At 37.0% G+C, this 72,089-nt stretch overlaps 1 long non-coding RNA gene across 1 annotated transcript; it reads right to left on the bottom strand.

Annotated features, from left to right (window-relative positions):
- Positions 1 to 47,506: 47,506 nt before the first annotated feature.
- LOC125406417 (uncharacterized) lies at positions 47,507 to 61,092 on the bottom strand. The gene is made up of 3 exons (XR_007233899.3): positions 61,029 to 61,092; positions 58,917 to 59,102; positions 47,507 to 47,789 (listed from the first exon to the last, which is right to left on the bottom strand). It is a non-coding gene; the product is annotated as an uncharacterized LOC125406417 (long non-coding RNA).
- Between the last annotated feature and the right edge of the window lie 10,997 nt (positions 61,093 to 72,089).

The following is a 72,089-nucleotide window of genomic DNA, read 5'->3' as shown; positions in this document are numbered from 1 at the left end:
TACATATTATTAATGTAATAAATCAAATGGACAAAATAACATCTTGGCTAAAAAGTAGTGGTAATGTAGCATTACATTTAGATACAATAAGGAAAACAGGTAATAATTATGATCGTGATATTAAAGAACTCTGAGGAACAAGAAACCAATCTTAAGAATTTTTGGATGACAGATGACAGAAAGACTCATGCTAAAGCAGTAAGGAAAGTATTTAGTGATACAACTGTTAAAGTTTTACAAATCTATGGAAAGATATGAACTTTTCCCAACAGATATAACCAGAAAATAAATTGTACATATCAAAGAAAAGAAAAATAGAGAAATCATTTACTGAAAATTCCATCAGAGCAATAAAAGATTTCTCAGTAAAAACTCCAGAGGGCATAAAAACATGCCATGTATTTCAGGACTTGGTAGAATAACTTTTATTTTGTTCCTGCTTTATTCAGTGTAACAGGACTTAGAATCAATCTAGTTGTCCATCAACAGATGATGGAAGTTTGTTGTATATTTAAAATGGATTTTTTTCAGTGCTAAAGAATAATGCAAGCACAGCATATTTTGTACACTTGGATAGACTTAGGATATATGATGATAGGTGAGGTTACACAATCTCAGAAAATAACAATATGATCTCTTCATATGTAGAACTTAGTCAACAATATATATTAGCAAATGTATGCAAGCTACAATAAAATACAAAACAGAGAATTGTCTAGTGTTAGGTAGTAACGACTGAATGCAGTTAATGCACACAAGGTATGAAGGAAGATCTACATCTGATTGTTTTCCTATCTCTAAATTTGTCATAAATTTTTTTTTGTGGAGTTGGTGGAGAATAAGTAAACAAAAAATAGATATTATAATTAAGGTACAAAATCCAATATGAAGCTCCAGAACTTCAGAATAGTTTTTCATATAGAAATTCATTGTGTTATGCAGAAGAATTTGGGGAATGGTTAATTTTTATGTGTGATATCTTTTTTATTTGAAAGATTGTAATATGAAATTCATAGAATATCAAATAACTTTTATTAAGTTTCCTATATTCATCAACTTTATTTTTTGATATGAGATAAAATGAAGACATTGAAATATGCAAATAAAGAAAAGCAAATTTCCAACAAAGACAGAGTACAACATACAACCTCCGGTATCCTCCATTAAAATTTAGAAGAGAGCCATATAAAATCATAAGTGCTTAGAATAAAACTACATGCCATTGATTAAAAAAATCTTTTAACTCACTATCAACAGTCTTTCATAATAAATAACTGAGGCATAAAAGAGTACTCAAACCATGAAAAAATTAAGAGTAAATTAACAAGAATAAAGGTATACCTTTAAATAATAACATTAGATAAGATATTTTTAATTAATTAGTGAATTAAAACATTCAGGATGACTGATTTAATTCAAAAGAAAGATACAACCATTGGCAATGTATAGGAAACTCAACTGGCAAAGATAAGTACTACAACTTGTATGATGCGAAACCACATTCTTAATGTGAGGCCTGTAAAAGAAAAGAGGAGTAAATATACTACCTAGGAAACAGACATTAAGACAAGGTAAGAAAGGATAATACAAACATCCTTGTATGTAAAGAATCATAAAATATATAATAATCATAATATATATGTTTTGAATAGAGATCCACCAGATCTTTCAAATTTATAGATTTTATTACAATTTCATTAACTCTATTCTCCATTGTATTTGCAGTTATTTCCTTGATGACAATTTTATTTATATTCCAAGTATTAGGGAACTCATTTTAATTGGTTGTTTACTCCAATGTGATTTATAGCTATAATCTTATGTGGAATGACTTCCACTTAAACGTAGGAAAATAAATGTTTGAATATTTATAAAGAAAACAATAATACTGAAAGTAAAAAAAAAACAGATGAGTACATAAGTATAGTGGATGACTTCAACATTTCACGCTTTGTGAAAACACATTAAACATATATCTATAACTTATAATCTAACCGAACATCACAGAATACACAACTTTTCTACAGCTTATTGATCTGATTCCAAATTAAATTATTCTAAGTTATACATTAAAGCATAATGAATATGGAAAATGAAATAATTTGTTCAACTTACTAGATATTAAAAGTTGAATAAAAGTAGAAATCAATCACAAGAAAATCTAGAGAAAGAATGCAAACACATGAAAACTTAATAATATTTTTTTGGATGAGAAAAAAGCAATAAAAATTATGTTCCCATTTTAGCATTTTAATAGATGTAGGAAAATCTTAAAAATAGCATTAGTCCTTGATGAACTTCCAAAGAAAATAGTAGCAAGAGTGTTATTCAGTAATATAATAAATGTTGCATATGACAAAGCTAAAACCAACATTGCTAAATAAGAAAAATAAGCATTTTCTCTAAACCCTAGAATTAATTGAAGATAATGACTCATCAATTGTTCCATAATTTACTTAGAATTTTAGTAACGAAAAGAAAAAATAAAACTTATATAAGACCAAAAGAAGGGAATCTTTTTCTTTAAATACACTAGAAGAAAGTTGTTAAGCTCTCTCAAATTTTTGGCAGTATAGCAGGATATGAACCCCACATATAAAATCCTTTAAGCTTTGGCAATGAGATGACTGTGTGTTATTTGTAGAGTATGATACCTTGCAATGGATCTCAAAAATCACATGGTAGTAGAAGAGCACCGACTCTCTAAAATTCCCCTTTCTCCACCTACAGACAGAAAATAGCACCCAGTACTCCATATTCTCCCACAGCAGAGATAAGTGAGTGAAGTGGTTTTATTAATAAATGATAATATTGTTAAATAGAACATAGGTGCTCCGTCAATAATGAACACAAGGAAAAACAAATCAGAAAAATACAACAATTACAATAACTTAAAAAAATAGTAGTAAACCAAACCAAGGAGGAAAAAGTCTTCTAAAATTAAAAAAAAAATGTAAGAGAGAAAATAATAACATTAACTTTTCAGAAACTTGGACACCAAACTCAACTGAATATTACAAGTAGAAAGATCAATATAACTATTTCTATTTGACTTCTGTATTCTTGTTTACAGAAAGTGGGTTCTGACAAATTGTATTAGATTTAGTCTATAAAGTTAATATAGACCTTTAAAGAGTTGATAAGTCTTATTCAGTGAATGTTATACACCCATACACACATACATACTATGTGTGAATATTTATATACATATATACACATGTATGTATATGCACATATACACAAAAGATGTACATATGTATGCACATATATATACAAAGTATGTACCCACGAGGGAGGTCTATACATATTTTAAAATGTATTTAAAATGTATATTTGGGTGACCAAATTTAGTGTTTTCCAAAAATCTTATGGTGAATTTTACTTTATTTCAAAAAGGCCCAACCAAAGCTCACAAACATTATGCATTGTGGCGCGCTGCTTGACCAGCAAGCAAGAACGACCACGAAATCGAGGATTCTTCTCTGATCACACTTTATTGGAGCCTTTTGGTTGAAGGGAGAGCAGGAGCGAAAGAGAGAAGGAGAAGAGAGAGAGAGAGAGAAAAGCAAAAGAGAAAGAAGCCCAAGCGGCAGCTGCTTTTCTAGGGTGGAGGGGCTGTCCTGATTGGTGAATACCATTCTGCTGAAGCTCGGGGCTTCGGGCTAGGGAACAAGGCTCAGTTATGCAAATGCAGGCTAAGGGTGAGCAGCAATATCAAAAGGATTTGTTTACCTCTAAGCTGCAGGACCTCCAGCGCCATAATGGCGATGTCCTGATGGCTCCTTACAATGTATATTGACTGATGATGAGACAATGTCTCAATGATGTGCATTATTAGGGTTTCAGTCCAGTTCCCTTAGCCCAGTAACTAAATCTAGCATCATTCCACAATGAATTTCTGCCTGAATTCTTGGCCTATCACTGTATTAATGATGGAGCAGAAAGGAAATCAAAACAACAATAACAAAAATTAAATAAACATCATCTAGATCTCAGCTGGACATTTATTGGTCATAATTCAAAATTTAATGCCTTGTAACTGTCTCCTGAAGTATCACATATGTAGGCATTTATAAAATCATTTTAAGAGTAAGCCATGTGCTCCATAACATCAGGACTTGCTCACACACAGAGAAACCAATACATATCTTCATCTTAATTTTTTACTTCATTTCAATTTATACTTAAAAAAATAAAATGCCAGGTCCTTCTCATGCTCTGCCTGCTTGCCTGTGGATCAGGGTGTAGCTCCCAATGATTTCTCCAGGACCATGCCACCCAGGTGTTCAGCTTAGTCTCTGACATGATGATAACAAACTAAGTCTCTGAAGCTCTAAGTAAACTCCCAATTAAATGTTTTAATTCATAAGATTTGTCTTGATCATGGCAGTGTCCCTTTACAGTAGTAAAATACTTAGACACTATTGTTGCCTGACTCTAACTCAATGCCTCCCTATGGCCTCTGCTGAATGGTGACTGGACCATATTTTTTCAGTGGTTACTATCTCATAGAGTGCCAAGTGGTAAAACCCCAACAACCTTCAGTAATTAATGGGAAAGTCTAACAAAATCATATCTCATATTTTATCCATGAAGGTGGCAATACAATGTGGAGAGTTCGAGTCAACAGTCATTTGGGTCTTTAACATGAGAAACATTCCAAACAATACATACTACTGTGGCCGTTTTCAAGTAATATAATTTAATACAATATTAAACATCATGGATATGTTGCCTAATTTGGCAGATAGGACAATAATGATAGAGCAAAATCAGTTTTCTGTATTTGAGAGACAATGAGGTACATGGTAATGACATTCACAGTAATCCATAACAATGACAAAATTGATGATATTCACAGATGATAGAAACAATTGTGTGCAAACCAATCTAATTCAAAAGCTAGAGTAAATGTTGGCCTTTAAGAAAAACATTTTTCCTCTTCCATTACAAAGTATGAAACAGGGAATGTAGTTATAATTTTAAAAATTGTCATTTATTTATCCAATATTAGTAGTTGTTTATTACATGTTGGAACATTTTATAGGTTCTTGCAAGGAAGAGTCACTTGTTTTTCCCAGCTGCCTGGCTGGCTTATACCTGAAACAATCACACAGAAACTGTATTAATTAAATCACTGCATGGCCCATTAACTCTAGCTGCTTATTGACTAACTCTTACGTCTTAATTTAACCCATTTCTATTAATTTCTATATCTCCAGGAAGTCGTGGCCTACGAGCAATGTTCCAGCATGTCTGACTCTTGTGGTGGCTCCATAGTCTCTGACTCTGCCCTTCTTCCTCCCAGCATTCAGTCCAGTTCTTTCTGTCTACCTAATTTCCGCCCTAAAAACAGGCCAAGGCAGTTTCTTTATTCATTAATGGTAATCATAGCACACAGAGGGGGCACACACATCAATAGGTTATTAGACATTAATCAAGTTTTAAGTATGTTTTACAAGTGTTTATTATTCTTTGTCCTGACAGAAACTGAGAAACACACAGAAAAATGAGTTTTGAGGACTACATTGCTGTTGACTTCAGCAGCTGAAATTTTCACCTAAGACATGAATATGGTGAATAAAAGATTGGTGATTTTCCAAAATGCATAGAATTTTTTACTTTTCAAAATTTCTCAGGCTTTTTTTTTTTTAGAATTTATCCTGTGGATACCCTGCTGAACAAAGAAGAAACATCAGTATTAGGGGATAAATAGAAGCATATTTATTTCCTTAATCCTCGAAAGTCTCACCATTCGACAATGGTAAAGTGGTTAAAAGAATAGCTGGTCAGATTTCTAGCTTAGAGGGACCTCTTAGAAAGCTATCCCAAAGGACCAAGTAATCCTGCCCATCACAGTGGTGCATACAGATTGGTGAGCATAAGATTGACCACAAATACTTCAAAGCAACATGAATGCAAGAATACATATAGATTTACTCTGAACTGAGATTGAGGGTCTGTGTCTGTTAAGTCCAACGTGTAAAAGAAATGAATCTGTAGACTGAGTTTATTCTTCTCCTAACCAGGTCTAATAGTTACTAAACATTGGGAACTCCGAAGAAACAGACTAGAAATACAAAACAAAAAGATATAGTTCCAGAAAAACTTCATTTTTAATTTTTTACCATAGAGTCAATAAATCAGATCATTACAAAATAAAAAAGACTAGTCAAAATTTTAAAAATGTTTTTAAAAAATATTTATGTTCATCAGTACAAGTTACTTGATTTAGCCAAATTAGGATCCTCTTAATTTTATATAGTTAATCACTATTTCCCAGAAATATTAATAGTGTTTATGAAAGAGGCTTTATCATAGAATAAAATGTCTATAGTTAATAAGATAACTTTGAAAGTGAATATGAGTAATAATGGAACAATTAATTATTAGTTTATGGCAGATCCATTTTGGTAGTCTTTTATTCTGCCTAAAAGTGCATAAAAGATAATTTAAAATAATTGCTAAAGATTACTTTCTAGAGTGCTGAGGAGTTCCATCCCGAGAGGTGAGTGTGTGCTATCCAGGGGGGACTGTCCCCGAAGAAAGCACAGCCTCCCCCCTCAGCGTCTGTGGCAGGTTCTTCTGTGTTTTACCCGAACTTACCTTGCTCCCACGGTCGCCCTTTTGTCTCTGTGTCATTGGAATACTGTCCCGCGCTACCGTCTCGCCTGCAAGAACCACGCGGGACACAGGATCCTTCTGCAGAAAAGCTTTATGTGTCTTGGGAGCTAGAGCATAAGCCACATGGCGGAGACCCAGATAAGATGGAACCCATCCCTTATATAGGAAACAGACCCTGCTTTGGACGTGTCACTCTTGGATTGGTCAATTGTCCATAATCCCAGGTGAATGCCTCGGGAGTAGGCGGGGACAGTAGTGGAAAAATACCAACACGTGTGAGCTTTCTAGCTCACCTGGCGGCGCAGCGCCATCTATGGTGGAGAGTGTGGTTGCGGCCTTCTACAGAATACAAGCTATCCCTATTTCAGTGCAGAGGAGTTCCATCCAGAGGAGTGAGTGTGTGCTATCCCGGGCAGACTGTCCCAGAAGAGAGCACAGCCCCTCCCCCCCAGCTTCTGCAGCAGGGTCTTCGGTGTTCCACTGGACTCTTCCCTGCTCCTATGGTCGCCCTTTTGTCTCCTGTGTCCTTGGAATACCAGCTACTTCTATTTCAGTGCTAAGAAGTTCCATCCAGAGGGCTGTCCCTATTTCAGTGCTGAGGAGTTCCACCCAGAGGGTGCTGAGGAATTCCTACCAGAGGGCTATCCCTGTGTGTGTGCTGAGGAGTACCATCCAGAGGGTGCTGAGGAATTCCTACCAGAGGGCTATCCCTGTGTGTGTGCTGAGGAGTACCATCCAGAGGGTGCTGAGGAGTACCATCTAGAGGGACAGGAACAGTTCCTGCTCCTGCATTGAAGAGATCCACCTAGAGAGTCAGTAACAGCAAATACTGAACCAAGACACCAAGACACACCTGGCTCCATTTGAAGGAAGAGATGGGCAGGCACCAATGCAAGAATTCCTTCAACAACCTGAAAGGCAACATGACGTCACCAGAACACAGGGATCACGAAACTAGAAGAATTGAACACCCTACTCCAGAAGAAATAGAAGAAATCAACTCTAAGCAGAAATATATGAAAATAATAGAAAAACTTAAACAGGAGATGAAAATCTGCCATAAATAAGTGGAAGAGAAATATAACAAAAAGATTGAAGAAATGAGTAAATCTGTAAATGAAACCCTGGGAAACCAAAAAAAAAAAAAACAATCAAACAGGTAATGGAAACAGTTCAAGAATTGAAAACTGGACCCTGCTAGCTTCCCCGCCAGCCATCCCAGCTTCTATCCAGAGGGCCTTCGGAGTGGTGAGTTGATTTGGGTCCCCGCGGGCCCAGCGAGGGGGAGCTAGGACTCTCCCCGACCCCATAGACTCCCAGGTCAGCCTGCTCTGCTGGCTCCACCCTGCTAGCTTCCCCGCCAGCCATCCCAGCTTCCATCCAGAGGGCCTTCAGAGTGGTGAGTTGAATCGGGTCCCCGTGGGCCCAGCGAGGGGGAGCTAGGACTCTCCCCGACCCCATAGACTCCCAGGTCAGCCTGCTCTGATGGCTCCACCCTGCTAGCTTCCCCGCCAGCCATCCCAGCTTCCATCCAGAGGGCCTTCGGAGTGGTGAGTTGATTCGGGCCCGCAACAGGGGCCCTGCGAGGGGAAGCTAGGACTCTCCCCGACCCCATAGACTCCCAGGTCAGCCTGCTCTGCTGGCTCCACCCTGCTAGCTTCCCCGCCAGCCATCCCAGCTTCCATCCAGAGGGCCTTCGGAGTGGTGAGTTGATTTGGGCCCACGACAGGGGCCCGGCGAGGGGGAGCTAGGACTCTCCCCGACCCCATAGACTCCCAGGTCAGCCTGCAGTGCTGTTTCCACCCTGCTAGGCTCTCCCACCTGCCATCCCAGCTTCCATCCAGGTACAAATTTCTATATTTCTCCCCTCCCACTGAGCCCATAAAATTTCCCCAGCTCAGCTGCCTTGCACACTGGGCCTGCTCTATAGGGGCATCCCGGAAAGAGGCAGTGCCTGTGGTTCAATACCCTGCTTGGGGAAAGGTAGGCATTCTATCAGTGAACTCCCTGCCCAACAAGGGAACCTGACCCGATACCAGAAGCTACAATAGAGAGCATTTTATCGAAGAGATGGGCAGACGCCAAGGCAAGACCTCCTCCAACAATCTGAAAAACAACATGAAAATATCAGATCCCAATGACCCTACAACAGAAGGATTTGAACACTCTAACCCAGATGAAGTGGAAAAAAGTGCCATTATGAAAGCAATAGAGTCCCTTAAACAGGATATGAATAACTCCCTTAAGGAACTGGTCGAGAAGTATAACAAAAAGTTTGAAGAAATGAGTATAGAAATGGATGAGAAATATAACAAAAAGTTTGAAGAAATAAGTAAATCCGTGAGTGATACCCTGAGAAACCAAGAAAAAACAATCAAACAAGTAAAGGAAACAGTCAAAGAATTGAAAACTGAAATGGAGGCAATGAAGAAAACACAAAACGAGAACCGGCTGGATATGGAAAACCTAGGTAAACGAGCGGAGACTACAGAATCAAGCATAACCAATAGAATACAAGAGATAGAAGAACGAATCTCAGATTCTGAAGATACCATAGAGAAAATAAATGCTCTGGTGAGAGAAAACGGCAAATCCAACAAATTCTCTTCACAAAACATTCAGGAAATCTGGGACACAATAAAAAAACCAAATCTAAGAATAATAGGGATTGAAGAAGGAGAAGAACTGCAGATCGAAGGCCCAGAAAATAATTTCAACAAAATTATAGAAGAAAACTTTCCCAACCTAAAGAACGATATTCCTATGAAGGTTCAAGAAGCATACAGAACACCGAATAGATTGGATCAGAAAAAAACATCCCTGCGCCATATAATAATCAAAACACAAAACATAAATATTAAATAAAAAATTTTAAGAGCTGCAAAGGAAAAAGGTCAAGTAACTTATAATGGTAAACCTATCAGGCTTACACCGGATTTCTCTATGGAAACCATGAAAGCCAGAAGATCCTGGATAGAGGTACTGCAGAAACTAACAGACCATGGATGCAAACCCAGACTACTATACCCAGCCAAGCTATTGTTCACTATCAACGGAGAAAACAAAATATTCCAGGATAAAAACAAATTTAAACAATACGTAGCTACTAATCCAGCCTTACAGAGAATATTAGAAGGAAAATCACTACCGAAGGAATCCAACATTCCCAACACGATCTACAATAACTCGAACATCTAGCGACCATTCACAAGCACAAATCAAAGAAGAAAAACACATACACTCTACTACTTAAAAAAAAAAATGACCGGAGTCAACAACCACTGGTCATTAATATCACTTAATATCAATGGACTCAATTCACCTATAAAGAGGCACAGACTTAGAGATTGGATACGAAAACGGATCCAACATTCTGCTGTTTACAAGAAACACACCTCAACCACAAAGACAGACACTTACTCAGAGTAAAGGGTTGGGAAAAGGTTTTCCAAGCAAATGGACCTAAGAAACAAGCGGGCATGGCCATTCTAATATCTAACAAAATCGACTTCAAACTAAAATCAATCAGAAGAAATGGAAATGGACATTTCATACTCATAACTGGAACAATTCATCAGGAGGAAGTCTCAATCCTGAATATCTATGCTCCTAATATAAAGGCACCCACATATGTAAAAGAAACTCTTCTAGAACTCAAGGCAGTCATCAAACCACACACTAATAGTAGGAGACTTCAACACTCCTCTCTCACCAATGGACAGGTCAATCAGACAGAAACCAAACAGAGAATTGAGAGACCTATTGGAGGTATTGAATCAAATGGACTTAACAGACATCTATAGAACACTCCACCCAAATAGGAAAGAATATACCTTTTTCTCTGCAGCTCATGGAACCTTCTCGAAAATTGACCACATACTCGGTAACAAAGCAAACTTCCACAGATACAGAAAAATATTAGTAACTACCTGTGTCTTGTCAGATCACCATGGACTAAAATTAGAATTCAACAACAATGCTCCCCCCAGGAAGCCAACAAACTCATGGAAACTGAACAGTCAACTACTAAATCACCCCTGGGTCAAGGAAGAAATAAAGAAAGAAATTAATCTCTTCCTTGAATTTAATGAAAACAAAGACACAACATACTCAAACCTATGGGACACTATTAAAGCAGTGCTAAGAGGAAAGTTCATAGCACTAAGTGCCCAATTAAAGAAAGCGGAGAAAGCACACATTGGAGACTTAACAGCACACTTGAAAGATCTAGAAAAAAAAGAAGCCGATTCACCCAGGAGGTCTAGAAGACTGGAAATAATCAAACTGAGGGCTGAAATCAACAAAATAGAAACAGAGAAAACAATCCAAAGAATCAATGAATCAAAAAGCTGGTTCTTGGAGAAAATCAACAAGATTGACAAACCCCTATCCAAGTTAATCAAACGGCAGAGAGAGAACATGCAAATTAATAAGATCAGAAATGAAAAGGGGGACATAACCACAGACACAGAGGAAATTCAGAGAATCATTAGATCTTACTATGAAAGTTTATATGCCACAAAGTTGGAAAATGTAAAAGAAATGGACATTTTTTTTAGATAAATACCATATACCAAAGTTGAACCAAGAACAGGTGAACAATCTAAATAGACCTGTTAGTCGCGAAGAGTTAGAAGCTGTTATCAAAAATCTCCCTACCAAAAAAAGCCCAGGACCAGATGGTTTCAATGCAGAATTCTACCAGAACTTCCAGGAAGAGCTAATACCTATACTGCTTAACGTATTCCACAATATAGAAAAAGAAGAGTCACTGCCTAACTCCTTTTATGAAGCTACAGTTACCCTAATACCAAAACCACACAAAGACACAACCAAGAAAGAGAATTATAGGCCAATCTCACTCATGAACATCGACGCGAAAATTCTCAATAAAATACTGGCAAACCGAATCCAAGAGCACATTAGAAAAATTATCCATTATGATCAAGTCGGCTTCATTCCAGAGATGCAGGGCTGGTTCAACATATGCAAATCTATCAATGTAATCCATCATATAAATAAACTGAAAGAAAAAAATCATATGATCATCTCACTAGATGCTGAAAAAGCATTTGACAAAATTCAACACCAATTTATGATAAAGGTGTTGGAGAGACTGGGGATACAAGGATCATACCTAAATATAATAAAAGCAATATACACCAAGCCGACAGCTAACATCAAACTGAATGGAGAGAAACTCAAAGCCTTTCCACTAAAATCAGGAACGCGACAAGGCTGTCCACTCTCTCCATACCTCTTCAATATAGTGCTTGAAGTTCTAGCAATAGCAATAAGACAACATAAGGGGATCACGGGGATTCGAATTGGAAAGGATGAAGTTAAACTTTCGTTATTTGCTGACGATATGATAGTGTACATAAGCGACCCCAAAAACTCTACCAAAGAACTCCTACAGCTGATAAACACCTTTAGTAACGTGGCAGGATACTAGATCAACTCCAAAAAATCAGTGGCCCTCCTATACACAAAGGATAAAGAAGCAGAGAGGGAAATCAGAGAAGCATCACCTTTCATGATAGCCACAAATAGCATAAAATATCTTGGGGTTACTCTAACCAAGGAAGTGAAAGACCTATTTGACAAAAACTTTAAGTCTTTGAAGAAAGAAATTGAGGAGGATACCAGAAAATGGAAAGACCTCCCCTGCTCTTGGATTGGGAGAATCAACATAGTAAAAATGGCAATTCTACCAAAAGCAATCTATAGATTCAATGCAATCCCCATCAAAATCCCATCAAACTTCTTCACAGACCTTGAGAGAACAATAATCAAGTTTATATGGAAAAACAAAAAACCCAGGATAGCCAAAACAATCTTATACAATAAAAGAACTTCTGGAGGCATTACCATCCCTGACTTCAAACTCTATTATAGAGCTACAGTATTGAAAACAGCTTGGTATTGGCATAAGAACAGAGAAGTCGACCTATGGAATCGAATAGAAGACCCAGACATTAACCCACAAACTTATGAACACCTAATTTTCGACAAGGGAGCTAAAGGTATACAATGGAAGAAGGAAAGCATCTTTAACAAATGGTGCTGGCATAACTGGATGTCAACCTGTAAAAAAATGAAAGTAGATCCATATCTATCACCATGCACAAAAATCAAGTCCAAATGGATTAAAGACATCAACATTAATCCGTCCACTTTGAACCTGATAGAAGAGAAAGTAGGAAGTAGTCTACAAGATTTGGCACAGGAGGCCTCTTCCTAAGTAGGACCCCAGCAGCACAGACAATAAGAGAAACAATGAATAAATGGGATCTACTGAAACTGGGAAGCTTCTGTAAAGCAAAGGACACTGTCAGTAGGACAAAAAGGTTGCCTTCTGACTGGGAGAAGATCTTCACCAACCCCTCATCAGACAAAGGTCTGATCTCCAAAATATACAAAGAACTCAAGAAACTAGGCACTAAAACTCTAATTAACCCAATTAAAAAATGGGGTACTGAACTGAACAGAGAATTCACAACAGATGAACTTCGAATGGCCAGAAGACACTTAAGGTCATGCTCAACCTCCTTAGCGATCAGGGAAATGCAAATCAAAACCACTTTGAGATACCATCTTACACCTGTCAGAATAGCTAAAGTCAAAAACACCAACGATAGCCTATGCTGGAGAGGATGTGGGGTGAGGGGAACACTCATCCATTGTTGGTGGGAATGCAAACTCGTGCAGCCACTGTGGAAATCAGTGTGGCAGTTTCTCAGGAAACTGGGAGTCAACCTCCCTCAGGACCCAGCAATACCACTCTTGGGAATATACCCTAAAGATTCCCTAACATACTACAAAAGCATTTGTTCAACTATGTTCATAGCTGCACTATTTGTAATAGCCAGAACATGGAAACAACCTAGGTGCCCCTCAATAGAAGAATGGTTAAAAAAGGTGTGGAACATATATACATTAGAGTTTTACTCGGCGGTTAAAAACAATGACATCTTGAATTTTGCATGCAAATGGATGGAAATAGAAAACGCTTTACTGAGTGAGGTAAGCCAGACCCAAAAAGAGGAACACGGTATGTATTCACTCATAAGTGGATTCTAACCATAATTAAAGGTCTTTGAGCCTATTATTCGTGATCCTAGAGAAGCTAAATAAGAAGATGAACCTGATGAAGATTATTTAGCTATCCACCAGGAGGTAGGAAATAGACAAGAGTCCCAGGTAACCTCGGGTGCATGGGGGGGTGGGAGGGTCGATGGAGGGGGAGAGGGCTAGAGAGAAGGGAGTAGGGGAGGAACGGGGAAAGCTTGGTGGCTGGGGATGGGGGGGGAGGGAGGTAGGATGAATATGGGATCAGGGAACAATATATTTCAACTAAGGGAGCCATTTTAGGGTTTACAGGAGACTTGATTATATATGGGATCCCAGGTCCAAGGAGAAATCCCCCAGATTGTTCTCTGGACAGAGGAGAGGGTGCCTGAATCAGCCGTGGCCCATGACCATACTGATGTATATTTTGCTTATCACCATAGATCCTTCGTCTGGCGAAGGATGGCTATGCAGTCGGAGGCCCACATTGGAGCAACGGATTGAGCCCCCCGAGGTCCGGAGGGGGAGCGGAAGGAGGAGGAACATGAAAGACGAAATCAGTACTGCGAGGGATGCTATCACCCACTGATACAAGGGAACGGATCTGATGAGAATTTACCAGGGCCAGTCGGACTGGGACTGAACGAGGACGTGATCTAGCCAGATTCTCGGAATTTGGCCGGATTCTCTGACTGTGGCTGGCCCGGGGTCTTTCTGAAAATCATTGACTATGACACTGGGACCTGTTTCCTCTGCATATGGTGGATTTTGGGGATCCAGTTTGTTTGGACGCTCGCCTTCCTGGACCTGGAGGGAGGGGGAGGGAGCTGGAGCTTCCCACAGGGCAGGAAACCCTGACTGCCCTGGGGGACGGAGGGGAAGGAGGGGGGGAGTGGGGGGAGTGGAAGGGTGTTGGGAGGGGGGGCGGAAATGGAAACTTTTATAATTTAATAAAATTTACTAAAAAAAAAAAAAAGAATTGAAAACTGAAATGGAGGCAATGAAGAAAAAAAAACCGAGGGCCGGCTGGCTATGAAAAATCTTGGTAAACAAACAGAGACTTCAGAAACAAGAATAACCAATAGAATACAAGAGATAGAAGAACGAATCTCAGATTCTGAAGAAACCATACAGAAAATACACGCTCTGACCAAAGAAAACAGCAAATCCAACAAATTCTCATTACAAAACATTCAGGAAATGTGGGACACAATAGAAAAACCAAATCTAAGAATAATAGGGGTAGAAGAAGGAGAAGAATTGCAGTTCAAAGGTCCAGAAAATATATTCAACAATATTATAGAAGAAAACTTAAAAAACGATATCCCTATGAAGGTTCAAGAAGCATACAGAACGTCAAATATACTGGATCAAAAAAAAAAATCCCCTTGTCATATAATAATCAAAACACAAAACATTCAGATTAAAGAAAGAATATTAAGAGGTGCAAAGGAAAAAGGTCAAGTAACTTATAAAGGTAAACCTATCAGACTTACACCAGACTTCTCTATGGAAACCATGAAAGCCAGAAGGTCCTGAATAGAGGTACTGCAGAAAATAAAAGACCATGGATGCAAGCCCAGACAACTATACCCGGCCAAGCTATTGTTCACTATCGACGGAGAAAACAAAATATTCCAGGATAAAAACAAATTTAAACAATATGTAGCCACAAATCCAGCCTTACAGAAAATATTAGAAGGGAAAATCACAACCCAAGGAATCTAACATTGTCAATACTGCCTACAATAAATCAGACAGCTAGCAACACTTCACAAGAACATATCAAAGAAGGGACACACACACTCTACTACCCCCCCCCAAAAAAGGAAAATATCCAGAGTCAACAACCACTGGTCATTAGTATCACTTAATATCAATGGACTCAATTCACCTATTAAAAGGCACAGACTTAGAGAATGGATACAAAAACAGGATCCAACATTCTGCTATTTACAAGAAACACACCTCAACCACAAAGACAGACACCTACTCAGAGAAAAGGATTGGGAAAAGTTTTGCCAAGCAAACAGACCTAAGAAACAAGCAGGTGTGGCCATTCTAATTTCTAACAAAATTGACTTCAAACTAAAATCAATCAGAAGAGATGGAGATGGACATTCCATACTCATAACAGGAACAATTTATGAGGAAGAAGTCTCAATCCTGAATATCTATGCCCCTAATATAAAGGCGCCCACATATATAAAAGAAACTCTTCTAGAACTCAAGGCAGTCATCAAACCACACACCACACACACTAATAGTAGGAGACTTCAACACACCTCTCTCACCAGTGGACAGATCAATCAGACAGAAACGCAACAGAGAAATAAGAGAATTTTTGGAGGTATTGAATCAAATGGACTTAACAGATATCTATAGAACATTCCATCCAAATGGGAAAGAATATACCTTCTTCTCTCCAGCCCATGGAACCTTCTCAAAAATTGACCACATACTTGGTAACAAAGCAAACTTCCACAGATACAATAAAAAAATATTAGTAACCACCTGTGTCTTGTCAGATCACCATGGATTAAAGTTAAAATTCAACAACAATGCTACCTGCAGAAAGCCACCAAACTCATGGAAGCTGAATGGTCAACTACTGAATCACCCCTGGGTCAAGGAAGAAATAAAGAAAGAAATTAAAGTCTTCCTTGAATTTAATGAAAATAAAGACAGAACATACTCAAACCTATGGGACACTATGAAAGAAGTGCTAAGAGGAAAGGTCATAGCACTAAGTGCCCAATTAAAGACAACAGAGAAAGCACACATTGGAGACTGAACAGCACACCTAAAAGTTCTAGAAAAAAAAGAAGCAGATTCACCCAGGAGGAGTAGAAGACTGGAAATAATCAAAATGAGGGCTGAAATCAACAAAATTGAAACACAGAAAACAATCCAAAGAATCAATGAAACAAAAAGCTGGCTCTTGGAGAAAATCAACAAGATTGACAAACCCCTATCCAAACTAATCAAACGGCAGAGAGATAACATACAAATTAATAAGATCAGAAATGAAAAGTAGGACATAACCAGAGACAGAGAGGAAATCCAGAGAATCATCAGATCTTACTATGAAAGTTTATATGCCACAAAGTTGGAAAATGTACAAGAAATGGATTGCTTTTTAGATAAATACCATTTACCAAAGTTAAATCAAGACCAGGTGAACAATCTAAACAGACCTGTTAGTCGCAAAGAATTAGAAGCTGTTATCAAAAACCTCCGACCAAAAAAAGACCAGGGCCAAATGGTTTCAATGCAGAATTCTACCAGAACATCCAAGAAGAACTGATACCTATACTCCTTAAGGTATTTCACAATATAGAAACAGAAGAATCATTGCCAAACTCTTTTTATGAAGCTACAGTTACTCTGATACCAAAACCACACAAAGACACAACCAAGAAAGAGAATTACAGACCAATCTCACTCATGAACATTGACGCGAAAATACTCAATAAAATACTGGCAAACTGAATCCAAGAATACAATAGAAAAATCATCCATTATGATCAAGTGGGCTTCATCCAAGAGATGCAGGGTTGGTTCAACATATGCAAATCTTTCAATGCAATCAAACATATAAATAAACTGAAAGAAAAAAACCATATGATCATTTCATTGGATGCTGAAAAAGATTTTGACAAAATTCAACACCCATTTATGATAAGGGTGTTGGAGAGATTGGTTTACGAGGATCATACCTAAATATAATAAAAGCTATTTACAACAAGCCGACAGCTAGCATCAAATTGAATGGAGAGAAACTCAAAGCCATTCCACTAAAATCAGGAACACGACAAGGCTGTCCACTCTATCCAAACCTCTTCAATATAGTGCTTAAAGTTCTAGCAATAGCAATAAGACAACATAAGGGGATCAAGGGGATTCGAATTGGAAAGGATGAAGTTAAACTTTCGTTATTTGCAGACGATATGATAGTGTATATAAGCGACCCCAAAAAGGCTACCAAAGACCTCCTATAGTTGAAAAACACCTTTAGTAATGTGACAGGATACAAGATCAACTCCAAAAAATCGGTTGCCCACCTATACACAAAGGACAAAGAAGCAGACAGGGAAATCAGAGAAACATCACCTTTTATGATAGCCACAAATAGCATAAAATATCTTGGGGTTACTCTAACCAAGGAACTGAAAGACCTATTTGACAAGAACTTTAAGTCCTTGAAGAAAGAAATTGAGGAGGATACCAGAAAATGGAAAGCCCTCCCCTGCTCTTGGATTGGGAGATTCAACATAGTAAAAATGGCAATACTACCGAAAGCAATCAATAGATTCAATGCAATCCCCATCAAAATCCCATCAAACTTCTTCACAGACCTTGAGAGAACAATAATCAAGTTTATATGGAAAAACAAAAAACCCAGGATAGCCAAAACAATCTTATACAATAAAGGAACTTCTGGAGGCATTACCATCCCTGACTTCGAACTCTATTACAGAGCAACAGTATTGAAAACAGCTTGGTATTGGCATAAGAACAGAGAAGTCGACCTATGGAATCGAATAGAAGACCCGGGTATTAACCCACAAACTTATGAACACCTGATATTTGACAAGGGAGCTAAAGGCATACAATGGAAGAAGGAAAGCATCTTTAACAAATGGTGCTGGCATAACTGGATGCCAACCTGTAGAAGAATGAAAATAGATCCATATCTATCACCATGCACAAAACTCAGGTCCAAATGGATTAAAGACATCAACATTAATCCGACCACTTTGTACCTGATAGAAGAGAAAGTGGGAAGTAGTCTACAAGATATAGGCACAGGAGACCACTTCCTAAGCAGAACCCTGGGAGTGCAGACAATAAGAGAAACAATGAATAAATGGGACCTACTGAAACTGAGAAGCTTCTGAAAAGCAAAGAACACTGTCAGTAAGACAAAAAGTCTACCTTCCGACTGGGAGAAGATCTTCACAAATCCCTCATCAGACAAAGGTCTGATCTCCAAAATATACAAAGAACTCAAGAAACTAGACACTAAAACTCTAATTAACCCAATTAAAAAATGGGTTACTCAACGGAACAGAGAATTCACAACAGATGAACTCCGAATGGCCAAAAGGCACTTAAGGTCATGCTCAACCTCCTTAGCGATCAGGGAAATGCAAATCAAAACAACTTTGAAATATCATCTTACACCTGTCAGAATAGCCAAACTCAAAAACACCAATGATAGCCTATGCTGGAGAGGATGTGGAATGAGGGGAACACTCATCCATTGATGGTGGGAATGTAAACTTGTGCAGCCACTGTGGAAATCAGTGTGGCAGTTTCTCAGGAAACTGGGAGTCAACCTCCCTCAGGACCCAACAATTCCACTCTTGGGAATATACTCTAGAGATTCCCTAACATACTACAAAAGCATTTGTTCAACTATGTTCATAGCAGCACTATTTGTAATAGCCAGAACCTGGAAACAACCTAGGTGCCCCTCAATAGAAGAATGGTTAAAAAAGGTGTGGAACATATACACATTAGAGTTTTACTCAGCGGTAAAAAACAATGACATCTTGAATTTTGCATGCAAATGGATGGAAATAGAAAACACTTTACTGAGTGAGGTAAGCCAGACCCAAAAAGAGGAACATGGTATGTATTCACTCATAAGTGGATTCTAACCATAATTAAAGGTCTTTGAGCCTATTATTTCGTGATCATAGAGAAACTAAATAAGAAGATGAACCTGATGAAGATTATTTAGCTATCCGCCAGGAGATAGGAAATAGACAAGAGTCCCAGGTAACCTGTGGTGCATGGGGGGGGAGGGTTGTTGGAAGGGGAGAGGGTTAGAGAGAAGGGAGTAGGGGATGAATGGGGAAAGCTCGGTGGACCGTTATGGGTGGGTGGGAGGAGGGGGAATATGAGATCAGGGAAGAATATATTTCAACTAAGGGAGTCATTTTAGGGTTTACAGGAGACTTGATTATATATTGGATCCCAGGTCCAAGGAGAGATCCCCAGATTGTTCTCTGGACAGAGGAGAGGGTGCCTGAACTGGCCTTGGCCCATAACCACACTGATGAATATTTTGCGTATCACCATAGATCCTTCATCTGGCGATGGATGGAGATAGAGACAGAGACCCACATTGGAACACTGGACTCACTCCCTAGGTCCAAATGAGAAGTAGAAGGAAAGAGAACGTGAGCAAAGAAGGCAATACCAGAGGGAACCTTCATCTGATGATGGATGGCGATACAGACAGAGACCCACATTGGAGCACTGGACTGAGCCCCTCAAGGTCCAAGTGAGGAGCAGAAGGAGGACGAAAATGAAAAAGTAAATCAGGACTGCGAGGGATGCGATCACCCACTGATACAAGGGTATTGATCTAATGAGCATTCACCAAGGCCAGTTGGACTGGGACTGAACGAGGACGTGATCCAACCAGATTCTCTGAATGTGGCCGGATTCTCTGAATGTGGCTGGCCCGGAGTCTTTCTGAAAAGCCATTGACAATGACACTGGGACTTGTTTCCTCTTCATATACTGGATTTTGGGGATCCAGTCTGTTTGGATACTCACCTTCCTGGACCTGGAGGGAGGGGGGGAGGAACTTGAACTTCCCACAGGGGAGGAAACCCTGACTGCTCTTAGGGTTGAAGAGAGAGGAGGAGAGGGAGTGGGGGAGTGGGAGGGTGTTGGGAGGAGGGGCGGAAATGGAAACTTTTATAATTTAATAAAATTACTTTCAAAAAAATTTCTCAAAAAAATACTGGCAAAGCAATTCCAAGAACACATTAGAAAAATTATCGATTATGATCAAGTTAGCTTTATCCCAGAGATTCAGGGCTGGTTCAACATACGCAAATCTATCAATGTAATCCATCATATAAATATACTGAAAGAAAAAAACCATATGATCATTTCATTAGATGCTGAAAAAGCATTTGACAAAATTCAACATCCCTTTATGTTAAAGGTGTTGAAGATATTGGGGATACAAGGATCATACCTAAATATAATAAAAGCTATTTACAACAAGCCGACAGCTAACATCAAATTGAATGGAGAGAAACTCAAAGCCATTCCACTAAACTCAGGAACACGACAAGGCTGTCCACTCTATCCAAACCTCTTCAATATAGTGCTTAAAGTTCTAGCAATAGCAATCAGACAACATAAGGGGATCAAGGTGGTGTGGGAGAACTGTCTGTATTCTTTCAATCAAGTTTTAAATAAACGCTGATTGGTCAGGCAGGAGGTGTAGGTGGGAAAACCTGACAGGAAGTGGAAATGATGCAAGGAGTGCAGGAGAATTCTGGGGAGGAGGAAGCTGTTTCCTCCCACTCCTGCCCTGATCACTGAAGCAGCAAGATGTGGGCTGCCCCACTGAAAAAGTTACTGAGCCACATGGCTAACATAGATCAGAAAAATGGGTTAATCAGGATGTGAGATTTAGCCAGTAAGAAGCCTGACCTAATGGGCCAATCAGCTTTATAACTTATAGAGATCTCAGTGTGATTTTTCTCTGGGACTAAATAGCTGGGGGATGGGGCGGAACAGAAAAACCCCCAAACAAACAGTCCCCCATCATGTTACAGAATGACGCCCAACGTGGATAACTGCATCACAGAAAGACTGTGAAAGCTTGGGAAAGACTAGAGTAAAGCATTTTGGTTTTCAGCCTTAGCAGGAAAAAAGCTGCCCTGTTTTAAAATGTCAGCTTTCTGGGCCATCCTGCCAGGGAAAACTCTGACTCTTTCAAGCCGACAGTCTGGACTATGGAAACACCGTTGCAGCTTGCTTCCTGGCAAGGACCTTGAAACACCTTAAAAGCTTTTGACTGTTGTTTTCTCCATATTCCTTAGAAAATTAAAGGCCCATGTGCTCAGAAAAAGAGAGATATACAGTAAAGAGAGATTGAAAGAGTAAAAAAAAACCTCTAAATGGCTTACATTGTGTTAAAAATATATACAGGCTATAGGTTAAAGTTCTCAGAGTAAAAAAAAAAAAAAGGAAGAAAGAAAGAACGAGTAGCCTGGGAGGCAGACCAGATGGATCTCTGCAAGTTCAAGGATAGCCTGGTCTACAGAGGGAATTCCAGGACAAAGATATGCAGAGAACCTGTCTCAAAAAGCCAAAAGTTAAAAGTAAAAACAAAAGAAATAGAGGTTAAAATAAAGCCACGTAAAGATGGAAAATATACAGAGAATCTTGATACTGTATGCTATTATGCTCTCTTTAAATCGTTTGAATGCTGAGGAAGGAGCAACAGCTGCTAAAAGATACTTGTTTATAAATGCTGCAGAATTAGTCCAATATAGGTATTTTGAAAATACCTTGGCTTCAAAATTGAAGTCAAAAGGTATGTTACTTTGGAGAAGAGATTTTGCTTTTGTTTCCACAGAAAATGAGATGCTGTGGATTTATTCAGAGTTAAGAAAAATCATCTTTGACCAAGGGAGGCCACCTGAAAAATCTCCGACAGGAGCAGATGGCCCAGATGTCTGAGTTCTTCATCTAGAACAGACTCAAGACTGCTGCCTGAGATGATCAAGACTCAGAGGATACTTCAGTCAGGACTTGATCATAACTCTAAATTTTCTTTAGGTTCACATAAGATTATCAGCATCCCCAACCAGCTGGAAGTAGTCTGGAATATTACGCCCACATTCCCAAAAATGGACTATGGATATTTTCCTTTGTTTTTCTTTTTAAAAAAGAGGAGGAAGTGGTGCAGGAGAATTGTCTGTATTCTGTCAATCATGTTTTAAATAAACGCTGATTGGTCAGGCAGGAGGTGTAGGTGGGAAAAACAGACAGGAAGTGGAAATGATGCAAGGAGTGCAGGAGAATTCTGGGGAGGAGGAAGCTGTTTCCTCCCACTCCTGCCCAGATCACTGAAGCAGCAAGATGTGAGCTGCCCCACTGAAAAAGGTACTGAGCCACATGGCTAACATAGATCAGAAAAATGGGTTAATCAGGATGTGAGATTTAGCCAGTAAGAAGCCTGACCTAATGGGCCAATCAGCTTTATAACTTATAGAGATCTCTGTGTGATTTTCCTCTGGGACTAAATAGCTGGGGGATGGGGCGGAACAGAAAAACCCCCAAACAAACAGGCCCCCATCATGTTACATCAAGGGGATTTGAATTGGAATGAAAGAAGTTAAACTTTCGCTATTTGCAGATGATATGATAGTGTACATAATTGACCCCAAAAACTCTCCCAAAGAACTCCTACAGCTGATAAACACCTTTAGGAATGTGGCAGGATACAAGAACAACTACAAAAAAATCAGTTGCCCTCCTATACACAAAGGATAAAGAAGCAAACAAGGAAATCAGAGAAACAACACCTGTCACAATAGCCACAAATAGCATAAAATATCTTGGGGTAACTCTAACCAAAGAAGTGAAAGACCTATTTGACAAGAACTTTAAGTCTTTGAAGAAAGAAATTGAGAATACCTGAAAATGAAAAAATCTCTCTCTCCTGCTCTTGGATTGGGAGAATCAACACAGTAAAAATGGCAATTCTACCAAAAGCAATCTATAGATTCAATGCAATCCCCATCAAAAACCCAACAAAATTCTTCACAGACTTTGAGAGAACGATAATCAAGTTTATATGGCAAAAAAAAAATTCCCAGGATAGCCAAAACAATCTTATACAATAAAGGAACTTCTGGAGGCATTACCATCCCTGATTTCAAACTCTAATTCAGAGCTACAGTATTGAAAACAGCTTGGTATTGGCATAAGAACAAAGAAGTCGACCTATAAAATCAAATAGAAGACCTGGATATTAACCCACAAAACTATGAACACCTGATTTTCGGGAGCTAAACTTATACAATGGAAGAAGGAAAACATCTTTAACAAATGGTGCTGTCATAACTGGATGTCAACCTGTGGAAGAATGAAAGTAGATCCATATCTATCACCATGCATGAAACTCAAGTCCAAATGGATTAATGACCTCAACATTAATCTGATCACAGTGAGCCTAATAGAAGAGAAAGTGGGAAGTAGCTACAAGACATGGGCATAGGAGACCACTTCTTAGGTAGAACCCCAATAGCACAGACAATAAGAGAAACAATGAATAAATGGGACCTCCTGAAACTGAGAAGCTTCTGTAAAGCAAAGGATACTGTCCCTAAGACAAAAAGGCTACCTTCTGACTGGAAGAATATCTTCACCAACCCCTCATCAGACAAAGGTCTGATCTCCAAAATATACAAAGAACTCAAGAAACTAGACACTAAAACTCTAATCAACCAAATTAAAAAATGGGGTACTGAACTGAACAGAGAATTCTCAAGAGAAGAACTTCAAATGGCCAAAAGACACTTAAGGTCATGCTCAATCTTCCTAGCGGTCAGATGCAAATCCAAACAACATTGAGATACCATCTTACAGCAGTCAGAATAGCTAAACTCTAAATCACCAATGATAGCCTATGCTGGAGAGGATGTGGAGTGAGGGGAACACTCATCCATTGTTGGTGGGAATGCAAACTTGTGCAGCCACTGTGGAAATCAGTGTGGCGGTTTCTCAGGAAACTGGGAGTCAACCTACCTCAGGGCCCAGCAATTCCACTCTTGGGAATATTTCCAAGAGATGCCCTATCATGCTACAAAAGCATTTGTTCAACTATGTTCATATCAGCACTATTTGTAATAGCCAGAACCTGGAAACAACCTAGGTGCCCGTCAATACATGAATGGTTAAAGAAGGTGTGGAACATATACACATTAGAGTTTTACTCAGCGGTAAAAACCAATGACATCTTGAATTTTGCATGCAAATGAATGGAAATAGAAAACACTTTACTGAGAGAGGTAACCCAGTCCCAAAGAGAGGAGTATGGTATGAACTCACTCATAAGTAGATTCTAGCCATTAATAAAGGACATTGAGCCTATAATTAGTGATCCTAGAGAAGCTAAATTAGAAAGTGAACCTGAAGAAAATCATGTAGCTATTCTCCTGGATATTGAAAGTAGACAAGATTGCCAGGCATACTATGGAGCATGGGGGATTGGGGTTGGGGTGTGGGGGGTTGGAGGGTGGATGTAAGGGGAGTTGTGTAGAGAGAAGGGAGAAGGGTAAGATTCGGGATAGTTTGGGGGAATGGGATGCGTGGGATGGAGGAAGGATGGATATGGGAGCAGGGAAGTAAATATCTCAACTAAGGGAGCCATTTTAGAGTTTGTAAGAGACTTGATTCTAGAGAGAATCCCAGGTCCAAGGAGAAATCCTCAGATTGTTCCCTGTGCAGCAGAAGAGAGGGTGTATGAAGTGGCCTCGTCCCATAACCATACTGATGAATATTTTGCATATCACCATAGAACCTTCATCTGGTGATGGATGGAGGTAGAGACAGAGTCCCACATTGGAGCACTGGACTTAGCTCCCTAGGTCCAAATGAGGAGCAGTAGGAGGGAGAACATGGGCAAGGAAATCAGGATCACAAGGGGTGCGTCCACCCTCTGTGATGGTGGGACTGATCTAATGGGAGCTCACCAAGGCCAACTGGACTGGGCATGATGGAGCATGTGATCAAAATGGAAACTCTGAACGTGGCGGGCAATTAAGGCTGACTGAGACGCCAAGGACAATGGCATTGGTATTCATTTTTGCTGCATGGTCAAACTTTGTGGGAGCCTGGTTGGTTTGGTAGTTCACCTTTAAAGACCTCTATGGTTGGGGGAGGACCTTGAACTTCCCACGGAGCAGGGAACCCTGACTGCTCTTAGGACTAGAGAGGGAGGTGGAGGTGGGATGGGGAGGAAAATGGGAGGCGGGGAAGAGGTGGAAATTTTTAATAAATAAATAAATTAAATTAAAAATAGAAAGAGAAAAGATTACATCCTATGTAATCTGAGTTTAAATATTAAAATTTCTGTCTTGTTTTAATAGTTAATTGTATAGTGAGTTTGAAGTTTATTTAGTGTACTCTTGTTCTTCCAAAGAACATAAGGATGTTTGTGTAAGCTGTTTATTACAGGATTTATCGTTAAAAATATTAGATTGTGTTAAGGACAGGTGTTGTTATGATGAAGGAGAAGCATAGAAGTGACTGATAAACTACAAGTCATAACTGGCTAACATTTTAAATTTTAGCTTTGTAATTCATCCTATTTTTAAATTTTTTATAAACTCAGTCAAATTGATAGAGCATGCATTGCTGACCCTAGTTTTTAATGACTTCATACACTTTAATTGAGGAGACGTTGAAAAAATAAGACAGTCTCCTTAAAATAATTATCTACTTAAGTGCTCATACAAGATTGCTAGAGTCAGTACCAATGTATGGTAATATTTTGTTTGTGATCTAAGAAATAAAGTTTGCCTGAAAATCAAAGTGCAGAACTAGCCACTAGTTAGCCATAGAGGCTAGGCAGTGGTGGCACACACCATTAATCCCAGCACTCAGGAGGCAGAGGCAGACAGATCTCTGTGAGTTCTAGCCTACCCTGGGTTACATGAGATTAATCCAAGAGGACTATAAAGATGAAAGACACAGGACCTCAAGACATTCAGTATGAACATTCAGTCTGAGGATTTGTAGAGACAGTATCTTGTCTTTCGGTCTGAGCAGGTAAGAAGTCAGGTGAGTGGCTTGGCTGCACTGCTTCTCTGATTCTGCAGTTTTCACCCCCTAATGTTTGATTTTGGGTTTTATATAATAAGACTAGTTAAGATTTTCTTACACCAATGCCTTTGTCATATAGTTAAGGAAAGGCATCAATTGGCAGTTAAATTAATGAATAAGATCACGCAAAAGTTATTACACCGGAATTAAAATTTAACCAATTAATTTCTTAAAAAGCAGTCACCATATTAGAGGACAGGGCATGTGAAATATATTAGCAAGAATCCTAAAATACTCCTAAGGAATAATCAACCATTAATAGAGTAAGTAATTATGCTCTTTGAAGATTAAAAGTAGAAACTGATTTTTAAAAAGTGTTATTTGTCTCCAAATATTATCAGCTAATGACTTAATGGGTACTAAAATCTAGTGAATTAATTTGTGACAAATTAGGCATATATGTGTGTGTGTGTGTGTGTGTGTGTGTGTGTAGTAGTAGTAGTAGTAATAGTAGTAGTAGTAGAAGAAGGAGGAGGAGGAGGAGGAGGAGAAGGAGGAGGAGAAGGAGGAGAAGAAGAAGAAGAAAAAGAAGAAGAGTCTGTATTTTTATCAGAGACAAAATAAAGATTAAAATTTTAAAATGCTATACATCTTGCATTAAATAAATTTGTTAGTGATCATTTGAATGTTAGGTTCTTTATAAATCCCAACACTTGATATCATACATAAGTTCCAAATTTCAGCTTAGGGGGATTAAACATTTGGTTGAAATACTATTTCTCATACATGAGGCCATGGATTCACTTATCACAGCTAAAAAATTCTCCAATATATTTAGAGTTTTTCTTGTCTTCTTTTTTTTAAGATTACAGACATTGGCAAAATTGGGACAATATTATTTTTTATTAACATTTGGATGTGTCTTCTGTGCTCTTCTGTGCTGTACGTGATTTGTTTTGAAAGCATGTTCCAATAGTTCAAGCAACATTTCACTTCTGTATATTAGTTTTGTCTTGTCTTCTGTTATATCTGTATTTTATTTTCATGACTTTTTTGTTCAGAGAATATCCCTACCTACTTAACTGAGTTGAATAATGGCAAAATAACTAATATTAGAAATAATTTAAAATTTTCCATAAGGCAACTTATAGCTTCTTTGCATAATGAGGAGAAAACATAAAGTATATAAAGGGAATAGGAACATATACAGTAGGATGCTGCAGAGCACATTCTGTTTAAAATATAGCACTAAGCTTTATTCCTTCGTATTGCAGCTGGAAAGTTTGTTAACATTTTCTTCACAGAGCAAGGAAGAATCTTATCATGGTAAGAGCTTCCCATTTTCCAAATTATTTGCCATGGTGAAATTAGAAACATACTTTCTGGTATGAAATACATGCATGAAAGATTAATTCTTTGATGCAGAGGCAATTCTAACTTACCATTTCCTTTTTGATGTCTCCATTATTGTTAGCGTTAAAATAAAGCTAGAGAGATGATTGTCTGACAAATAGAAAAGACAGAGAATCAGATTAGACTCTGAAAGCAAACTCCTGAAGTGCTTATTCTGGATTTTGAGCAGAGCTGTGTGCCTCTGCTTCTAGTAACTCCTTGTAGAATGACCTTCATTGCAGAATTTCAGGGGTGTTGGGAACATCACTCTGGTACTATAATCATTAAATTCTTCCTCTGGAGTGCACTTCATTTGAAGGATATTCAAGTGTAGGACAGACTTTCTATTCCTAATGACTTCGAAGTTGCAGTTTTATATTTTCAGATAAGATAAAATAGAGACAGGGAGAAGTAAACAAGAGTTTACTATGCAGAAAGGCTCTGACTTTGCTCAAGGCTATTTCCTTCTGAGAGGGGAATACCAGAAGACAGAAGTCCATCTTATTTAATATTGATAGGACTAATTTATATTTTTAACTTATGAATGTCCTACAATTATGTGACTGGATAGGTTCTGAAAAGTCCTACAGGCTCTAAGAGTAGAGTGAAGTAAAATCTAATAGACAATTTACCATATCCTTGTACATGGTAATATTTCATTTCAGAATGCACCCAGAAGCCACTGCTGTGCTCAGTATAATACAAAAACTCTTCAATATTCACCAAAAAAATCAGTAAATGTTTATTCTATGATTTCCCCTATTATTTATCATTTGTTATATGTAGTACTGAGGATTGGATCCAGGATCTCTTGTATGCTAAAGAAGTACTCCATCACTGAGCTTTACGGCAGACCACTCTTTCTTCCAGCAGGTTCTAACATGATGCCTGACTAAAATATTTTCAGTATTGACTATCGTATTACCAGCCTTCATCAGCTGTCTTCTACTTTCCTATTTAGATATCATCCCGTAAGGCACACTACTCCTCTCACTTTAAACATTTATACTGTTTAGACTTTTTATATAAGAATAACAAAGAAGTTATGTACCAAGTCCACAAAACAATCACCCGTGGTTTATAGTTGCTGTGCATGTGTTACTTTTCTTATTATCCAAAATATCTGAAAGGTTAGGTGTTATTAATTCCTGTCAACATATAAAATTGTAGAGAAAAAATCCTGAAGATATTCAATAAGAACCGAAGGATTTTTTTCCTATTTTATTCAGTAATAATTTGACAGAGTCCAGCAGGGGGTTAAAATTAGTTATTACATCTATTTTCTACATGAGAAAATCAAGAATGAAAAGCTTTCAAACTAATGACAACGTTATAGATTGTGTGTATCCTGACTCTAAAATGGGAATCTGTATTTTCCTGGCTTTGTGTCTTAGAATATAAAATATAGTTAAAACTCACTGTATTATTTGTCAAAGATTTACTATTTTCATTTATTTATCATTTATCAAAGACTTATTTTGATGGTTTATATTTACTCTCAACTTGACTGGTTTTAATATCACCTAAAAGAAATATCTCTGTGCTTAAACATAGGGCATTTCCATAGAAATTAAACATGTAAAGAAGGTGTACCAGGAATGGGTGATGATCTCTCATGGACTGATGTCTCAGAAGAATGAAAAGGAAAAAGGAACAAAAGCCCAGGGAAGCATTAATTTTTACCCACTTGAGTGGTCTGATCTGCCCAGAAATGGCCAAGCTCTCTACATCACACATGTGAGATACTCCTGATGCCATGCCCTCCCACCAGAACGAAATGTACCTTAAAACTATGAGGCAAAAAGAATCCTTCTCCTTAAGGTGCTTTCTGTCTGGTATTTTGTCACAGCAGTAAACAAAGTAATTAAGACAGCTATGATCTTATCTTCCATTGTTCACTCTGTCTAAAATGCGCTGAGTAGAAGTCCCACAATCCAAACCATGTTGGAAAGATTAGAATATATGAACTGCAAAACAGACCATCAATTGCTCCCATGATTAAATTAAATCAGCTAAAGATCTGATCCCATTTATCATAATAAAAAAGGTTATTATGGCACCAGAATAAAATTAAGTGGCAAAAAGTCAATTTGAAGGCTATTCGGAGATATAATCTTGGTCATTCTGAAACATATTTTCAGTACATTTTCCTTGCATTTGCTGTGTTTTCTGACAATTATCTTTCTTATTGCATCATTGGAAAGAACCATATTTCTTTCTCTTGCCATGACATAAATTTCCTAAGTGAGCAATTGCCTTGACTTGCTGGGTTTACTCTTTCCCTAAATGATGCCAACTGGTAAATTGCATGCAATGAGATAGCTGCAAAAATGCCTTGCTTGTTTCTTCATCTATAGCTGAAATATAACGTAATATATTGTTCAGAAAATTACTAATGCATAGTGCTAAGAGTCCGCCTAACTCTCAGAAGCTATGCATCAAAGCTTTCATCATCAACTGCCTTTATTTATTTTTGCAATTAATGTCTTTGAAAAATAACATATACTATGAACAATGTCTTGTCCATTGATATTGAATTAACTTCTGAAGAGTGTCAATGTAAAAGTTCAACAACTCAAATCATTTCATTTCAAATAAATATGCAAGGAACTGTAAATCAACTGACATTCTGTCAATCAGAAATCTCATTTCATTGGCAAAAATGTAATTTTCTTGCATTATATATTACTTCAATGCATCATATCATAGCTAAAACAAAAAACCCAAAACATTAGATGAAGTTAGAACCCATCCATCAAAATTCAATAAAAATCGAAATTGTGTTTTGTAAATTTGAACAGTTAGTTTTTCCTGTGACAATCTTTGAAAGTGAAATATTTTTTTCATAATGGAATAATAATCCTTCATCTGAAATCATAATCTATCAGTTAACGACAATACCAGAGTGGAGACTGGTCTTTTCACATCCTCTGTATATCTAGTAAAATCCAGACACAAGATTTATAGTTTATGGCAGCATGCTGTTGATATGCAAGCTTCAGCTGTACACCCTTAAAGGTTTAGTGGCACTCTCTCCATCTGTTCTTCAAAAACCACCTCTAAGATAATCTGCTTTTGTGATATGAGATAAAATAGGTGTTGTTAGATAAGAAAATATAATCAGAATTTATTGTACAGAAATAATCTATTTTCAGTAAAACATGAATAAAGCATACATCCTTTTGAAAGATATACAAGCATCTCTGTGTGCCTTGTCTATCTCTTTATCCCCCCCTCATATATATATTTGTATTACACTCAATTGTATTCCGTGTCTTTTGTTTGTTTGTTTGTTTCTTTGTTCTTTGTTTTTCAAGACAGGGTTTCTCTGTAGCTTTGGAGTCTGTCCTGGAACTAGCTATTGTAGACCAGGCTGGTCTCAAACTCACAGAGATCTGCCTGTCTCCGGAGCACTGGGATTAAAGGGGTGTGCCACCACTGCCCAACTCCAGATCTTTTTTGATTGAAACCTTGGAATGTGAAATACAGAATAAGGGGAATGACATTATGATGCAAATACACACACATACAAACACACACTCACACAAATATTAAAAAATATCTGAGTCTTATATATGAAGCTCTTATGCCCCTAATATGTTTAGTCTTTCTAGGCCCTAAGAGCAGCACTCCTCACTTTCAGCTCTATGTGCAGTGGTATTTCAATTTCATTTTAATAAATCAAACTTGCCTGAGGATCAAAAAAGTAAAATAACCACACTGACCAGCTTTATAGACCAGGGAACAATAGCACATTTAATCCCGGTAGCCACTCTAGTTTTCCATAAAAATCAGCTGGTCATGGTGCATGCCTTTAATCCCAGAGCTAGAGAGGATTATGAAATGGGAGGAGACAGCTCTCAGGCTCAGTCTCATTCTGAGGTTCTTGGAGGCAGGGTCCTCATTTCAGACTGAAAGCGAAGTAAGAGCTAGTGGCTGACTGCATTGGTTTTTAGAACTTTAGGTTGAACCCTAATTTCTCTAAGTTTTTATTAATTGTGCAACATATATGTCTTTGTCTTAGCTATAACTGATATCCATGATCAGCATTAAACAAAACTACTGAAAAAAGGAACATTCTTGTTATTGTTTTTTACTCCGTAATTGGACAATTATGATTAAATCCTCAATAATATTATTCTTTATATTTTTGAAGATAGTGTCTGGAATTATTGCTTTACTTCATTATAGTATATTTGCCTACTTTGTACTGAACCATGTAGCATTATTTTGACATTTTTCTTGTTTATGTATAAATTCTATGATCCTAAAGACTTTCTATATTAGGTTTGTTCTGCTCTTGGCATACATTTTAATTAAAGTTTTACATTGGCACTGCTGGCTCCACCCTGCTAGCGCCCCCCGCCAGCCATCCCAGCTTCCATCCAGGGGCCATCGGAGGGGTGAGTTTGCTTCGGGCCTGCAGCAGGGGCCCAGGGAGGAGGAGATCGGACTTTCCCCGAACCCATAGGCTCCCAGGTCAGCCTGCACTGCTGGCTCCACCCTGCTAGCGCCCCCGCCAGCCATCCCAGCTTCCATCCAGAGGGCCATCGGAGGGCGCCCCTGCCAGCCATACCAGCCTCTAGCCAGAGGGCCATCGGAGGGGTGAGTTTGCTTCAGGCCTGCGGCAGGGGCCCGGCGAGGAGGAGCTCAGACTTTCCCTGACCCCATAGACTCCCAGGTCTACCTGCAGTGCTGGGTCCACCCTGCTAAGCTCTCATGCCTGCCACCCCAGCTTCCATCCAGGTAAAATTTCTATATTTCTCCCTTCCCACTGGGGCCATAAAATATCCCCAGCTCAGCTGCCTTGCACACTGGGCCTACTCTGTAGGCACATCCCGGAAAGAGGGAGTGCCTGTGCTTCAATAGCCTACCTGAGGAAAGGTAGGCATTCTATCAGTGAACTCCCTGCCCAACAAGGGAACCTGACCCGCTACCAGAAGTTCCAATAGAGAGCATTTGAACGAAGAGATGGGCAGACACCAAGGCAAGACCTCCTCCAACAATCTGAAAAACAACGTGAAAACACCAGATCCCAACGACCCTACAACAGAAGGACTTGAAAACTCTAACCCAGATGAAGTGGAAAAAAGTGCCATTATGAAAGCAATAGAGTCCCTTAAACAGGATATGAATAACTCCCTTAAAGAACTGGATGAGAATTACAACGAAAGGATTGAAGAAATGAGTAAAGAAATGGATGAGAAATATAACAAAAAGTTTGAGGAAATAAGTAACTCCTTGAATGATACCCTGAGACAACAAGAAAAAACAATCAAACAAGTAAAGGAAACAGTCCAAGAATTTAAAACTGAAATGGAGGCAATGAAGAAAACACAAAACGAGAACCGGCTAGATATGGAAAACCTAGGTAAACGAACGGAGACTACAGAATCAAGCATAAACAATAGAATACAAGACATAGAAGAACGAATCTCAGATTCTGAAGATACCATAGAGAAAATAAATGCTCTGGTCAAAGAAAACGGCAAATCCAACAAATTCTCTTCACAAAACAGTCAGGAAATCTGGGATACAATAAAAAAAACCCAAATCTAAGAATAATAGGGATGGAAGAAGGAGAAGAACTGCAGATCAAAGACCCAGAAAATATATTTAACAAAATTATAGAAGGAAAATTTCCCAATCTAAAGAACGATATTCCTATGAAGGTTCAAGAAGCATACGGAACGCCGAATAGACTGGATCAAAAAAAAAATGTCCCCTCGCCATATAATAATCAAAACACAAAACATTCAGATTAAAGAAAGAATATTAAGAGCTGCAAAGGAAAAAGGTCAAGTGACTTATAAAGGTAAACCTATCAGGCTTACACCAGACTTCTCTATGGAAACCATGAAAGCCAGAAGATCCTGGATAGAGGTACTGCAGAAACTAAGAGACCATGGACGCAAACCCAGACTAATATACCCAGCCAAGCTATCGTTCACTATCAATGGAGAAAACAAAATATTCCAGGATAAAAATAAATTTAAACAATTCGTAGCCACAAATCCAGCCCTACAGAAAGTAATAGAAGGAAAGTCACAACCCAAGGAATCCAACATTGCCATCACTGCCTACAATAACCCAGACATCTAGAGACCCTTCACAACCACAACTCAAAGAAGAGAAACACACAAACTCTACTACACACACACACACACACACACACACACACACACACACACACACACAAATAATAAACGGAATCAACAACCACTGGTCATTAATATCACTTAATATTAATGGACTCAACTCACCTATAAAAAGGCACAGACTTAGAAACTGGATAAGAAAACAGGATCCAACATTCTGCTGTTTACAAGAAACACACCTCAACCACAGATCAGACATCTACTCAGAGTAAAGGGTTGGGAAAAGGTTTTCCAAGCAAACAGACCTAAGAAACAAGCTGGTGTGGCAATTCTAATATCTAACAAAATTGACTTCAAACTAAAATCAATCAGAAGAGATGGAGGTGGACATTTCATACTCATAACAGGAACAATTAATCAGGAGAAAGTCTTAATCCTGAATATCTATGCCCCTAATATAAAAGCACCCACTTATATAAAAGAAAAACGTTTAGAACTCAAGGCAGTCATCAAACCACACACACTAATAGTAGGAGACTTCAACACACATCTCTCACCAATGGACAGATCAATCAAACAGAAACTCAACAGAGCAATAAGAGAATTGCTAGAGGTAATGAATCAAATGGACTTAACAGATATCTATAGAACATTCTACCCAAAAAGGAAAGAATATACCTTCTTCTCTGCAGCTCATGGAACCTTGTCGAAAATTGACCACATACTCGGTAACAAAGCAAACTTTCACAGATACAAAAAAATACTAGTAATCACCTGTGTCTTGTTGGATCACCACGGAATAAACTTAGAATTCAATTAGAATTCGAATTCCAGAAAGCCTACAAATATGTGGAAGTTGGACAGTCAACTATTGAATCATCCTTGGGTCAAGGAAGAAATAAAGAAAGAAATTAAAGTCTTCCTTGAATTTAATGAAAATAAAGACACAACATACTCAAACCTATGGGACACAATGAAAGCAGTTCTAAGAGGAGAGTTCATAGCACTAAGTGCCCAATTAAAGAAAACGGGGAAAGCATATATTGGAGACTTAACAGCACACCTAAAAGCTCTGGAAAAAAAAGAAACAGACTCTCCCAGGAGGAGTAGAAGACTGGAAATAATCAAACTGAGGGCTGAAATCAACAAAATAGAAACACAGAAAACAATCCAAAGAATCAACGAAACAAAAAGTTGGTTCTTGGAGAAAATCAACAAGACTGACAAACCCCTAGCCAAACTAATCAAACGGCAGAGAGAGAACACTCAATTTAATAAGATCAGAAATGAAAAGGGGGACATAACAACAGACACAGTGGAAATTCAGAGAATCATTAGATCTTCCTATGAGAGTTTAGATGCCACAAAGTTGGAAAATGTACAAGAAATGGATTGCTTTTTAGATAAATATCATTTACCCAAGTTAAATCAAGACCAGGTGAACAATCTACACAGACCTGTTAGTCGCAAAGAATTAGAAGCTGTTATCAAAAACCTCCGACCAAAAAAAGACCAGGGCCAGATGGTTTCAATGCAGAATTCTACCGGAACTTCCAAGAAGAACTGATACCTATACTCCTTAAGGTATTTCACAATATAGAAACAGAAGAATCATTGCCAAACTCTTTTTATGAAGCTACAGTTACTCTGATACCAAAACTACACAAAGACACAACTAAGAAAGAGAATTACAGACCAATCTCACTCATGAACATTGACGCAAAAATACTCAATAAAATACTGGCAAACTGAATCCAAGAATACATTAGAAAAATTATCCATTATGATCATGTGGGCTTCATCCCAGAGATGCAGGGCTGGTTCAACATACGCAAATCTATCAATGTAATCCATCATATAAATAAACTGAAAGAAAAAAACCATATGATCATTTCATTGGATGCTGAAAAAGCATTTGACAAAATTCAACACCCCTTTATGATAAGGGTGTTGGAGAGATTGGGTATAGGAGGATCATACCTAAATATAATAAAAGCAATATATAATAAGCCGACAGCTAACATCAAATTGAACGGAGGGAAACTCAAAGCCATTCCACTAAAATCAGGAATACGACAAAGCTGTCCACTCTCTCCATACCTCTTCAATATAGTGCTTGAAGTTCTAGCAATAGCAATACGATAACATAAGGAGATCAAGGGGATTTGAATTGGAAAGGATGAAGTTAAACTTTCGTTATTTGCAGACGATATGATTGTGTATATAAGCGACCCCAAAAACGCTACCAAAGAACTTCTACAATTGATAAACACATTTAGTAATGTGACAGGATACAAGATCAACTCCAAAAAATTGGTTGCCCTCCTATACACAAAGGATAAAGAAGCAGAGAGGGAAATCAGAAACATCACCTTTCATGATAGCCACAAATAGCATAAAATATCTTGGGGTAACTTTAACCAAGGAAATGAATGACCTATTTGACAAGAACTTTAAGTCCTTGAAGAAAGAAATTGAGGAGCATACCAGAAAATGGAAAGACCTCCCCTGTTCTTGGATTGGGAGAATCAACATAGTAAAAATGGCAATTCTACCAAAAGCAATCTATAGAATCAACACAATTCCCATCAAAATTCCATCAAACTTCTTCACAGACCTTGAGAGAACAATAATCACGTTTATTTGGATAAACAAAAAACCCAGGATAGCCAAAACAATCTTATACAATAAAGGAACTTCTGGAGGCATTACCATCCCTGACTTCGAACTCTATTACAGAGCAACAGTATTGAAAACAGCTTGGTATTGGCATAACAACAGAGAAGTCGACCTATGGAATCGAATAGAAGACCCGGGTATTAACCCACAAACGTATGAACCCTTGATATTTGACAAGGGAGCTAAAGGCATACAATGGAAGAAGGATAGCATCTTTAACAAATGGTGCTGGCATAACTGGATGTCAACCTGTAGAAGAATGAAAATAGATCCATATCTATCACCATGCACAAAAGTCAGGTCCAAGTGGATTAAAGACATCAACATTAATCCGACCACTTTGAACCTGATAGAAGAGAAAGTGGGAAGTAGTCTACAAGATATAGGCACAGGAGACCAGTTCCTAAGCAGAACCCCAGGAGCGCAGACAATAAGAGAAGCAATGAATAAATGGGACCTACTGAAACCGAGAAGCTTCTGTAAAGCAAAGGACACTGTCAGTAAGACAAAAAGTCTACCTTCCGACTGGGAGAAGATCTTCACAAATCCCTCATCAGACAAAGGTCTGATCTCCAAAATATACAAAGAACTCAAGAAACTAGACACTAAAACTCTAATTAACCCAATTAAAAAATGGGGTACTGAACTGAACAGAGAATTCACAACAGATGAACTTCGAATGGCCAAAAGGCACTTAAGGTCATGCTCAACCTCCTTAGCGATCAGGGAAATGCAAATCCAAACAACTTTGAGATATCATCTTATACCTGTCAGAATAGCCAAACTCAAAAACACCAATGATAGCCTATGCTGGAGAGGATGTGGAATGAGGGGAACACTCATCCATTGTTGGTGGGAATGCAAACTTGTGCAGCCACTGTGGAAATCAGTGTGGCGGTTTCTCAGGAAACTGGGAGTCAGCCTCCCTCAGGACCCAGCAATTCCACTCTTGGGAATATACCCTAGAGATTCCCTAACATACTACAAAAGCATTTGTTCCACTATGTTCATAGCTGCACTATTTGTAATAGCCAGAAACTGGAAACAGCCTAGGTGCCCCTCAATAGAAGAATGGTTTAATAAGGTGTGGAACATATACACATTAGAGTTTTATTCAGCGGTAAAAAACAATGACATCTTGAATTTTGCATGCAAATGGATGGAAATAGAAAACGCTTTACTGAGTGAGGTAAGCCAGACCCAAAAAGAGGAACACGGTATGTATTCACTCATAAGTGGATTCTAACCATAATTTAAGGTCTTTGAGCCTATTATTCGTGATCCTAGAGAAGCTAAATAAGATGAACCTGATGAAGATTATTTAGCTATCCGCCAGGAGGTAGGAAATAGACAAGAGTCCCAGGTAACCTCGGGTGCATGGGGAGGGTGGTAGGGTTGTTGGAAGGGGAGAGGGTTGGAGAGAAGGGAGTAGGGGAGGAATGGGGAAAGATCGGGGGACTGGGATGGGGGGGAGGGAGGAAGGATGGATATGGGATCAGTCACATATATACCTCAACTAAGGGAATCATTTTAGGGTTTACAAGAGACTTGATTATAAAGGGGATCCCAGGTCCAAGGAGAGATCCCCAGATGGTTCTCTGGACAGAGGAGAGAGTGCCTGAACCGGCCTTGGCCCATAACCATACTGATGAATATTTTGCTTATCACCATATAACCTTCATCTGGTGATGGATGGAGATAGGGACAGAGACCCACATAGTAAAACTGGACTTAACTCCCTAGGTCCAAATGAGAAGCAGAAGGAAAGAGAACGTGAGTAAAGACGGCAAGATCAGAGAGAACCTTCATCCCACGATGGATGGCGATACAGATGGAGACCCATATTGGAGCACGGGACTGAGCCGCCTAAGGTCCAAATGAGGAGCAGAAGGCTGAAGAAAATGAAAAAGGAAATAAGGACTGCGAGGGATGTGATCACCTACTGATACAAGGGGATGGATCTAATGAGAGTTTACAAAGGCCAGTTGGACTGGGACTGAACGAGGACGCAATCCAACCAGATTCTCTGAATGTGGCCGGATTCTCTGAATGTGGCTGGCCGGAGTCTTTCTGAAAAGCCATTGACAATGGCACTGGGATTTGTTTCCTCTGCATATACTGGATTTTGGGGATCCAGTTCGTCTGGACACTCACCTTCCTGGACCTGGAGGGAGGCGGGAGGAACTTGAACTTCCCACTGGGCAGGAAACCCTGACTGCTCTTAGGGATGGAGAGGGAGGAGGAGAGGGAGTGGGGGAGTGGGAGGGTACTGGGAGGAGGGGCGGAAATGGAAACTTTTATAATTTAATAAAATTAAAAAAATAAAGTTTTACATTCTATACTTTAAATTATATTTCTTTTAAAGCAATGTACAATATTTTGATTAAAATTTGTAAATAACTTTAAATGCTCATCTATTTGAACAAACATCCACTAAAGACTTATACAGAAGTATAATAATTGTCATGAAAATATTTGCATGACTGGACCATATGAAAGATAGAAAGATGATTCATTTCATGGAGTTATTTTGTGCTGGACTGATTATATATTGTAAGATATTAAGTACCATAAGGAGAAGATATATGATTGGTTACAAAGCTTACAAAGATTACACAGGATATCAGAAGGTAGTTTATCAGGGAGACATAGGAATAATTAAGGTATTTAAGAAATTTCTGAAAAATTAGAGTCAAATAACTGAAAATCATAACAAAATAGAATTGAAGAATGAAATACAGATATTAACTCCTATTAGCAAGAGATAATTACAACGGGAGGGTAAGACTTGGGCTGATAGTGCAAGCCAAGGTCATGGTGGAAGTCGAATGTGGAATCTGATCAGACAGCTAGAGGTGGGAAACAGCTCTACAAGAGTCAGCTGCAACTAAACATCTGGAACTCGTGGATATTCATGGAAACATTGGTATTGGGAGGCACTACAATTTACTTGTGGCATGTAAATAAATAGACTACTTCTACCTTGGTAAATTTTCATAAGAAATGAATAAAAATATTCATAATTTAAAGTTTGTTATGTATAACACTAGTAACTGTCAAACAACTAATGTAAAATTTGACTGTGACCTTTTTAGAGAAGAAATTTTATTCAAATTGAAATTGTGTAGATGAAAGAGAGAGTAACCCAAAAACTTAAGTTTTGAAATTCTGCTGAAGAGCAGATCTGGAAAGTGTATTTAGATTACCTGACTTTGAATCTAGTCTTCTTTCAACATCATTAGTTGGCTTCTGTGCTCACTCTTTCTTTATTTGTGGTATCATAGATATGCAGTGATGAGTTTCATAGCCATTGTGTTGGAGAGTTTAGAATGGTACTATGTTTTTTAATTAGGAGAACATGCAATAGATCAATCACAAATTTGTAATTTTTCATCAGTATGTCTGTAAGTTTTATTCAAATCCTATAACACAATTTGCTAAGAATTGCAGGATTTTAAGATGGAGAATAATTTTCTGCTTTATGGAAATCATCTATGCATTTACAATAAAGCTAGAAAAGAAAACAGTGGAACCAAATATTATATAGCACATAAACTAAAGTTGTAGTTTTTTATCAATATCCAATCTAGAAAAAATATTGAACAGGCATTTTTTGGGTCTTTGTGATTTCCTCCTTGGTAGGAATAACTTTAGATTTGAAGATGTGGTGAGGATATAGTGATGCCTAGATAAATCAATTAAGCCTCGTCCAATGTAATGTATCAATAGACATCCAAAATTCCAAGTGTCTGGAAAGTGTACTGAAAATACATACCAATACATTCATAAATTCCTTTTTATATCCTTGACATTGTGACTATTGTGACTGTTCATGTATTATAAAATTCTATCGTTTCAAGTATTTCTATAAAAATATGGCATATTGAAGTCAAGTGTTGAGCTTTTCGGTAAAGCAAATTCTCAAAAGGTAAGTCAGGATTATCACAATTTAGAAGATAATGCTTGGTTCACCTTCTTATTTAGCTTCTCTAGGATCACTAATTATAGGCTCAAAGTCCTTTAATTATGACTAGAATGCACTTATGAGTGAGTACATACCATATTCCTCTTTTTGGGTCTGGCTTACCTCACTCAGTAAAGTGTTTTCTATTTCCATCCATTTGCATGCAAAATTCAAGATGTCATAGTTTTTAACCGCTGAGTAAAACTCTAATGTGTATATGTTCCACACTTTTTTTAACCATTCTTCTATTGAGGGGCACCTAGGCTGTTTCCAGGTTCTGGCTATTACAAATAGTGCTGCTATGAACATAGTTGAACAAATGCTATTGTAGTATGATATGGCATCTCTTGGGTATATTCCCAGAGTGAAATTGCTCGATCCTGAGATAGGTTGACTCCCAGTTTCCTGAAAACTGCCACACTGATTTCCACAGTGGCTGCACAAGTTTGCATTCCCACCAACAATGGATGAATGTTCCCCTTACTCCACATCCTCTCCAGCATAGGCGACCATTTTTTTTTTTGATTTTAGCTTTTCTGACAGGTGTAAGATGGTATCTCCAAGTTGTTTTGACTTTGATTTGCATTTCCCTGATCGCTAAGGAGGTTGAGCATGACCTTAAGTGTCTTTTGGTCATTTGAACTTCTTCTACTGAGAATTCTCTGTTCAGTTCAGTACCCGAAAGAAAATCATATATTTATTCTCCTGGATTTTGGAAGTAGACAAGATTTCCAGGCAAAAGTTGGGTACACGGGGGTGGGGGGGTGGATGTAAGGAGAGATGTGTAGAAAGGAGGGAGAAGGGGAGGATTCAGGACAGCTTGGGGAAATGGGATGGGTGGGATGGAGGAAGGGTAGATATGGAACAGGAAAGTAAATATCTTAATTAAGGGAGCCATTTTAGGGTTTGCAAGAGACTGGACTCTATAGGGGTTTCCAGGTCCAAGGAGAGGTCCCCAGATTGTTCCTTGGGCAGCAGAGGAGAGGGTGCCTGAACTGGCCTTGCCCCATAGCCACACTGATGAATATCTTGCATATCACCATAGAAACTTCATCTGGCAATGGATGGAGATAGAGACAGAGACCCACATGGGAACACTGGACTGTGCTCCCAAAGTCCAAATGAGGAGCAGAAGGAGAGAGAACATGAGCAAGGAAGTCAGGACCACGAGAAGTGCGTTCACCCAATGAGACAGTGGGACTGATCTAATGGGAGCTTACCAAGGTCAGCTGTACTGGGAGTGATGGAGCATGTGATCAAACTGGACCCCCTGAATGTGGCTGTCAATGAGTGCTGACTGAGAAGCCAAGGACAATGGCACTGGGTTTTGATTCTACTGCATGGACTGGCTTTGTGGGAACCTGGTTTGTTTGGATGTTCACCTTTATAGACCTGGATGGAGGGGGAGGACCCTAGCCTGACTGCTCTTAGGACTAGAGTAGGAGGGGGTGGTGAGGAGGGAAAGGGAAAAGAGAGGCAGGGAGGACGTGGAAATTTTTAATAAATAAATAAATAAATAATTTATAAAAACATTTGTAACATGAGGGGCTGGTTTGTTGGGGTATCTGTCCCACCCAGTACCCCACAACCGGCAAGCCCCAATAAAAATCAATCACACAGAGAGACCTGCTGTGTGCCTGGAACCGTGCTTGGCTCTGAGGCTGGAGCAGCTCTGGCTCTGCTCTGCCAAGCCAAACTGTGCTGACCTCAGGCAGGAACGATCGTAATTATCATAATAAAAGTGCAGTTAAGGTTTAGATTGGAAATAGGCGGTATCATATTACCTCTACATGGTGCAACTTAAGTTTTTAAGAACTGCTTAACATATTTAGAAGTGCTCCTGGATACTAAAAATATTACAAATTCACAATAGGACAGATTCAGACATACAAGACCTATAAATGGGTCACAATGTTGGATGACTGTACGTAGGCTTGGGAGAGAGAAGAAAAAGAATATATAGAATAAATTTAATGCCTTAAAAGAGGGTAAAGTCTTTAAAGAGACAGATTACAGATAGTTATAGATTAAAAGAAATAAAGGAAAATAAGCTACGTAAAAATGGAAAATTCACAGAGAGTCTGGATTATGCATATTGTGTTTTCTTTAAAATTTTTGATTGTGAAGAAGTTAAGTACAGAGAGACATTTCATTATATGGGCTGCGAAGCTAAACCAGAATGGATATTATAAGGGTACAATAACTTCCAAATTTGGGTCTAAGGATATGATGCTTTGGAGAGGGTCTTCTTTTGTTTTCACAGAGGATGAAACCCTGTGGATTGTTTCTATCCCAATATGGTATGATAGACCACGTCCTCCTGAAAGGTTGCTGTGAACACCCTCAAGAAATTATTTCATTCAACCGCCAACTGAGATGAACCTAACAAACAGGCTATCATGAAAGACCTGATTAACAGCGCCCCTATTCAGCAGTAAGAAGTTTGGAGAGAAAAAACTACACCCATATTCCCAAATATTGTTTATAAATGTTCTTTTACATTTAAAGGGGGATATGATATAGAGATGAATAATTTGCATTGGTATGGAATTTAAGGTCAATTTGTTATATGTATTTCTGATCTTGATTAAGGTATTGTGATTATGTAGCTCATTTAAAAATATAATGTATAATTAAGAAATATAGGTTGTTAATGGATAATCATTGATAACAGTCAAGCTTGTAGTCATGTTAGTTAGATTTTCTAGATGTATAGAGATATATTTCAGTTAGATAGACATTCTTCATATCTTTCAAAGACTACAGAATGTGGCATTTAATGTTTTAATAACTTAGGGCTTTTCATGACAATGAGACACATCTGCTCCTGACAGCACCAATCTACTTCAAGAGGAAGATGGGCATTGAAGAGGCTCCTTAAGGAGTTGGTTAGCCATTTGGGCAAGAAACTGCTCTTGCCTGGACTGTTGCATAAATTGGACATGAAGAACCCGCAGAGAGAGGACTGCTTAACTTGATTAAAAGTGAGATGGTCCTTTGGAGTTCCTGATTTATGAAAGAGTCTACGAGATATTCTGCAGGACACAGCAAAAAGTGACTGAACTGTCTTTGAATTTTCCTGCTTCATGGAAATGTCTGCTGGATACTATTGGCCTGTAGGCTGAAGATGGATGCCCCAACGGAACAAGAAAACTTTGGGTGACTGTCCAGACAGCGAGATGTCTCTGTCATTTCTAGAGTTTGGAAGTTGGTTACTTCCTGTTTACTTAGGTAATATTATATCCTTCTGGAGTCTTTGATGGAGTTGAAGAATGAATAAGTATAGTTTTCCTTAGTTATGATAAAAGATAAAGAAGATATAAATATTGTAACTGTAATTCTTGCTTGATAACTGTTTTGTTATTTGCAATTTTACTGTGTTAAAGTGAAAGCCTTTCTTTTTTGTTTAAACAGAAAAAGGGGAAATGATGGAGGAGGGTCATCTGTCTATTGTTACTTTCATTGGTTAATAAAGAGACTGTCTTGGCCTTTTTGATAGGCCAGCCCTTAGGTGGGTGGAGTACACAGAACAGAATGCTGGGAGGAAGAAGGCAGTGAAGCAGTCGCCTTGACTCTCCTCTCTGGAACTACCCAGGTTAGAATCTTCCCTGTAAGCCACGACCTCGTGGTGATATACAGATTATTAGAAATAGGTTAATTCATGTGTGAAAGTTAGATAATAAGGGGCTGATGACAATGGGCCAGGCAGTGTTTAAATGAATACAGTTTCCGTGTAATTATTTCAGGTAAAGCTAGCTGGGCGAGTGGCAGGATGCAGCCCACTGTTCCCTTTACAAACATTGTCAGAGAGAATAATGAAGGAAAATAAAATATGTAGGTAGAATTTAAAAAAAAAGATAATGCTGGACGCTTAGCAAGATTATTTCAAACATAGTTTTCCCTTTCATAATTATCAGTTGTAAAAATAGATTCTAAAGTATGTAACATAAAATTGTTTTTTTTTTGTTGTCTTGTCTTTCTTTTTTATTATTTTTTTTTAAAAAAAAGAAAACAAGCTACTTTTTTTTCATTTTACAGACCAATCCTAGTACTCAGTCCCTGTCCCCTTCCCATGCCCTCCACCTTCCTACCCACCCCACCCAAACCCAGTCCTCAGAGAATGTAAGGCACATTACTTTGAGGAAAAACCAAGGTTCACCCTACTATATCTAGGCTGAGCAAGGTATCATCCAAAGAGAATAGGTTCTCAAAAAGCCAGTACAAGCAGTAGGGATAAATCCTGGTGCCAGTGATTCCTCAGTAAATTTTCTATTCTGAAAATCAGTGGAGAAAAAAACCACCAGGCTACTAGGTTAAACATAAATTTGATCAATATCTGCTGTGGTGGGTTTATTGACCTCATGAGAAAAACTCAGCTATTTTATGAAGCAAGCATAAAGCCAGAAGGGGAAAGGAAAATTTTAAGAGTAGAAAATAAGAATAAAGAAGGGAAAAGGAGGGATGAAAATCAACTTACAACAGACAAGTCTGCATCTACTTCTCTACCAGGATGAAAATACACACTAACGTTTTTTATTTTTGTTTTGTTGTTGTTGTTTTTATTGCTGTTATTTTATCATCTCTGCCTTTTCTACATTTAGAGTGTCTCTAGTTCTAATGGCTACAGTAGCAGGGTGGGTAAGTATCACAATTATTCTTACATAAAAAAAGAGTACAAACTTACCATTTTAAATCATTTTAATGACTCCTCTCTATGGAGCATACAAGGATGTGTTAGTTCCAGTTTCGGCAAGGCTGAAGTGCAGGGTCTTGAAAAGGCTGTGGTCCCTTTGACAAACACAGAAGGACCCATTTGTCTCTATCCTGTAGTTGGTTGACAGCAGGAAATCTTTTTCTAGCTGTCATAGTGTGGAGACCAAACTGATTTCCTCTCTGCTGGATTGCTACTCTGTTATTCTCTGCTAATTTTTAACACAGCCCATATTTATAAAACAATGCATCCCAAAATATTATACTGAAAGTATAATTTTATTTTAATTCTATTGAGCTTATGAACTGATTTTTAATTTAAAAGATAAAAAATTAAACTTGCACATTTTGTTCTATATTTTCACCATGAAAATTTTACTTATAACATTAAAATAATTCAAAAGAAAATACTTGTCTCACATTATTATTGAGATAGTTGAAAATGATTGCTTTTTATTAAATATTCAATATAATTATTCTTAAAAATATTATTCACTTTCCTGAAATATTTAGTTATGATATTTTCTCAAGGTGTCATAATTTAGCTTTTAAAATTTTTGTCTTGTTAAGGCAAGAATGTTACTTAATAAAAAAAAGTTTCATACTGAAGAATTCAACAGTACTCAAACAAATACAATATTTTATAAAGTGAAATACATATTTAATCACAGAGACAAAAAATCATGCCTATTTTAAGACTTTGTCTGCTTATAATAAAACTACTCATTTAAGCTCTGCTTTACTTTCAATTCTTAGAATCTAGATTTGATTACTGTTTTTATTTATTTTTTCTTGTTTAAAATTGCCTTTGTTCTTTCACACTTAGAGTGTACTCTGATTATATCCTCCCCATCATCCTCACTTGTCTCCCAGCTGAAATCCTTTTCCCAATAAGTCCACTTTCTACATTATGAATATGTAACATTTTGGCTCTTCATGTTGTCCATTAATCAACATTTTGTTTGCTCTAATAGTGCTGTCTGCTATGATGTGTTACATTTAGAGGAATTGTCTTTCTGGTCTATATGTTTTTTATCTACAATTCTAAAAAAAAACTTGTACTTTGAAAGAAATCACTTTAGGTGAGAAAAGAATTTACCTTCAGTAACAGCCCATTATTTACACACACACACACACACACACACACACACACATACACACACACACACACACACCTTGTAATCAGAGCATTAACAAAAACAATAAAAATCTTAATAGAAAACTGGTATAGTTAAAAAGACATATTTAATTTCTACACATTAATCTTAAAACAAATACAGAATTTGATAGAGTGTTGAAGGTGGCTCCTTGGGAAGTGATAGAGAAGTGGTGGCAGTTTAGCACTGGAGACAAAGTCAAACACATGAAGGCAGTGGTCATCGAAGAGGCTGCAAGCCAGGACAGCATGGCCAGCAGAGCCAAGAGGCAGACTGGTGATGGTACCGCTTCACTAACACTCGGCTCTTCTGTAGCCTGTACTGCTCAGCACTGTCCATTTACCTGTATTCCCCAAGAGATAGTTGTATTTTAGTAAGTTAGCTTTAATGCACTGAATTAGTAGTTTAAAGTGTTTTTATACATGATACTCAGATTATACCTTACTGTCATAAATAATTGTCTGAAAATACAGAATTTGTAAATAAATGTAGTATTTTGTATATCAACACTGTTAACTACATTCAAGATGAACACATTTTTTCAATACCAATGATCCAATAAGTGTTTGTCTTAGTGGGTGTGCCTTCCTGTTCACATCCTGTCTTTTTCTGTTCCCAGTACTATGACAAAAGTCACTTTTCTTATATTGAAAACAGATGCCTTAATTTTTTAAATTTTTATACAATATATCTTAATTATTGTTCATCCAATCATCACTCCTCTCTGTCCATCCTGTTTTCTCTCCCATCTGAATATACTGTCTTTCTGTCTACCATTAGAAAACATATATTTAGGGAACAATAGCAAAATAAAATACGATTAAAAAAAAAACCAGAAACATCCTAACAAGACAAAACCAACAGAAAGAAAAGAGCCCAAGAAAGGGCACAAGAAACAGAAACAGACACTAATTAGTTCACGTGTTCATGAATCTCATAAAAACACAAAATGTAAGCAATAATAGGTAAATAAAGGAGCTTTAATATAATAAAGGACAGAGGGAGAAATGGAGAGGAGAGAGAGAGGAAGCAAAAATTTTGAAAGAAGGAAGGAAGGAAGGAAGGAAGGAAGGGAGGGAGGGAGGGAGGGAGGGAGGGAGGGACGATAGAAGAGCAAGTAAGAATTTACAAGGCACTATGAGAAAAAGAACCTCCAAAGAAGCTTTTAATTTTGTTTTCTGTGGGCCATCTCCTGCTGGAAATGGAGCCTGCCATTAAGAGTAGTTTGTTTTCCAAGGGAGACTCTTGGAGAGAGATTGCAAATGATTTCCCATTGGATATAGCTTCTAGATTAAGGATGGAATTGTGTGTCCACTTCTTTCAGCTCTAGGGCTCCATTTTGCGCAAACCAATGCAGGGCCAGTGCATGCTGCCCATGTATCTGTGAGTTCATATGTGAGCCATTCCTACTGTGCTTAAAAGACGTCCTTTTCTTGATGATCTCTTTTCTTCTGACTCTTATCCTCTTTCAACTTGTTTTACTGCAGGGTTCTCTGAGACCTGAGGGGAGGAATTTGATGGAGACAAATTTGATGGAGTGCTTAGGACTGAGTGACAATATCTCTCACTCTCTGCACAATGTCTGGTTGTGGATTTTTGTATTTGTTACCATATGTTGCAAAGGAAGCTTCTCTGATAAGGGATGAGAAAGGAACTGTTGCATTAATATAGCAAAATGTCATTAGGATTCATTACATTTCTTTAGTAGTAAAATAATATCTTATGGTTTCTATTGCTGTAACAAAATATTATGACCAAAAGCAAGCTGGAAAGGAAAGGGTTGATTTGCCTTATATGTCCACATCATAGTCCATCATTGAAGGAAGCCAGGACAGGAATTTAAACACCTGGAACCTGGAGACTGGAGCTGATGCAGGGGTAATGGAGGAATATTGATTACTGGTTTGAACACCAATGACTTGTTAGCTTGATTACTTATAGACCCAGGACCAACAGGCCAGAATGGTCCCAACCACAATGAGCTGGGTAATCTTCCATGGATCACTAATTTAAAAAATATCTTATAGTGCATTTTAAGGAGGCGTTTCCTCAGTTGAGTCTTCCTCCTCTCTGATCATTTTAGCTTGTGTGATGTTGACATAAAACTAGCCACTACAACTAGTCCCTTGTCAACATGACACCCAAACTCATCTCTGTTAGGCCACAACCTCTCCTTTCTTGTTCATTTCCAAAATGACACATTAAAATCAACATCACAATATAAAGCATTTTTTAAAAGTCCTACTGGTTTTGCAAAAACAAACACTTTAAAATTCACTCTTTAAAATTCAAATTCTCTTTTAAAATATAGAACTACCTTAAAAATTCAGTCTCTCAATTGTGAGCACTTATAAAATCAAAAATAAATTAAATAATCATTACTTCAAGAGATATGAACAGGGAACAGAAACAACCTGAACAGAACGCAATCAAACTAACTCAATGTCCAATATCTGGGATGCATTCAAGTCTGCTGGGCTCCTAGAAAAGATTTACCTCAGTTTTACAGATCTGCCGGCTGGAGTACACACAGTTTGCTTTATTAGATCATTCATGCTCTATTCCTTGCTTTTGCTCTTTTTAGTGGTCTTACCATGGTACCAGCCTTAACAAACTGCTGGAGTTTTCTGTTTCTGGATTGTGCTTTCACCAAAACCTCTCATTGGCTCTCTTTATGGTGCTCAGCCTCAACTTCTCTACATGGGCCTATAATCCTGGACCTTCAATTGCTGTTAAGGCTGCACCTTCACCAACGACCATGCCTGGTATATCAAAGTGCCAGCCTTCAGATGTTCTCCGTGACTCCTCATAGCTTCATCCACCAGTCCAATCTGGATTATTTTTATCCTACCTAGTTCAGCTGCAAGCTTCTGTGTGATGATTCTCTGGAAGCACTTCAAATGATGTGAAGTTGTTTGTTTTTTTCATTATGAAATTTATTTTTTTTTATTCTCAGATAATTACATCCTACCACAGTTTTTCCTTCATTCTCTCCTCTCAGTCCAAGCCCTACCTCCCTTTCCCTTTAGAAAGAGCAGGCTCCAAGAGACATCAACCTACCACCGCCAAACAAGTTACAAAAAGAGTAGGCACAAATCCTCTTATCAAGGCTGGATGAGGCACTCTAGTGAAGAGGAAAATAGCCACAGGAGTAGGCAAAGGAGTCAGAGACACCTCCCATTTCCACTGGTAGGAGTACAACAGAAAAACCAAGCTACACAACTTTTACTTCCAGTATACAAGAATAATGAATTTGAAAGTACAGAAGCCATTAATTCCAAGTGTTATTGGTTTTCAAGCAGGATTTACCTGTAGGATTTTTGTAATGAGATGAGTTAGCCTTCTAGCTTTTCCAAACTTAAAGTTTATCTCATTGCCTCACCTGTATGTTTTTCCTCTGCATAAAACACTTAGGGGTTACCAGTCTGCTAATTTATTTTATTTTGGTTCTTTTGCAAAATGTGATGGGAGAGAGCAAATGAATCTCATCAGCACATATAACGAGAATTTAAAAACATCTTCACCTTTCAATATTGAACATACAAATATGACATTGTTTTAGATCATTTTAAATTACATTGTGAAGTAAGAAATTTGCATTTTAGTTATATATGAAAATATCCCTCATGTATTTCCTTATTTTCCCCATATAGACTGAAAACGTGTAACAAGTGTAGGTTAAAATTTACAAGTCATGTATGATTTCTGCATTTATTCTATACTTAATGAGCAATACTCTGTCATCAAACATTTTGATAAAATTTATGAGCTTGTATAACAGCTTTCACTAAAGATAATGAATTTTAATGTCCTAAGTCTATAAACTTCCTCTGTCTATGCACTTTCCTTTCCCTTGTAGTTTCGATGCTCCTTTAAAACGAAGCTAATTAATGACTTATATAGGACACAGAGGGTTTTGAATAGGTTTTATTTCCTATGACAATATTTTAAACAATATGTAACATCTTGCTCTCATTAGAGAGCTCTCAAGCTTGCAATTATTGACAGGAAAAAAAAAACTACAAGTGTTGACTGTCCTAGAAGAACAGATTAATCAAATAGATGTTGTGCATAGAATTTTTACATCTAAGAAAGTTGAAAATTAACATAGCATCAGAGTTTTAAATGGTTTTCTCAGGGTATGTCTATGCAAGTCATACCTTGGTGTATCTATGCATTGCTGTACAGATAAGTCACCTCTCGCTGATTGCACAGATAATGATGGATATATGAGTTTGCCATTATAATAAATATAAGTGCAAAGAATAATTAAAGCAACATGGTCTCTTCTCCTGACATTGGACTTGTAGGGTCCAGAGAAATCACAATAGCAACCATTCAGGAACACTTATTACAAAGCAAAAGGGTTGAGTATTAATTAGATTATTTTGTTTTAACCAGGAAGATTAAAAAAATAAAACTAACCAGGACAGAACCAAACTAGGTCCTCGAATTTGGGTGACAGCTGTGTGACTGGGAAAGATTGTGGGGCCACTGGCAGTGGGACCAGGATCCTTACTGTTTGAATTGACTTTTTGGAACCCATTCACTTTAAAGGGATATCTTATTGAGTCTAGATAAAGTAGGGAGGAACTTGGCCCTGCCTCAAGGAGATGTGCTAGCCTCTGGTGACTCCCCAAGGGAATGTTACTATTTATGACATTTATGAAATAAGCACTTTTATAATTTAGGATCACTAAAGTATGTTCTCAGAAAGGATACTTAGTTTAGCTTCATTTTTGTTGATACAACGTTTCAGAGTTGTTTTTTTTATTTTAAGGGTAATAATGATTAAAAATAAGATATTTTTACAATAACACTTCAAGGACACATATTTAATAATTACTGAAATGATTGCTGAGTGTCTTATGGTAGAAAGGCTAAAAATGTGGTTACAATAAACAGTGATAGTATCTCTCAATAGAAAGCAAGTTGGGATGATAAAGAACTGAGCAATTCAATATCTATGAGTTGTTTATACCTAAGGCTTACCATCTAATACTTTAAGGTAGAGATTGCAAATTATACTGAAAAAAGTGAGATATTTCCAGTTATAAGCATTATAAAAGACATATAGCGCTCTATATAGATGTAAGTTTACATAGGAATAAATAGATAAAGCTTAGTTTTGTGTTGTCTTGTTTTCCTTCAGATAGTTATACACTCCAGTCCAGTGTATACAATTCACTATGTAGACAAGTTTGGAATTAGACACATGAGAAAACCCACTCTTCTTGCTCTGTAGACTGATTATTGACTGATAGACACAGTCAGAGGCCTCAATGATTGATTTCCAAACTTTTTTTACATTATCAGTTCATAATTTTTCTGTAATCGATTGATGTCGGAGTTCCTTCTGTTTGTGTGTTGCTTTCATTGGATAATGAATAAAGAAACTGCCTTGGCCTAGTTGATAGGGCTGAACTTAGGTTGGTGGAGAAGACAGAATTCTGGGAAAAAAAAAAAACAGAGTCAAAGACACCATGGGTCTCCTGCCTGAGACGGACACTGATTAAAATCTTTCCGATAAGCCACAGTCACATGGCAATACACAGATTAATAAAAATGGGTTAAATCATAATGCAAAAATTAGCCAATAAAAACTAAAGCTAATGGACCAAACAATTTTTAATAAATACAGTTTCTGTGTGGTTATTTCAGGTGTAAGCTAACCGGTGGCCAGGACAAACAAAGGGCCCACTCCAAGTCCCTGAGTTGTCAACTGTTGACAGAGTTTTCTGTGCTGATGGCTTCTCCCAATTATTCCCTCTGAATCGTATTATTAATTTGAAATGATCAGCTGATAACTCAGGCTTATCACTCGAAGTTCTTACAACTTAAATTAAACAGTTTCTGGATAGATAGATATGTAGGTACAGAGAGAGAGAGAGAGAGAGAGAGAGAGAGAGAGAGAGAGAGAGAGAGAGAGAGAGAGATCAATGTTACTCGTGGTTTTGCCTGTTCTTGGTATGTTTTGCTCCGTCTGTGTCTGGCTGACTTGGCCATTCTACCTTCCAGCATTCTGAGTTTGGCTATCCCACCTAACTTCATTATGTCCATCTCTCAGGCAGTCAATGCAGTTCTTTTTTAACCAATGAAGTAATATATATTCACAGCATACATCAGCGGTGGCATGTGCCTGAACACAGCTATACATAAGAATAAGCACAGACACATAAGCTCACATTGCACACATAGTACATATGGAAACAACTAATTAAGTATGAGAAACCACATGGATGTGCAAGATGATTAAGACAAAAATTTAAAAATCAAAAGGAAATCGTGTCAATAATCAGAAGAGGTGCCCAGATATGTATTCAGACCTAAGGATATAAGTCTATCTCTGCTGGATTATTAGTGATTCATTTTTGAAAATCTTTACCATAGCATTTTACTTGTTTGTTTGGGGAATGTAGGTAGAATGATGGAAACAGTATCAATATTGGAGGGTATCTTTTGAAATATTACTCAGATACCTTGAATATTTTGATAACTAGATGAATGATTGAGAGTCATTTACCATGAAAACCAGCAGATACTGTTGTTACCAGCTCGTTTATCATCTGAAGTTCTTCTAAACAGCCAAAGCAGAAAATCTATTTCTCTCTTGTGAGAACCACATTCTTTTTTCCGCTGTCTTGCTTTTGGGGGAAGTCTCTACAAATTCATTTGAAAAATTGGTTTGTCAGTATTGCTCTTCAGTTCTGTGGGTTGCTGCTATAAACAGACAGGTAATTTGCCCAGGGAAATGGTGGGTTGTATGGCAGTGTCTGACAGAATAACGTCTAATTGAAGAAGCTGTAAGTCGTTCAACATAGAACTCCCAGTTGCAGGTCAGCATTCACAGTCAATGGAATAGGAAAATAGAGCAGAATTTGCTGGCATTGTTATTCTGAACAAAATAGATTTTATAAGATTTACGTACTGCCTTGCGTAAAGTTCTCTGTGGAATGCCCAGAGCTGAAGATTTCTAGGTCTCTCATTTAGTGAGATATTACCTTCTTGTGCACATATATGTGGGACCTCCAATGTTAAAGGGCTTACACAGAGAGAGAAGCAGAATTTTGAGACACTGCACAAGAGACATGCAGAATGCTATAATTGGGATGGCCTTTTAAAGTATTCCCCCTTGAGGAAATTTCCACTGTTTCATAGACAATTTCTAAAATGGACATATGTTGACAGGAGTTCTTTTTTTCTAAGGCATGTTAGCATCTTTTCTGAGTAGAAATATGAAATGGGAACATCAAAACCATAGGAAAGATGTTGGAAATGGAGCAATGCTTTGACTTAAGGCCACACATGTGATTCAGACATATTTGCTTTGTTAGGGAGTTCTGAAAACAGCAACTGCAAAATTCCATTCAGTCTTTAGTCCTTCATAAACCTACATGAGAAAGCATAATTGGACCAACTAACCCACACAATATTGTCCATCCTAACATTCTCTTAACAATGATGATATGTGATATAACTTCAGTCTTGAAGCCCCTGGAATGCTGCTCAGTAACCCCTGTTACTGCTACCCACTTACCATCAAAATGAGATAATAGAGACAGAAAACAGAGAATGCTTTCTCTTTCTCTGTCACTGTCGTATAACAGCAGCTGACCTGTTAGGACAGTGATAAAGATACTTATATTCACTACATTGACAGCACACCACACACACACACACACACACACACACACACACACACACACACACACATATATATTTTTGTATCTATCTATACATATATGTGTGTATACATATTAGAAATGCCATATATAGGTATATGCATACACACACACACACACACACACACACACACACATATATATATAATGAGAGTATTTCTATTTCAAAGGTGTTGTTGGGAAGACATATGTTAACATTTTTATCATTTGACTGAGTCAGTGAAGTTCTATATTTGATTTCAAAAACCTGAGCTGCCAACTTCTGATATTTGAGAGTCCCAACACAATAAAGAGCTATAAAAATTACAAATATTTGTTTTTAATCTGAAAGAGTACTTATATTAGATATTGTTTTTTATTCAGGCTTCAATATATGGAGCTTATTATACCTGTGCCCCAAACCATTCTGATTTGCAGACTATCCCCTTTCCTTCACTTGAATTTTAAGTCCTTGGTGGTGAAGCCTTAAGACTAAGACTAAACTAATTATTCCACCTACAGCTTTGCAGACATAATTTTGTGAGGTTTCTTAACATCCATAATAATGGGAAACAATAACTCCTATAAACACATCGAATCCCATTGAATCCTGTTCATTTACCAACTATCACTTACCTATCTATTCACAAACATACACACAGAGAGAGAGAGAGACAAAGAGACAGAGACAGAGAGCAAGAGAGAGAGACAGAGACAGAGAGACAGAGAGTCACAGAGAGAGAAATAAAGAGAGATCATGTTTAATTCATCTTCCTACATTTTAAATACCTATTTTTCATACTTCAATTTAATCTTTTTGGTTCTGTTTTTCTGCAGACTCCACCCTGATATAGAGACTATCTTTCTGTCTGAATTGGGATGAATGGATGCCAGTTTAGAGTTTAATTGAGCTTTTGTTTATTATAGTGGAGAACTTCTGCATCAGGAAACGCTATCTTAAAATATTAAAAGTAGAGACTGATGTTGCTCCAAAGTATAAATGCCTGAAGCATATTACTAAGTATGACAATAAGAGAAGATAACCCTGATATATCATGTGATTGTCACTTGCTAGACAATGAGCATCATTGCATCATCAGTAGTTTATTGCGCATTCTGCATGATAGACTAGAACAAGCCACTCTTTAAAAACACCAGTAACAAAATTTGCTCTTATGATTTGACATTCAGTATATAATCTATAGCTATCAGAAACCTCAAATTTGTAGGAACACCTCTTCTTGTGAATCATATTATGTAAATGCATAATACTGAGATTCTCTATGATTTTAGGGATCTCAGTCACAAGATTGATTCTTGATTCCATGGTGAAGTTAGGCATTTATGCATCTCTTGCAAAAAATAAATGTTGCTAATGGGTTTTCTGATCTCACAGAGTATAGTTCTCTACCACATAATATTTATGAAATATTTTTATTCAGAAAGTCACATACAATTTCAAGATTTTTGCTTAACACTTATGCTTCTAATAGTGAAATTTATATTGCTGCAACAGAAACGTGTTCAATTAATGTGTTTTAAATCATGCTAATGGGGAGAAAACATACATCTATATTCCCTTTCATGTGTTCCACTACTTTACTCATTCTAATGTCTTTAGCAACCTGTTCTATACTTCTATAACTGTTCCTTACAGCCTGGCTAAATTTTACTACTTTGCTAATAATTTTCAACTTATTTTTTTATGTATTAAACACTTTGTAATCTACAGTATTTTTCAATATTTCTCAGTTTTGTCCTATTTGTATAAATCTTGGGAATGAAATATTTTTCTTTCCAAATAGAGACTTTCGTAATTTTCAACCATTGGATAGGGATAGGTTCAAACATTGAAACAGTTTTATAAATTTTGACACATTCAAAGAGATCTGTGTGTCACTTTCTGAGTATTTATGTGGGTTGTAAGTACATGTATTCTTTCCTGTGTGTGACTACGAATGGAGGTATTATAGTACACATAATCATGCTAATCACGTGAAAACCTTGAGTGTTTGTCTTAGCCGTTCCCACTGCTTGATGTAGTATTTCCTGTTTTTGTTATGCGTGTATGTCAGGATTGGCCCAGTAGCTTCCAGTAAGTTTCCTATCACCACATCCCATTTCACCATAGTTAGGTACACTGAAGCTACAAACACGTCTAACAATATCCAACTTTATGTTTTTCTGTGTATTGAACTTATGTCCTTATGCGTGAGAGATAGGTACTTTTCTCACTGAGTCATATTCTCAACTCTGACTCTACACTTTGTGCACTGAGGCATATTTCCACCTGTGACTCAATTATCTCTATTTTCCTCACAGTTCATTGATTACATATTTGTAATCAACTGACTTTAAAATTCTGATACTCTGTAGTACATATGAAATATTCTTTGGGGTATACAGTTCATTTGAGTCATAAAACTACTTCTAAAAAAAATAAGAAAACTAAAATCATGCTGAGTATATTTTCTAAACACATTTGTCTAAAGTTTGAAATTAGTAGCAGAAGGTAAATTAGAAAATTCACAAGTATGTGGAAATTAAACAACATTCTCTTAAGCAAGTAAAGAAATTCAAAGTCTAATCAGAAAGTATTTTTAGAAAAATAAAATAGAAATGAGCTATACTAAAACTTATAGGATGTAGCAAAAGCAATTCTAAAAGAGATGTTTGTGGTGAGAAATGCTTGTATTTGAAAGGAATGATCTCGAGTAAACAATCTTGTCTCACATCTCAAGGCTTTAGGGAAATAGAAATGAGCTAAGCCAAATGTTAGTAAAATAATAATAATAGTAATAAAAATAGAGCTGAAATGAATATGAGACAAAAGAAGAAAATAATTTTGAATAAAAAACTGACTTGTTTAACAATGCAATATTTTTAGAGCTGATGTTGGTTAATTTTATATGAAATTGGCAAAACATAGAGAAATTTGGGAAGTAGAAGATTCAATTGAGTAAATGTCCTAACCAGATTGGCCTGTGGGAAGACCTGTTGTGATATTTTTGTAATTAGTGTTTGATGTTGAAAGATCCAGCCTATTTGAAGAGTGTCACACTAAGGCAGGTAGATCTCAAGTGTATAAGAAAACAGGTGAAGAAAGCCTCAGAAGCAAGCCTGTAAGCAGCACTCCATAACCTCTGCATCAGCTCCTGCCTCCTAGTTCCTGGTTTGTTTGAATTTCTGCCTTACCTTCTATCAGTGATAGACTGTATACAGAATTATAAGGTTAAATAAGTTTTTTTTTCCCCAAGCTGCCTTTGGGCCTAGTATTGGTCACAATACTTCATCACAATAGAAACCCCAAACATGACACCTATTCACCAGAATGTGAAAGAGAAAAAAAAAAAAGGAAAAACATGGGATAATCACATTAACAAATCAGAAATGAAAGAGGTTGTTATAATAAGCTTTAAAGGAAGATTATTTATAATTATTCTTCAACAGCTAGATAATCCAAATGAAGTAGACAGTTTATAACTCTACAATCCACTGAGGCTCTTTCCTGAATTACATCTGAATATACCCCTGACCTGTAAAGTGATGAAATTAGTAATAAAGTCATCCAGTTCTGTGTGTTTTTGTCTATGTTACTATTATGAGAAATAAAGCAAAATAGACTTGAATTGGATTCCTTTTTAAAGAAATGTATTATTTTTCTAGACAAGCAGTGCTCAACCTGTGAATCATGTCCCTGTTTGGGTGGGGGGGTCAAATGACTCTTTTAGCTGGGGTCACCTAAGATCATCAGAAAACACAGGTATTTATATTATGATTTTTAGCTGTACTAAAATTAGAATTATGAACTAGCAATCAAAATAATTTCATGACTGAGGGGTTACCATACCATAAGGAACTGTATTAAGGGGTCACTTTTATTCTTTAAAAAATGAATGCGTGACCCCGGCAGGCTCGCAGAGCAGCCGCTAGTCAGGCAAGGACAGCTGTGGGTCCCTGCAAGATCCCCAGGGGCCATATGAACTGGTGGCGAGCTGGAGCTCGTCCAGGGCAGGCTGGTCATCCAAGCGGGTGGGTGAGCAGGCGGCGGATAAAAGATTTACAAGATATAGTAAATAGACATAAAGCTGAACATTTATTTCTTAAAAGAGAGAGAGAGAGACAGAGAGAGACAGAGAGAGACAGAGAGAGACAGAGAGAGACAGAGAGAGACAGAGAGAGACAGAGACATAGAGGAGACACATGTGCACACGCCAAGAGAGAAAACAGAAAGAGACCAAGATGGCGCCAAGAGGTCAGAAGTCTCTGGGAGTGGGCGTGGCTTACCCCTTAAAGGGACTAGAGATCAAAAGGAATAACAGTCTCAACACTGGACAACTGTTCTAAACGCCGTGGTAGCTAAGAACATGGCTCTCAAATCTTTGGTGTCCAGTAAACACAATCTACTAACAAAATGTCTCAGAACTCAGTGGGATTACTAGTGAATTTAAACATTCATACTAAAATAAACAAAACAAAACATGTCAATCCTTTTCCAAATTAGAATTAAATCAGAACTTACATATTGGGTTTTTACTCTCTTTTCATAAAAAATATGACTAGCAGTAGTCACGGACACATTTACCTTCAACTGTTGCTTGCACAATTTAGCGTTCACATTTTCCCTAAAGAACAGGAACACTCATTAAATGCATTTCATCCTACTGTCCTCGTGTAGGGACTGAAAAAAATGCAAGACCATATTCCCCATTGTCTGGTGGTTAGAGAATCTGAGCGGCTTAGAGGTGCAAACTGCACTTTTCACACAGCAGGTAGTCACCTGACGCTTTTAAAGTAAAGATATCCAGGATATGCTAATGTAATTCTGCTCCTTCCCAATGTAACTATGAGGTCACCTGGAGAGGAGATGTTTTCAGCCTACAGGACCAAGGGTTGACCAAGTAAATGTGACTTGAGTCATTCACACTACTTAGGAAACAGAATGTTAATGACGCTTTTTTATTACCTTCTCCCCAGTTGACACTGATATAAAAGCGGTTGCAAAAATAAACACGGGGATTTCAGGATCTGAATAAGTCCTGAAACTTCTTATTTACACTGTTGTGTGAATTGTCTTCCTTTGTCCCACGCCTCTAGGCTGGTAAGAAATGTTTTTGTTGTTGTTGTTGTCGGGGTGGTCCTTGACATCCTCCTAATGAATAAACACAATATATTGAACTTTGACAGCAGTCCAAATTGTATTCACTGTAAGTACTTCCTACTGTACATCATTCAAGTACTTTGCCAACATTAATTCTCGTAATTTCACAAAGAATTTATGGTATTTGCTTGCTAATGCAATCTTGTTGCTTCTTGTTGGTTTTTCAACACTGGATCCAGCTACAAAATCTTATTTAAAGTTGATGCATTCAAATCACTTCTAGTTATATTTTACAGGAAAGTATGTTTAAAAAGGAAAATTAAATCAGAAAAAAAGTGGATTACTACTGTCTAACTATTGTTATATAAAAATCACCAGAAGTTCCCTGCCCCTAAACAATGTAATCTGTTTTTCTGTTTTGACCATAAAAAATTTCTGGAGAAGAAAGTCCTTAATTATTCCTAAGAACGAAGTCTACTGAAGCTAAAACACTAAACTGTTTCAAAATGTTGAAGAAAAATCATCTCTCTCTCTCTCTCTCTCTCTCTCTGTCTCTGTCTCTCTCTCTCTCTCTCTCGCTCTCTCTCTTTCTCACCTATAGTCTATTTTGTTTCTGAGTCTTGTCCTCTTTGACAATCCTGAAGTTGAAGACAAATCTGCAGATGTTTTCCCTGATACTGTAATAGTACAGTATTTATGTCTGTAATTTCCTTGTGTTCCTCATAAAACATTATATATGATTAAGCTCAAATCATAATCTCACTATGCTACACTTTACCATAACTGCAAGTCCATTTTGCCATGCGGCATTAAATATTTACAAGTCCTAGAGATCTAGCATGCGGACATCATTATTGGGTCACAGTTTAGTACAAATCTTTAAATTTGTGGTTCTTCAAGAATAAGACCTGGAACAATTTCTCACTAATAGTTTCTGTTATAGTTTTAACACTCTTGGAAATTTCTGAAAGAGTGGTTGGTTTCGCAACACCACAAAGTTTTCTTTGTACTTAATATAATAATAAATTACAGGTGTTATTTTTAATAACATATGATGATTTAAATATATCGATTTTATCCTTTTCCAGATTTGAATCATTTCTACACACTTTGGGGTTTTTAAAAGTGGTTTATGAAATATTTAGGGCATGCATTATTTAAAATGACTATTTTGGAATTACTTTTTTCCTATTTCCTATTATAGATTAATAAAATTTATTTTGTTCTAGGTAACAATTATGAAGAAAACCTATCTAACAATTACAATGAAGTAGAATTAAATAAAAATACCATAGTTGTTTATTTGTAAGATTAACTGGCTATGATAACCACACAACTTTTATTTGGTTTTGATTGATTCTTAGTTTTAATCTGTTATAAATATTACATTTGCAAGAGATTTAAAAACATATCTAAAGACACGGAAAGTTAATTTTCAGGGGTTTCTGAAGTATGAGCACTATTTTTCATACCTATTCTCTATTCAGTGCCATTAAGATATGAGATAATAGATTTTCTATGTTGAGTGACCTATGAAAGACCACATTATCCTTGTGATGTGCTCCAGTGATATATGCAAAATCTACTTCCTGTGGGGAGCCACAGAGAGGAGTGAACTGCAGGGTATATCAATTTCATTCATGCCTTCAATACTGATCTCAAAATGGGAGAGACAAAACCATTTCATGAACTTGAATAACTGCATTCAAAGATTTGATTATTTAACACTTAATTTCTAATTTGCACAAACGGGAAAGATTTGCTTTTTTGTGACACTTTGGTTAAAACTGAGGTCAAACTTAATAACTTTAAAAGTTGTGTCACAGAAAATCAAAAGCTTTCGTCTTTAGAGGAGTGATTAATAGAATATCTAAGTCTGAGAACCTGGGAGAGAAGCACGGTTAATAAAAAGTCAGAGAGAAATAGGCATTTAACCTGAAGACCCGAAAAGCAAAGCAGCCAGCTACTGGCTCTTACTTTGACCTCAGTCCAAAAAGGGTGATCCTGCCTCCAGGAATCTCAGAATGATACTGTGTCTGTGTTGTCTCCTCCTGTTTTGTAACCCTCTCTAGTTCTAGAATTAAAGGCATGTATGGTCCAGTTTCTATGGCAACTAGTGATGCTACTGGGATTAAAGGTGTATGTTATTGCTGCCTGGTCTATAAGGCTAACCAATATGACTGTTTTACTTTTCTGATCCTCAGGCAAGTTTTATTTATTAAAATAAAAGTGAAATGTCATTGCATGGGAGAATCACTATATATATGCATGTATGTATATGTGTGTAAACTTGAAATGAATACATATCTAATTGCCATATTTTTATTTTCCATGAAGAAACATGGTAATGATTTTAAATTGTAAACATAGATCTGAATGTTAATATGTACATGGTTCAATATGAAAACTTTAGATCAAAAAGATCAAAATTCTAGAAATGAATTTGACAAAATTCAAGTTTAAGTTAATCCCAACCTCTGAACTTTTAAATACAATATTCACTTTTTAAAATGAATATAGATACATAATATAGAGAAGCTTATACTATACTAGAGAATGGATCCATGTATGTTGATAAAATTTCCAACTAAACTTTAATTTCTTTTTTATTAGTTATAAAAATTAACTGCATAATGTGTATGGTTAGAAGCAGTACCTCAGCTCACTGGCACCCCTTTATATAAAAAGTCTGGATTGTTTAACTGGGGGTTTCACCCAAGCTCCTAGCATGAGCTCCCTCCACTAGGAATTGCCTCTGTCCAAACTTCAGCTCCAAGAAAGCCTGCCAAATGGTGAACCCTCCCCAGGGAAGGTCAAGACCACTCCCACAGACTATTTAAACTGCCCCCAGAGAATGAACACGTGATCTCCCCTTTTCCTTCTTCCCCCTCCATGTTTCCCAGGGTCACCCATGAGTATTGCCATCCATTAAACCATGGGATCTTCTAATTCGGTATGAATTTGTCTGATCAGAATTATTTGCGTTGACAGATTTGTCTAAGAAAAATACTTAACATAATGGTCTTGAAATATTGTTATGTATGATTATTTCTATTTCTGGGTCTCAACTGGTGAAATATGAGAACCTAGTCCTCTACATTTTTCCTCCCCTTGACATATGTTCTCCATCTGCAGCCCACAAGATAAAGAAATAAATGTAAAAAATGAATATTCCAAAATAAAAATAATCTTTATTAAAAAAAACCATTAAACAAGTTCTAGGAGTTTCACCATTTAAACTCAATTATATAACACAAATATAGTATTGAACGAACAGGAAGAATTTACATGTCTTTTAAGTCAGGTGGAATTTTACAACATTATGTCAGTGCTACAGTTTATAAACAGTGAGATAATGTGAGGATATTTTTTCCCATCTTGGATTTCTCTATTAGAATACTTCTCAGGGGAGCCTTATCATTTGCAGTAAGAAAAGTTGAATATATTGGGAAGCACACAGCTTAATAGATAATTCTTGCTATATTGCTCCAGAGAAAAAATGATAAACTGTTAGATAGATGAGAGAACTCAACTCTAAAATAGCTTTCAAGGACAACTTGCATGTGTGATATCAAAGCCACTTATGGTGATGTAACTGATACATTCACAAACAGAGTCTCCTCATGATCCAGCCACCTCTTAAAGATATCACTTGTTACATTGCAAATGAGATTCCAACCTGGAAACACATTAAAATCAATGAAATTGCCTGTGAGTATATGTCAGCCCTTCTTCCTTGTACTGAGTTTATTAATGGTATCTACTCCACAGTGAGAAGCCCACCAAGTTTTATGTCTACTCTCCAAAAGGATCATTTATTTATGGAGTCATTGTAACCAACTGACAGAGAATCCATCTTTAGCAATTATTAGAAATATCATGGGGAAACGTTACAACTTATGTTTAATATTATAAAATATTACCTGATGAACAGAAACATTTTTTATTGATTTCTTAATTAAATATATTCAAACAAGCATCAAAAGTAAGTGAATGGTTTATTTTATGAGAATTAAAATATACAATACACATAATACATATGAAGGCATTGTGCTTTGTTTAATGCACTGTAATATAATAACAACAAATATTTCACATGAACCTCTATAAAGCATCTATTTATGTTTTATTAATTTCATATTTTGTTGATTTTTTTATTTTTTCAAATAGCTTATTTTATTTTAAACACAAAATTAAATACAGTATTAAATTAGAGAAATAATTTCAGCTATCAATCTATGATCAAAAGTTAAAAAATTATTTGTCACAGAAAACATCAAGGATTTTCCACAATTTAGAAACTTGATCTGAATAAATCCTTTTCAAGAATACAGCCATGTGTTGAAATGCATAATTGACATAAGAAATGTACTGTAGAATTCACTTTTCATTTCTTTTCCCTAACAACTACAATATTGTCTCTTCTAAATTTGTGTTTTCTGCAGGCTTGCTTTAATTTTATTTAAAAACTATATGTAAGGATTAGTTATAATAGTTTAATTTCAAGTTCTTAAATTTTAGGCAGAAAAATTAACAAGTTATTTAAATACCTAGCTAATACAGAAAGACATAGCACAGGAAAAAGCACTCACTTTGTGCTAATTTCCAGAGTTGTTTGAACACTGACCTGTAAGGTAATGAATAAACAGAGTAGGGCATGTGTACTCTTGGAAAGCATCACCTTCATCTGCTATTGAGCATTGTGTTTGGGGTAAGCACCCCTTAGATAAATTTCACTTTTCATGAATTTTTGTTGAAAGGCATCTACTTTATCATTTAGTTATTTGAGAAAGAGCCAAGTAACTTAGTATATTCAGTGAGTAGGAGGAATATGTAGAAGAGTTAGTCATCTAATGGGACATTTTAAATCAATGTTGTTTTCTTTATTGGATTGCTCCTATGTTGTCAAAAATTGTTCAGGATACTCATGTCTCTAGTGAAGATCATTTATTTTAGACACCAGGTTGATGTGAGATTCTTCTCTGTATGCTGTGATTATGTTTTATTTTCATTAATTAATAAAGAAGCTCCATTGACGTAAAGCATACAGCAAGGAAGAAAAATCCAAGCAGAGACAGAGGGTAAGAGGCAGAGTAAAGCAGGAACCATGTAGCCCCTAAAGGAATGACATGCCAGCACCGGTAAATCTCAGGCTAGTGGCAATACATAGGTTAATAGAAATTGGTTAATTTAAGATGTAAAAGCTACTTATGAATGTGCCTAAGCTGTTGGCCAAACAATATTATAATTAACATAGTTGAGCATGATTATTCAGGTCTGTGCAGTCAGGAAACAGAAGCGCAGTCTTAGACAGCAGAAGATTATATATTTTCTTTAAACTTTTGCAAATTTTTTTTATCTTTCAGTTAGACCAAAATATTATATTATTTGATAATTATTAGGACAGATATTTGATCCTTTTTAGAATGTTTTATTTTCCAATGATGATACTGCAAATTGAAGGCTTATCTAGAAGGCATTGTAGTCTCTTTAATACATTTGATTTCTGTATATTTTAGGAATTATTTTTGTGACAACTGTATTATGACTAAGGTCTAAAAATGTGCTAATAGTAAAATATATGCTGCTCTTGATTGGTAGTAATTTTGTTGGTTATAATTTAACATTTTTACTGAGGTAAAGCAAAATGAATGAGTTTGTATTTAAAAATTACAGTAGAATTACAAAGAGAAACAGATGATAGAAAATAAAATTAAGGCAATTTGAATCTAACTTGTAAAGTTAATTATGATTAAATTAAAAGATTTTTATTATTTCTTGTCTGCTCATTGTTCATTGAATGTTCTTATTATATATGCAAAACCTAAGACAGAATATTGAAAAAGACCCTATATTCATCGCTGATCTTAAAGACAAACACAAACTAAGAAAAAGAAAATTGTAAAACTGAGGATTTATTGCATTCAGAGCTTCAATATAATCTTGGTGAAAATATGCAATGAGGAGGGGACTTTCCAGTGCGTCTCCTGTTTGAGGCAAGAAAATAAAAAAATCAAAAAAAAATTTTTAATGAAAGTTACGTCAAATGGGTGGTGATATAAAGGTGAATGTTCATTTTTAAGACTTAATAATAGAAATTATTCGTAAGAAGCTAATCCAGAAATTTAGATAATTATTTAAGATTAGGTATGAACAAAGGATAATCAAGGACATATCATTCTATAATGTAGAATATACATATTATTTCAAAATAATAGAACACACAGAGAAAAGATGAAAGCCTCCTTTTAGGCAGGAGACAATGAAGATCTAAATGCATATTAAGAAAATGGGTAAATTTTTGCCATTTAACTCTATTTCCAACTCAGATTCTAATTTCTAATATTATGGCTCCTATGCCTATATTTAACTCCAATGATATATTTTCATTTTGTTTATGACATGCACAGTAAACTTAAATGCCTTCTTCAATTTTTAAAAAAAATAAGTATTCAACTTAGTTGGGACAGTTGTAGATTATAGTAATGGCTAAGTGCATTCACCAAGTATTTTCACTGTTTATCCTCTTCCACTCCCTTAGGAATAGAAATCGGGATTAACTCTTACAGTCTCACTGTTTTCTAATCACCTTTTCATGCTAGTTGCAAGTGTTGACCAAGCTCTAATAGGAAGCAGATAAATGCAGACTCCATTCTGGATTCTGCTGAATGATAAACTGTAGATCTAGAAGGTCAAAGCCATACTATTCAGATAGAAGTGATACCCACCTATGTTCACTATGACATTATTTATCCCTAAAGAATCAAAGATCCAATCTTTGAAAACTTTCAGCCATGTTGTTTTATACTAAAATATTTAAGTACAAGTTGACTCCATGTTTAGGGAAAGAAAAGTAAAGCAGAAATAATTTTCATTTGCACTGTGGTACTTACTTAAATAAATCTACAGTAGTGCTTCCTGTTAATGAAAATTACAACATATTAATGACTTTTAATGTTATTTAATATCCTACAACTGCCCAGATCATGGCAGTATTACTTATAAAATATGTATGCAAGTAATTTAAACTTGCTGTAATTTGTTATGAAACCATTTTTATAATGTTTAATCCTGAGATGAAAGATATCCAGAGAAAATGAGAGAACACCTGTTCTTGTTTGGATGTCTGGTGTCTCTTTAGTGTTTACCTGGATCTTTTTCCTTCTATTTTATCACAGAAATTGTACTAAAGTTTCAGTTGAATCTACATTGTGTATTGGGTGAATCCTTTCAAAAAGAAACTCAAATAAGGTACACAATATTTGCTTCTATAAAGTAAATATCTAGTGTTTGCTTTAAGTGAGCAAATCAGAAAATTAAGTTACGAAATGAATAAAAAAGTATAAGGTATTCTATAGAAGTTTCTGAGGAGCATTTAGAATGTACATGTGAGAATCGTCCACATATACCCTTTGTAATTAGGAAACATGATGTTCTTTTCTTTTTTATAATCCTCATATACATCAAAGATTAAAACTGGTATTTTAATATTGAATTTCAGGAAAGTTTTAAAGTATATATATATATATATATATATATATATTTAAAAATATATAGTACATTTCAATGTACTGCCTGCCAAATAAAATTATTTGAAGACATATAACAGTAACTAGTTACCAATTTTTGTTTGTTTTAAAGAAATTATTGTGAAATAAAACTATAACCTCATGCTCTAAAATATTGTTCATCCATATGTTAGATTAATACCTTGTCTATCTAAAAGAACGTACCTGAGTTCAGTCCACTATTCCTATATTATCTTCAAACATTTACTTTCTAATTTGTTTCTGAACTCATTACATGCTGAACTATTAGCTGTGTGTTGTAGATAAAAAGAAAAGATGCAGTATATTTAGAAGTAAAAACTAAGGAATTATAAAATTGATTTCTAAACCACAAAATCTCTGCTTCAACATCCTGGCTCTTGGAGTTATAAAATGTCCTACTGTATTAACCCATGTATATAACATAGTTTAATCATGCATTTGGAATGGGGCATAGCCTAAATTCCCTGCCTTTTTCTACTTGGCTTTCCTGTGTTCTTAAGCTCTTGTAGATTTTAATGCTTTTTTTAACTTCATAGTTTTTATCTTCAAGTCAATAGAAAGCATATTTTAAAATATCATTTATGAAACATTTTTATAATGGATCCTGGATGTTCACTATTATTAAAATTTTTATTTTTTTCATATTCACCTATAAAATAAAAGTAGCTGTATCACAATATGTTTTAATCAAGTTTCTTTATACAGAGTTGTGGAATTAGGTTATAAAAGAGCTCCATTAATCTCTTTGCAAAGTAAATATTAAGTGTGGTACTAGAAAGTAGAATCAGTACCTGTAAAATAATGATCTGATGAATACTTGCCAGAGGAAACCCAGAAAAAAAAGTAGCCATACAGCATTCAGGCTAATAATAATAAGCATACATCGAAATTAAGAGTTTAAAAAGTGGTAGTTTATATTACATCGACGAATTCAAAGCTGGTTACTTTTTTATTCCATTGATGTATCTATAGATACATTGTTCTTCTACAGCTGTTTAGATCTATCTAGCAGACAAAATAAAATCATACTTCTAAATTTACTTGAAAGTTATAGGAAATGAGTTCCATGAAATAAATGATTTTTCCTATAAATAAAAAACCATGCCAGAGACATTTTCTTCTTAAACAGTGTTGACCAAAGATATCTCTTTAATATGCATTCTTTACATCCTCTTTGGCAATACAGTGTACAAATTCACAAGAACTTTTTGAGGAAGATTAATTGCCCTTTAATGTCTCAATGACAGTGTATACAAGAGGATCTTCACTGAACACACTGAATAAAGGTCACACTATAAATAATATAGTTAATCTCTATTGTTTACTTGAAAATCAGTGAAGTTGAGGAAATTTAGTCAGGGATTTGAGGATTAAATCATTTGTAAGGAAATGGAGTTAAAAATGTAAATTGTTTCATGAAACATTTAAAAGAAGAGAATGTCTGCTTCTTGTTAGAATTACAGAACATAAGTGGTTTTGTTTGACAGAGTCATGAACATTCAAATCTTGGGAAAAGAATACAATGGTAAGATTAAGTAGATTTTAGGTTAAAATACCATATGTAAACTAAAATAAGCTTTAGGATTATGAGAACATTTCATTTCAGTGGATATTTTAAAAAGATTCATAACTATTAAAATAAGATGTATAACCTGATCAAAGAAATGAGTCTGTGTTTTGACATGTTTTCCACACATGCTTCTTGAAATGTCTGGTTGAATGACAGTTGCAGAGTCTAGAAATTGGAACATTGGTTAGTTGGTGATACATGAGCATTCCTAATTCAACAGATTAATTTCAATTAACTTGCAAAAGAATGGTTTTGGCAAGTATAAAAATGTGAAAAGGAATAAGTGAATAAGATAATTCACTCAAGATATAATGGATATTGCATTAATTTGACAAAAAGAGCTTAAAAATCTTGGTAATTAAAGACATGAATACATCCATTTAGATCACTTAGACACCTCCTACTCTCTTGTTCCAGTGTAGAACTACCTCCCAACCACCATTTCCCTCTTCTAACTCTACCTTCATGGGAGACAAAAGGCATCCTCAACCTGTGAACAGATAAGCTACGATAGGTAACCCTTCTGAAGAAACCTGGCTCTCCCACCCTTGGAAACCATCAACTGGCAGCAGCCACTCAGTTAGGGATGGGCCCTCCTGAGACCTTCCTCTTTCCATACTGGAGTGAGGAACAAATATGTAAGGCAAGAATTGGGGGTAAATATTCATGTTGTATTGTGAAATATTCAACGAAATGGAGGAAAACCCAGAAAGAATTAGCTAATATCTAGGAAGTCAGAAGACCTTTAAGGTCCAAGATTCTGGGGAGGTTGTCTACCCATTAAGGGCAGCACTTTTATTTAACTATAAACATTTTTCTCTACCTTTCCAGTTTGTTGACTTATTTTTATGGCCCTGAATGCTCTTTGCTGCCCCCTTCTGCTTTTTTGTTTGTCATTACTCCGGACTATCGGGATTGATTTTTTTTAAATCTATTTTTTTAAACAATCTTTTCTAGACCTTTTTGCTCATATTATCATTCCTACCACTCTTAAACTGGACTTTAGGAGCTCAGTCTAGTGCTCCAAAGTGGGTCTCTGCCTCTGTTTCCATCAGTTGTTGGATGAAGGTTCTATGGTGATAATCGGTCTGACTACAGGGCAAATCAAGATCGGCCCCCTCTCCTCTAGGGCTTAGGGTCTTAGCTGGGGTCATCCTTGTGGATTCCTGGGAATTTCTCTAGATCCAGGTTTCTGCTAACCCTATAATGGTTTCCTCAATCAAGATATTTCCTTCCTTGCTCTCATGATGAGTTCACCCACTGAAACAGTCTACCTGAGCTAATGAGACCTCATCAACTCCAGCTGGACAGGGGAGGAAACAGCACAGGACCAAACTACTCCCTCTGAATGTGGTTGACAGTTGCATATCTGCGGCAGACTGAGGGGCCACTGGCAGTGGCACCAGGATTTATCCTTACTGCAGTTAGTGGCTTTTTGGGAACGTATTCTCTTTGGATTGATACCTTACTCAGCCTAGATATAGTAGGGAGGGCCTTGAACCTTCCCCAAAGCAATGTGCCTAACCCTCTCTGAGGATTGGATGGGGGTAGGATGGGAGAGTGTGTGAAGGGAATGGGAGGAGGGGAAGGAATGGGAACTTAGATTAGTATGTATAATTAAAAATAAATTGCTTTTAAAATATTATATATATATATATATGTATATATATATATGATTTTGAAAAACGAATCTTTTCTCATTTTAGATACCAATGCCAGTTCTTTCTTCCTCCACTCTTCATGCTTCCCCCACCTACCACCCACCCCACCCACCATCCTCTCCTCAGAGTGGGTAAAGTTTCCTATGAGGAGTCACCAAAGTATGTCCCATCACACTGAGACTAGACCTAGGCCCTGCTCTCTCTATCTAGACTGAGCAAGGTATCCAAAGAGTATTGACTCCAAACAGCTAGTCCAACTGCTAGAGATTAAACCCTAATCCCACTGCCAGTGGCCACACAGACTTCTGCAGCCACAGAACCATTGTTACCCACTTTCAGAGTGCCCAGTTTGGTCTTATGCAGTTTCCTGAGTTGCCAGTCCAGAGTCAGTGAGCTCCCATTAGCTCAGGTGAGCTGTTTCTGTGGGTTTCTTCATCATGGTCTTGAAACTTTCCCTCATATCATCACTCCTCGCTATCTTCCACCGGATTCTGGGAGCTCAGTCCAATTAGAGTTGCGGATCTCTGCACAACTAGTTACTGGATGAAGGTTCTGTGAGACAGTTTAGGTACCCTCTCCACTATTACTTAGGGTCTTAGTTGGTGTCATCCATGTGGATTCCTGGGAATTTCCTTAGTGCCAGGTTTCTTGCTATCAGGATTGACTTTCGATTAACGTGAACTTTAAAAAATTTAAATGCTGGATAAAGGTTCTGTTAAGACAATTAATGTTGTCACAAATCTGACTACAGGTGGAGAACAGTTCCTAGCACCAGATTTCTCACTAACAGCATAATGACTCCCTCCATCAAGATATCACTTTCCTTGTTATCCCTCTCTGTCCTTCCCCAAACTCGACCATCTTGTTTCCTAATATTCTCTTCCCACCTTCCCTTCTCCTCTTCTCCTCCCTCCCTCATTCTCATACTCCAAATTCACTCAGAAATTCTTGTCTATTTTCCCTTCCCAGTGGGATTCATGTATGCCTCCCTTAGGGTCTTCCGTGTTACCTAGCTTCTCTGGGGTTATAGACTGGAGGCTGATTATCCTTTGCTTTATGTTTAATAGCCACTTATGAGTAGAACATACTGTGTTTGTCTTTCTGGGTCTAGGTTATCTCACTGAGGTTGGTTTTTTCAGATGCAGAGATTTACAACTAAGCAGTGGACTTAGCTCCCTGAGTCCGGTTGAAGAGAGGGACTAGCGATAATATGAGCAAAGGAGTCAAAACCACTATGGGAAAACCAAAGGAGACAGCTGACCCAAGCTAGGGAGCTCACTGACTCCAGACTTACAGCTGGGGAACCTGCATCAGACTGAACTAGGCACTCTGAATATGGATTACAGTTATGGCAACTGGGCAATTTGTGGGCCACTGGCAGTGGGATCAAGATTTATTCTTAGTGCATAAACTGGCTTTTTGGAGTTCAGTCCCTATGGAGTGATACCTTGTTTAGTCTATATATGGGGGGGGGACTTGGTTCTGTGCTAGGAACACACTTTGTTGACCCCCTCATGGGAGGCCTTACCCACTCTGAGGAGTGGATGGGAGACTAGGGGGAGAAGGTGTGGTGAACCGGAGTGGGGAGAAAGGAGGAATGGGATTACTATGTAAAATAAAAAAGAATGTTTTTTAAAAAGTAAATTAAAATATCATAATGATACCCATAATAAAGAAAAATAAATAATTCAAATGATGATAGCAGATGTTAACTGTACCATTATAGACCTGATTTCTATGCTGCATCCCTCCAATATGTGTAGTCCTAAGTATGCATCTCTGTGGACCATGATAATACTGATATCTTCCTATCTATTGATGTTCATTCGAAATTAGTAAGGATCATTTCCCTACAAGAATAAAAGCATTACCTCTTAAGTGATCTGACAAACCAGTGACATCATTAGACTTCCAAAAAATATCCTTTATTAGTGAAACTGTATAAGACTGCAACAAGTACACTTGGCGAAAGCTGCTGATACCTGAGTGTCCTTAAATTTGCAATGGACTCCAAATTAAATTGTTGAAGCAGTAAGAATGAGGTTCTGCATTGTACTCATATTCAGCAATTTCAAACTCAGAATATCTGATGATAGTTACCTGCTATATATCTCTGAATAGCATTGTTTATCATGATTCACTGAGTATAACTTTCTTCAGCTCCAGAAGTCTAATTATCTAGTGCAATCCAGAAATATTTAATAAAGGATTTTTTAATGGGGTGCTCTCGATGTTGACTCCTAAGTTGTATATGATG

Source organism: Myodes glareolus, chromosome 17 (genome assembly GCF_982192425.1).
Source record: "Myodes glareolus chromosome 17, mMyoGla1.1, whole genome shotgun sequence".
Lineage (NCBI taxonomy): Eukaryota > Metazoa > Chordata > Mammalia > Rodentia > Cricetidae > Myodes > Myodes glareolus.
The sequence above is the reverse complement of the archived record's forward strand: the minus strand, read 5'-3'. Positions and strand labels throughout refer to the sequence as shown.